Source organism: Eubalaena glacialis, chromosome 6 (genome assembly GCF_028564815.1).
Source record: "Eubalaena glacialis isolate mEubGla1 chromosome 6, mEubGla1.1.hap2.+ XY, whole genome shotgun sequence".
In the NCBI taxonomy this organism is placed as follows: domain Eukaryota; kingdom Metazoa; phylum Chordata; class Mammalia; order Artiodactyla; family Balaenidae; genus Eubalaena; species Eubalaena glacialis.
The window spans coordinates 89,232,825-89,304,913 of NC_083721.1; the positions used below are offsets into that span (position 1 = coordinate 89,232,825).

Below are 72,089 nucleotides of genomic sequence, written 5' to 3' on the forward strand. Positions count from 1 at the left end.
AAAAACCTAGGATCATCTTTCCATTTTATAATCCTTAATCACATTTGCAAAGTCCCCATTGCCATGTATCATAGCATATTCACAGGTTCCAGGTTTAAGAAATGGATGTCTTGGGGGCCATTGCTTTGCCTACCACAGTAAGTATTATTACCCCATTTCATGGATGAGGAAACTGAGACTCAGAATTTAAGTGATTTTTTTTTTTGAAGTCATGTAGCTAGTGATGAGCATGAATTAGAGTTCAAGTCTGTCTGAATCTAAAGATCCCATTCTTTCTGTGATACCATGGTCACTTCTCTAGTCCTAAAAGAAGTCTTTGATTTTTATATTTTTTATACAAGTACTATATGAATATGTTCATGCATATTAGTGTCCTTGACCACTATAACAAATTACCAAAAACTTGATGGCTCAAACAACAGAAATGTATTCCCTCACAGTTCTGGAGGCCAGAAGTTCAAAATCAGTATCACTGGGACAAAATCAAAGTGTTGGCAGGGCCGTACACCCACTGGACTCTTCAGGGAGGGGAGAATCTGTTTTTTGCCTCTTCCAGCTTCTAGTGGCAGCTGGCAGTCCATGATTTGTCACACCACTCCGATCTCTTCCTCTGTCTCACATCTGCTTCTCTGTGTCAAACCCCCTCTGCCTCTCTCTTAGAAGGACACTTGTGATGACATTTAGGGTCCACCTGGATTATTCAGGATGATCTTCTCATCTCAAGATCCTTAACTTAGTCACATCTGCAAAAAACCTTTTCCAACCAAGGTAATATTTACAGGTTGCAGACATTAGAATATGTATTAATCAGGGTTCTCCAGAAAACAGAATGAAGAGGAGGTCCCTCTCTCTCCTACCTCTCTCTCTCTCTCTCTCTCTCTCTCTCTCTCTCTCTCAAGGAACTGGCTCATTTGAGAGTCTGCAAGTCTGAAATCTGTAGGTCAGGTGGGCCGGCTCAAAACTCAGGCAGAAATTGATGTTACAGTCTTGGGGCAGAATCTCTTCTCTGGGAAACCACAGCGGTTACTCTTAAGGCCTTAACTGATTGGATGAGGCTCACCCACTGCATCAAGGGTAATCTCCGTTAAAGCCAACAATCAAGATGTTAACCACATCTACAAAATACCTTCACAGAAACAACTAGATTAGTGTTTGATTAAATAACTGAGTACTTTAGTCTAGCTAAGTTAACACATAAGACTAAGTATCATAGGACACATATTTTTGAGGGTACCATTTAGCCCACTACACCATGTTATAAAAATTAAGATTTAGGTAACAGAAGAATAAAGAATAAAAAGTGAAAGCCCGCTTTCACTTTTTGTCCTGTATCCAACTCTCCTCTCCACAAGAAACCACTGTTAACTGTCTGGTGTTTATAGTTTCAGATTTCCCCCATGCGTATATAGATTTACATAATGTACATATATGGAATATATCTATTTCATATGTATCATAAATTTGGCTTGCTTTTCATGTACTATGTCTTGCAGATCTTTCCATATTCGTACATATGGGTCTACTTCAATTTTTTTAACCACTGAATAGATAGTTCAAGGTATGCATGTACATATTTAACTACTTTCCTTTCTAATGGACCTTTATTTTTCATTTTTTTTTTTACTGTGAACAGCATTAATGCAGTGTACACTCCTCAATCATATATCTAAATATATCTCCAAGAGATATCCTTAGAGGTGGAATTGCTAAGTCAAATGGAATTCACATTTTAAAATTTGATAATACTGCTAAATTGTTCTCCATAAGGGCTATACTAATTTGCACTCACACAGAGTTCTCATTTTTACACAGTAATAACACTGGGAATCATACAGTTTTGATATTTTACAGGCTGATGAAGCTGATTTTATAGGCTGAGCCTACAGTGATATATTATTGTTGATTTAGTTTACTTTTTCTTGATTATTAATGTGATTAAACATTTTTCCAAACACTTATTGGCCATTCTTATTTCCATTTCTATGAAATTCCATTTCCATTTCCATTCCATGCCTATTCTTTGCTCATTATCTGTTGCCCTCTTTTTTTTTCTTGATTTTTAGGAACACTTTATTTACTAGGCATATAATTTGCCGATTATATGAATTATAAATATTTTATCTATATCTTTCACTTGCTTGTGAACGTCTATGGATGTTTTTTAATCTGTCAATATTTTGATGTAGTTTAATCTGTCAGTATATTCCTCTATGGCTTGTTGGTTTTGTGCTTTGCTTAGGAAAGTCTTACCTATTTTCTGTCGGGCTATGAGTAGAAAACATACTGATTTTGTGTTTTTTTTCAGAGTTTATGTTTGATTGCCATAGTGCTAGCAAACCCAGATAACTGTACAGTGCCTGATAGCTGGCTACAGTTGTCATGATTTGCCATGGACTGTGTACTCTCTAAGAGGTTTGATACAACTGAGCTCCCAGTAATCTTTGTCTTTAAACAACTTTTACCTGCTTATTAATCCAGCTGTTATTTTTTAATTATTTATTTTTTATTTATTAATTAATTTTCTTTAATTATTTATTTTTTAATTATTAATTAATTTTCTTCTGGAAGCACAAGAAGCTAATTTATTCAATTCCTTATTTCCCACCTTGTAATCCACAGATACAGCATTTTTTTTACAGTAAAATCAGTGACAAAGTGACACATCAGTGGATAAACTCACAGTCTGACCTCTAGTGTCACGCTAGTGATGGGGCTGTTTTTTAGTTTCCCTCTGTGTCATTTGTATGTTGGCTTTCTATTCCCTGCCATTTTATTGATGGAGGGTTAGTTCCCCATATTTTCATCTTTAATAGTAAGGATCCAAATTGGAGATTATGTCTGATACGGAAATGGTGTATTTTTTTTTTTATAACAACATCTGTCATTTAACACTGCTGAAATTCATCGTGATCAATGCATCACCATAAAGTTACATGGCTTCAAATGACATTCCAAAATCCCAGGAAACACTAAAGATGAGTGATTACCCTGTAACATAGTGTAATGGGGCTCCCTGTTGGGCTGCAATTGAGTGCTCACCTGTTTCTTTGATGTTTTGCTATTTCAAAGTGAATCTCCACAATATTTTTATACACACCATTGAAGCAACTAGCAAATTCTCCCTATAGAGGTTTATTTTCATACATTACCTTATACTGCTTGTAGCACCAAAGTTTGGCAAATATGGACTCTTGAACAATTTCAAAGTCTTTTAAGATTATGTTGTCCATTGACCCTTTCAAGATATGGATAGTTTTTAAGGAGTCACAGTTTGAAAGTTGTGTGTTTAGAAAGTGTTTTGGGCCAGTATACCTAGATGGACATAGATAAGACCTGAATATAAGGAAAAGGGAAGAGGAAATCAGTGAGAATTAGAACCGTGCTCTCTCAAGGAATTATATAACTTTAAAATAAATATACTTTCTTGAATAGTTAATACATTCAAGTAGTTCAAAATTCAAAGTTACTAAAAGTGTACAGTGAAAAATGTCTCTCTCCTATCTCCCAGCCACCAAGTTCCCTCTTAGAAGGCAAATAACAATACCAGTTTCTTGTGAATTTTGCCAAGATAGTCATGTGCAAGCAAGATATATCTATATATCTATATAATATCTATATGTATGCTATATATCTATATCTATCTGTAGGGCAGGCTATCAGTAAGGTCTAGCTGGAACTCTCCGGCATGAGCTGAAGCTTCAGGCATAGGCAGAATTTCTTCTTCAGGGAAACCTTGGTTCTGCCCTTAAGACCGTTCAGCTGATAGAATCAGGCCCACCCAGATTATTTAGGGTAATCTCCCCTACCTGAGAGTCCACTGATAATAGATGCTAATCATATCTACAAAATACTTTCACAGTAACACCTAGATTAGTGTTTGATTGAATAACTGGAGCCACATCCTAGCCAAGTTGACACATAGAACTGACCGTGACAGTCTACATCTTGTCATCCTGGCAACCATACACATCTCCTTAAGCCATATTTAATCTCCAAATAAAGACAATAACAAAGTCATACTTCCATCTAACATGACACAACTACCCTGCATGTCATGAAAACACACTAACCCTTTGCTAGAAGAGGATGCAAAGTCCTTGGGTGATATTTACTCTTATCCTTGATATTTTGTCACTTAACTATTGTGATATAAAGTTAACTATTGTAATACATCTTAGATGATAAGGGGATAAGAGAGGGTAGAAGGCAAATATATTTTCTTAAAATACATACAAACATATTCATAACAAAATAAGGAAGTACTCATGACTATTATAGTTCTCATTTTTATTTATTTTTTATTTTCAAAATAAATTTATTTATTTATTTATTGGCTGCGTTGAGTCTTCATTGCTGTGTGTGGGCTTTCTCTAGTTGCAGTGAGCGGGGGCTACTCTTTTTTCCGGTGCACGGGCTTCTCATTGCGGTGGCTTCTCTTTGTTGCGGAGCACGGGCTCTAGGCACGTGGGATTCAGTAGTTGTGGCACGCAGGCTCAGTAGTTGTGGCTCGCGGGCTTAGTTGCCCCACGGCATGTGGGATCTTTCTGGACCAGGGATCGAACCCGTGTCCCCTGCATTGGCAGGTGGATTCGTAACCACTGCGCCACCAGGAAAGTCCTGAGTTTTCATTTTTATAACTGGTCATGTGGTTGTAGCTGGCATTTATAGCTACCTTATTCCACTACTCATTCCATATTCTCTTTGCCCTCAGCAAGAACCTCAGTTTATTGTAGCTCTTTGCCTGGTGAAGTGACTTGTATTTTCATTTCTGAGGGGTCTGGGCCATTAAGCATTCCTGCCTTAATTGGGTTGTTGTAGTTTTCCATTGATTAATGGAAATTAGTCAAAGGGAATAGTAGTACTAAGAGAGACCCTAAGAGACCTGTATTCCAGACATACTGTTCCTTATTGTTTAGTAGCAACTCAGTTTCCCTTTGATAATTAGGATCAGTCTCCCCAGCCAGTACAGTAACTCTTTCGTTGGCTGTTGATTTAGAACCGTAAGGAGTTGTGGCGTATCAGTCTTAACTTCCAGTTCAATGAAATAATTTTTGTGTCTACTGGAGAAAGCATTTCTACCTTCAAATCTTAGACTTTAGACAGCAGACAGAGGTCTACTGAGGATGGGAGGTCATGGGGATGAGAAGCAGAAATTTTGCTAGTGGTTGATTAGGGCTGATAGTGAGTGGTACCACACCTAATTCCATTCCTCAATTCCTGGACCCATGAATCCCGGCTCTGGGAGAAATATAATCATATATTGGATGCTGAATAAGAGCATATATAGCCTCCTGGAGAGCCTTGCCCTAGCTCTGCAGGGTATTGCACCCTGTAACTGAATCTCCAAAAAGTCCTTCCACTGTTCTATTAAGCCAGATGTTTTGGATGGTGGCAACATGGTAAGACCAGTGGATTCCATGATCATGGGCTTATTGCTACACTTCTTTTGCTGAGAAGTGAGTTCCTTGATCAGAAGCAATATTGTTAGAATACTATGATAGTGGGTAACACATTCTATAAGTCCCAGGATGGTCGTTTTGGCAGAAGCATCGCAAGTAGGGAAGCCAAATCCATACCCAGAGTGTCTATTTCAGTAAGAACAAAGTACTACCCCTTCCACAATGGAAGTGGTTCAGTGCTTTCAACCTGCCACTAGATGGGGAATGGTGCCTTGTCACATACTCAGTATTAGTCTCTGCTACTGGCAGATTGGGCACTCAGCGGTGGTTGTAGCCAGATCAGCTTTCGTGAGTGGGAGTTCATATTGTGGAGCCCATGTATAAACTCCATCCTTGCCACCATGGCCACTGTTAATGAGCCCATTGGTGATGACAGGAGTGGCTGGGAAAGAGGCTGACTGGTATCCACAGAAGAGGTCATCATATATGCTCGAAGCATGCCCTACATACTGGCTTCTCCCTTGCTTCCTTCACTAAATAAATCCTTAGCAAATGTTACATATCAGTGCATGAAGAATTTTAAGAAAATGTACCTTTCCAAGAGATTGTTTTTTTCTTTTGCATACTGTGTCCAGATTGGACTTAGTGGAAGTGAACAAACTCTTTTCTAGACCGGAACTGCATAGTATTTTCTTTCTTTTTTTTTTTAACATCTTTACTGTAGTATAATTGCTTTACAATGGTGTGTTAGTTTCTGCTGTATAATAAAGTGAATCAGCGATACATATACGTATATCCCCATATCTCCTCCCTCCTGCATCTCCCTCCCATCCTCCCTATCCCACCCCTCTAGATGGTCACAAAGCTGATCTCCCTGTGCTATGCGGCTCCTTCCCACTAGGTATCTGTTTTACATTTGGTAGTGTATATATGTCCATGCCAGTCTCTCACTTCGTCCCAGCTTACGCTTCCCCCTCCCCATGTCCTCAAATCCATTCTCTACGTCTGCGTCTTTATTCCTGTCCTGCCCCTAGGTTCTTCAGAACTTTTTTTTTTTTTTTTAGATTCTATATATATGTGTTAGCATACGGTATTTGTTTTTCTCTTTCTGACTTACTTCACTCTGTATGACAGTCCATCCACCTCACTAAAAATAACTCAATTTCGTTTCTTTTTATGGCTGAGTAATATTCCATTGTATATATATGCCACATCTTCTTTATCCATTCATCTGTCGATGGACACTTAGGTTGCTTCCATGTCCTGGCTATTGTAAATAGAGCTGCAATGAACATTGTGGTACGTGACTCTTTTTGAATTATGGTTTTCTCAGGGTATATGCCCAGGAGTGGGATTGCTGGGTCATATGGTAGTTCTATTTTTAGTTTTTTAAGGAACCTCCATACTGTTCTCCATAGTGGCTGTATCAATTTACATTCCCACCAACAGTGCAAGAGGGTTTCCTTTTCTCCACACCCTCTCCAGCATTTATTATTTGTAGATTTTTTGATGATGGCCATTCTCACTGGTGTGAGGTGGTACCTCATTGTAGTTTTGATTTGCATTTCTCTAATTAGTGATGTTGAGCATTCTTTCATGTGTTAGTTGGCAATCTGTATATGTTCTTTGGAGAAATGTCTATTTAGGTCTTCTGCCCATTTTTGGATTGGGTTGTTTGTTTTTTTGATATTGAGCTGCATGAGCTGCTTGTATATTTTGGAGATTAATCCTTTGTCAGTTGCTTCATTTGCAAATATTTTCTTCCATTCTGAGGGGTGTCCTTTCGTCTTGTTTATGGTTTCCTTTGCTGTGCAAAAGCTTTGAAGTTTAATTAGGTCCCATTTGTTTATTTTTGGTTTTATTTCCATTTCTCTAGGAGGTGGGTCAAAAAGGATCCTGCTGTGATTTATGTCATAGAGTGTTCTGCCTATGTTTTCCTCTAAGAGTTTTATAGTGTCTGGCCTTACATTTAGGTCTTTAATCCATTTTGAGTTTCTTTTTGTGTATGGTGCTAGGGAGTGTTCTAATTTCATTCTTTTACATGTAGCTGTCCAGTTATCCCAGCACTGCTCATTGAAGAGGCTGTCTTTTCTCCATTGTATATTCTTGCCTCCTTTATCAAAGATAAGGTGACCATATGTGCATGGGTTTATCTCTGGGCTTTCTATCCTGTTCCATTGATCTATATTTCTGTTTTTGTGCCTGTACCATATTGTCTTGATTACTGTAGCTTTGTAGTATAGTCTAAAGTCAGGGAGCCTAATTCCTCCAGCTCCATTTTTCTTTCTCAAGATTGCTTTGGCTATTCAGTGTCTTTTGTGTTTCCATACGAATTGTGAAATTTTTTGTTCTAGTTCTGTGAAAAATGCCATTGGCAGTTTGATAGGGATTGCACTGAATCTGTAGATTGCTTTGGGTAGTACAGTCATTTTCACAATATTGATTCTTCCAATCCAAGAACATGGTATATCTCTCCATCTGTTTGTATTATCTTTAATTTCTTTCATCAGTGTCTTATAGTTTTCTGCATACAGGTCTTTTGTCTCCTTAGGTAGGTTTATTCCTAGGTATTTTATTCTTTTTGTTGCAATGGTAAATGGGAGTGTTTCCTTAATTTCTCTTTCAGATTTTTCATCATTAGTGTATAGGAATGCAAGAGATTTCTGTGCATTTATTTTGTTTCCCGCTGCTTTACCAAATTCATTGATTAGCTCTAGTAGTTTTCTGGTAGCATCTTTAGGATTCTCTATGCATCATGTCATCTGCAAACAGTGACAGTTTTACTTCTTCTTTTCCAATTTGGATTCCTTTTACTTCTCTGATTGCTGTGGCTAAAACTTCCAAGACTATGTTGAATAATAGTTGTGAGTGTGGGCACGTTTGTCTTGTTCCTGATTTTAGAGGAAATGGTTTCAGTTTTTCAACATAGAGAATGATGTTGGCTGTGGGTTTGTCATATATGGCCTTTATTATGTTGAGGTAAGTTCCCTCTATGCCTACTTTCTTGAGGGTTTTTATCATAAATGGGTGTTGAATTTTGTCAACAGGTTTTTCTGCATCTATTGAGATGATCATATGGTTTTTCTCCTTCTATTTGTTAATGTGGTTTATCACATTGATTGATTTGCGTATATTGAAGTATCCTTGCATTCCTGGAATAAATCCCACTTGATCATGGTGTATGATCCTTTTAATGTGCTGTTGGATTCTGTTTGCTAGTGTTTTACTGAGGATTTTTGCATCTATGTTCATCAGTGATATTGGCCTGTAATCTTCTTTCTTTGTGACATCTCTGTCTGGTTTTGGTATCAGGGTGATGGTGGCCTTGTAGAATGAGTTTGGGAGTGTTCCTCCCTCTGCTACATTTTGGAAGAGTTTGAGAAGGATAGGTGTTAGCTCTTCTCTAAATGTTTGATAGAATTTGCCTGTGAAGCCATCTGGTCCTGGGCTTTTGTTTCTTAGAAGATATTTAATCACAGTTTCAATTTCAGTGCTTGTGACTGGTCTGTTTATATTTTCTATTTCTTCCTGGTTCAGTCTCAGAAGGTTGTGTTTTTCTAAGAATTTGTCCATTTCTTCCAAGTTGTCCATTTTATTGGCATATAATTGCTTGTAATAATCTCTCATGATCCTTTGTATTTCTGCATTGTCAGCTATTACTTTTCCTTTTTCATTTCTAATTCTGTTGATTTGAGTCTTCTCCCTTTTTTTCTTGATGAGTCTGGCTAATGGTTTATCAATTTTGTTTATCTTCTGAAAGAACCAGCTTTTAGGTTTATTGATCTTTGCTATCGTTTCCTTCATTTGTTTTTCATTTATTTCTGATCTGATCTTTATAATTTCTTTCCTTCTGCTAACTTTGGGGTTTTTTTGTTCTTCTTTTTCTAATTGCTTTAGGTGTAAGCTTAGGTTATTTGAGATTTTTCTTGTTTCTTGAGGTAGGATTGTATTGCTATGAACTTCCCTCTTAGAACTGCTTTGCTGCATCCCATAGGTATTGGATCATCGTGTTTTCATTGTCATTTGTTTCTAGGTATTTTTTGATTTCCTCTTTGATTTCTTCAGTGATCTCTTGGTTATTGTTTAGCCTCCATGTGTTTGTATTTTTTACAGATTTTTTCCTGTAATTGATATCTAGTCTCATAGCGTTGTGTTCGGAAAAGATACTTGATATGATTTCAATTTTCTTAAATTTACCAAGGCTTGACTTGTGACCCAGGATATGATCTATCCTGGAGAATGCTCTATGAGCACTTCAGAAGAAAGTGTATTCTGTTGTTTTTGGATGGAATGTCCCATAAATATCAATTAAGTCTATCTTGTTTAATGTGTCATTTAAAGCTTGTGTTTCCTTATTTATTTTCAATTTGGATGATCTGTCCATTGGTGAAAGTGGGGTGTTAAAGTCCCCTACTATGATTGTGTTACTGTCGATTTCCCCTTTTGTGGCTGTTAGCATTTGCCTTATGTATTGAGGTGCTCCTATGCTGGGTGCATAAATATTTACAATTGTTATATCTTCTTCTTGGGTTGATCCCTTGATCATTATGTTGTGTTCTTCTTTGTCTCTTGTAATAGTCTTTATTTTAAAGTCTATTTTGTCTGATATGAGAATTGCTACTGCATATTAGTACTTTTAATGGTAGTGTTTACCTGATTTTTGGACAAAAGGCCCCACATCTTCATTTTGCACTGGATCCTACATATTAGGTAAGCATTCCTGCTCTTGAGTGCTCTGCTCCTCCTGAGGCAGGTCTCAAACCTTTCCTTATCGGAACCCTCTTCTGTCTACAGCCCTTTGGGGGTTCCAGCTGATAGTCACAGATTTGAAGTGCACCGTTGTTTCGTGGCTCCTCTGCTGCTTCATTTATGAAATCGAGAACTGGACCAGGACTTAAGAAATAATTCAGGGGCTCCATGAGCTCTAGAGGAAGGACACCTGCCACAGTGGAAGATGACACAACTTCTCAATCCCCTTCTAACCCTGACTTGGGGAAGGAGCCAAATGCTGGAATCTCTTATCTGGCACTACTGGTTCTCCTTTTGATGAGTTTTGGCAGAAAAATGCTTCTGGAAGACTAAACCTCAGCTATTATCCTTGACAACTTGTTTCCTCTCTATCCTTTTCTGCTACCCCATGAATTGTTGAGCAGTTGTGAGTAGGCAGAGCAGGTGGAAGCTCTTGTCAACAGTGACTGATTTCATCAAAACTGTGCATGAAGAGTCCTGGCAAAGCAATGCTTGGCAGGTTTTGTTTTGTTTTGTTTTTAATGGTACAGCAGAATCACCTCTTCTTTAAAAAAAAAAGTGAGAAAGATAATTTTGGCAAACGTACAAATATCACATCACAAAACTGGAAACAAGAAACTTTATAGGAAACTGATGAAGATGAGAAACTTTATAGGAAACTGAAAATGAGCAAAGCAAGATCTGTTTGTGGTGAAAGATATAAAGAACATAAAAATGGATATTCAAGGTTTTTCATGGAACATTATAACCCATCAAATTAAGGTATCATTATTCTTTAACAAAAATTAACTGATCTGAGGAAGGGTAATGCAAAAGTATTCTAATGCAGTGCTGCCTAATAGAACTTTCTGTGATGATAGAAATGTTTCATTATCTCTGTGCTAATACAGACTCCACTAGCCACATGAATACTCCCAATGTGGCTAATATAATTGAGGAACTGCATTTTTAATATGGCTTAAATTTAGCTGCTTTAAAAAGTGGCTACCAGTTGAGCAGCATAGTTCTAATGCCTCATAGGTCAAAACCAGTGGTTTCTATGGGGGACTTCTCTAATTACTGCTGAGGGGTAGGGGGTTGGAGTAGAAAGAAAAGAAAGCTCTTAATAGATCTACTTAGTCACTTACACAACACCTTACATTCTCCACAGCTTCCAGAATTAGTAGGTGGCACAACCTGCTGTAAGGGGTATGAGAGAAGGATTCTTGGGGAGAGCTGAGTATGCCCTTCCAACTCCTGGCTCAAGCCAATGGCAGTAAAAGCCTAGGATTTTGTCACTCGGATGGGGAGAGGACTATGGTTCCATACACAGAATCTGAGGCTTGGGCCACGCCTGGGGCATCTGTGCTTGGAAATCATCGCTGTGGGGCTGGCGGGAGCTGGAGGTGGGGCGCTTATTTTCGGACAGGGTTTCCAGAGCCAGAGGAGGATTTAGAGGTGGAAGGAGGACCCGTGGGCCCTTTCTGGCCACCTGCAGGCTGAACAGGCCCTTTCTTTTTGGGGACTAATGTCTTGTTCTTGCTCTTGAACACTTTGCTGGGATCCAGCTTGTTCACAAAGGAGTCGGTCTCTTCCGTGAGTAGGTTTGTGTTGTAGGTGATGGGTTTATGCATGTTGAACCATTGCTTGGCCTGTGGGCTAATGCCATAGCTGGTGAAGGCATACTCCCACTGGGGCAGGCCCAGGTGGGTGATAAGCAGGCGATAATAGGCAGTAAAGGTATCTGTGAGAAAATGCCAGTATAACGCTCTGTCCAGGAACCAGATCTCAGTGTCTTGTGCTAATGCTGGTTTCCCTCTTTTGTAGGCAAGGCAAACCTTCCCATTCAGGTTGCAAGGATCCAGCTCAAATATCGCACTACGAGAATCAAAGTGAGGCTTCTCTGGCTGGTTCTCACTAGCGTCTTGTGTATCATCCTCCAGGTCTGCAAGAGTTGGTGCGTTAGGAAGAGAGTACGTGGAAGACTGGTTGAGTTGAGTCAGTTTTGAGATGCTGTTAACTGCCATGCTGCCCAATGGAATGGTGTGTTCATCCAGCTTCACATACCATGTCATGTGGAAGCCGTTGGTCATCAGGTAAAAGTTCTTCAGATCCTCAGGCAGCACACAGTTATTTTTTTGTTCCCATGAAGAAATCATGTGACATTCAGCAGGCGCCTTTTCTATGATGGTCACCTCTGTCACACCTGGGGATGATTCTAGGATGTGGGTGACCCCCAGGGTCAGCTTCTCCAGGTGCGGCTTGCGGCTGCCCAGCAGCAGGGGCGGTGTCTCCTCCATGGCTCGCGTCCCCGCTCCGCGCGCGGCCGGGAGAGCGGCGGGGACGGGGTGGGAGAGCGGGGCGGCCGGGAGGGCCGGACTCCACTCTGGAGGCGCGGCCGTCAAGTTCACGGAATGCCGGGAGTTGTAGTGCTCGGCGCCTGAGAGCGCGGTGCGGCGGAGATGGTGGGCCCGGGCTGCTCTGGGAGTAGCAGTTCCGCGGGGCGCTCGTTCCCGCGGCCCCGGCGGGTGCTCCACGCCACGCCGCCGGGACACAGCGACTCCACCGCCCGACCCTCCCGCCCCTCCGGGGTGGGCCGCGCAAGCCGGGGCGGGCCTTTGCGACGTGCGGCCAGTCGGGCCGGGCGTAGAGACCGGGGCGGGACGGCTTGGGCGCGGCGCCCCGAGTGGCGGTTGTTTCCGTGTAGTATTTTCTGATGTGTCGAGTTGACCTCATAGAACTGGAAATATTTAGTATCCAAGTAGGAAACATGTGCTATCAAGGCACCAGGGAAGTTCCCCAAACTTCAGAGTATAGGCCAGTTTTGGTTGTGACTGTTTAGCACTTGTAAATTGGTTAAAGAGCATTGACCTGAACCGGTGACTATCCTTGGGTGTCCTTGTCTCTTCCCTACCGCTATTTAACTCAGTGATATCTATTCCTTTTATTCATTAATCTGTGTATTCCCTCTGTAATCTTTTTTGGGGCAGGGACTTTGTCTTAATCATTGTTGTATTTTAAGCGCTTCACATAATGCCTGATACGTAGTAGTGCTCATTTCATAGTCTCTTATTACTTTATTCAGAAAATACTAACTGAGCCCCTACTATTAGTGCATTTTGAATACACTCCTCCTTTCTCTTCTTTTTCTTATTTCTTTTTCTAGCTCTAACTCCCATTTTCTTTCCTTTTTTGGCATAAAAAGAAAACAAGTTTTATGAAAGACAACTTAGTTCAACTCAATTTTACAAACACTGAGTGCTCACTTTGTGCTAGGCATAGAATTTTTTTTTAATAAAATATTTATTTATTTATTTATTTATTTATGGCTGCGTTGGGTCTTCGTTGCTGCGCGTGGGCTTTCTCTAGTTGCAGTGGGTGGGGGCTACTCTTTGTTGCAGTGCGCGGGCTTCTCATCGCAGTGGCTTCTTTCGTTGTGGAGCACGGGCTCTAGGCGTGCAGGCTTCAGTAGTTGTGGCTCACGGGCTCTAGAGCGCAGGCTCAGTAGTTTTGGCGCACGAGGTTAGTTGCTCTGCGGCATGTGGGATCTTCCTGGACCAGGGATTGAACCCGTGTCCCCTGCATTGACAGGTGGAGGGAAGTCCTAGGCATAGAATTTGACAAGACTTCCCTTCAAGACACTGCTTGGTAGAAAAGAAAGACCCATAAAAATGTAATAAAAAATAGTAAAAAGGAATATGGCAAATGCCATGATAGGAATATGCTTTGGAGCTAGGAGAATATCTTATAGCCACTATGGAAAACATTATGGAGTTTCCTCAAAAAATTAAAAATAGAACTACCATATAACCCAGCAATCCCACTTCTGGGTATATATCCAAAGCAAATGAAATCAGGATCTCCAAGAGATATCTGCATTCCCATGTTCACTGCAGCATTATTCACAATAGCCAAGATATGGAAACAGCCTAAGGGTCTGGCTACAGTTGAATGGATAAAGAAGATGTGAGATATATGTACAGATGTGACGTATGATATTATGTCTTAATCATTGTTGTATTTCAGATACTTCAAGCATTCCTCCTTTTAAAACTTAGACCTTTAGACTAGCAGAGCAGAAGTCTGCTGGGGATGGGAGGTCATGGGGATGAGAAGCAAAAATTTGCTAGTGGATGATTAGGGCTAATAGTGAGTGGTGCTACTCGCATTTCTATTCCTCAATTCCTAGGCCCATGAATCCTGACTCTAGATCCATTTTATATATATATATATTATATATATATAATACATATATTTTATATATATATTTAAAAAAATATATATAAAATGGAATATCATTCAGCCATGAGAAAGAAGGAAATCCTGCCATTTTGACAACATGGATGGACCCTGAGGGCATCATGCTAAGTGTTATAAGTCGGAGAAAGACAAATATTGTATGACATCACTTATATGTGAAATCTAGAATATCTGAACTCACAGAAACAGAGAGTAGAATGGTAATTTCCAGGGACTGGGGTGTGGGGGAAATGGGGAAATGTTGGTCAAAGGGTACAGACTTCCAGTTATAAGATGAATAAGTTCTGGGAATCTAATGTCCAACATGTTGACTATAGTTAACAATACTGTATTATATACTTGACAGTTGCTAATGCTAAGAAAGTAGACTGTAGATATTCTCACCATACACAGACACAAAATGGTAACTATGTGAGGTGACGAAGGTGTTAACTAACCCTATTGTTGGTAATTATTTTGCAGTATATATATGCATCAAATCGTCATGTTATATACTTCCCTACTCCCCTACTGGTATTTTCTGAACCTCCAAATAAACTGCTGGCTCTTTGTCTCAGAGTCTGCTTTTGGGTGAACCCAGGGCAGAGACAGGGTATGAACCCAGACATTTGGTCTCCAGAGTCCATGCTTTTACCAATCCCTCTGCTGACACTAGGAGGAAGGCTAGGCAGAGAGCAGGGGCAAAGGCACAGAGGCTTGAGAAAGTTTGGTGTGTTTGAAGAAATAGTTCAATATGGCTAGAACAGGACGGTTTGGGGAGTGGGATGTGGGTAGGGGAAGATGAGGCTGGAAATGGAACATGGGATGAATTCATGAAACACTTGTAGGTGAAGTTACGGTATTTGAGCTTCATCACAAAGGCAATGGGAAGTCATTTCACAGTTCTACTCAGGGTGGGATATGATCAGAAATCCATTTGTAAAAGTTCCTTCTGGTGTAGAGAACGTGGGGTGGGGGCAGTGGAGAGATTGGAGGTAGGAAGACTGATTCTGAGGCTACAGCTACTAGGAGAGTGACAGTGTGGATAGAAAAGAAGGGGCTGACCTCACAGATGCTTAGGGCATAGGGTCAGTGCAACATGGTGACAGTGTGGTTGGATCATGCACCAAGGAGAGCAAGAGGTTCAGCGTGAATGGCAGGGAGGGTGGAGGTACATGTGAGCAAAAGTGTTTGTGTGGGTTTAGAAAGAGGGCCATTTCCACTGGATATATTGAGTTGTAAATGCCTGAAGACTCCCCAGGTGGAGATATCCAGAGGCAAATAAAGATAGAGCTTTGAGACTTAGGAAAGAGCCCACAGCTAAATGTGCAAATTTTGGAATATCAATTGATATTTGAAGGTCTTAAAGCCATTGGCATGGATGGAATTCCTTGGGAAAAGGGAAAAAAAAGCTGTGCAAAGTATATGAAATGTTTTCAAGCACATAATCTCATTTGATCTTCATAATAACCATCTGAGGTGAGGAGGAAAGGTATTATTTTCACCATCACCTTGTAAGGGAGAAAATCAAGACACGGAGAGAGGCTAGGGGGTTTGTTTCTTAGCTGGAAAGAGGAAGAGCTGAGGCAAGGAGTAGGTCCACTGGCTCCATGTCCAGTGCTTCTCTCATCACACCACATTGTCCCTCCCAAACTACATTTGCATGCCTCTACCAAGTGATACAGGGCCTCTCCACAAGTGTTCTTTTTAAAAGAAGGTATCATATCTTCTTCATGTCATATGTCTCTCTTATATTATAAAAATCTGACATATGTCAAATCATGATGTATAATGTTCTTTTCTGTATTTTTTACTGGTTTACTGATACTTGGACAGATGTTTAACATAGCAATTGGACACAGGCATAGATGACACCAAATCCCATTTGTCAAGGCAGTGCTTGCTTTGCAGGTGAATTCTCAGAGGCTCTGCTACTGCCTGGTCGTTTCTCTCGATCCTTTCATTTCTGCATCACTTGTCACTATGGTCATCTCCCTTTTCATTATTTTTGACCATGTGCTAAGCATCCAACCTAACTCAGTAAAATTAAGTTTTAGGCAGTAATAATTCACATTTATTCACTGGACATCTTCAATGCCTACAGCGAATCTTCCTGAGGTTTTTCTCTTCCTCCTTTTATGCTCTGGGGAGAGCACGCCCCAAACAGTACTGTAAGTCATGCCAGGAAAGGACCCTGCCACAGAACAACCTCTTAATACAGAGAGCACAACCATTTTTGGCCAGATTTTTAAAAAACCCACTTCCCTCTCTATTTGCCAGGGAGATGACACTGACATTTGGAAATGTTGCAAATGTGACAAATTGTGACATATTTTATTACACGATTTGTGGCATATTTTACCTGTTTGGGAGAAAACCCTGGCAACGTGACATACGTATAAATGAGTCAAGCCCTTGTAATATCCCTGGGGCAGCCGCAGCCAGAACTTGGTTGAACAGACTGAAGGAGCAGCTCGTGGACACAGAGAGCAGCAGGGGGCTTGTCATGTTCTGCTGTAGTTGGCAATTTGCTTTCCCACCTCTTTAAGCATGTGGTAAGTGATGGGGGAAAAATGATCCCAGATGATGGCAGGACACCCTCTGTGTTGTGTTTTTTTCAGCTCTCTGCTGTTTTAACTAATTTCCAGTCAATTATGCTGATGTCTGGTTATATTAGTGGTTTTATTTTAGGCAGAAAAACATCACCTTTTCTCTGAACACCAGTTAGCTATTCTGGCTTAATTGCGATAGAAATCAGGTTATAACTTATTTGTGAGAAGAAACAGTTTCTGGAACTTCTGTCCTCTACCTTCTCCCCACTTTCTTCCCTTTAAAATTTCTAGAACAGAGCCACTACATGATAATGACTCAGTTAGGAAGCAGATGAGCCCTGCCTGGTAAAAAACTTGAATAAGCTATTTCTTCCAGAAGGGCGAGTGTGTATGTTTGTGTGTAGACATCTTAAGCACTGTGGTCCTTTCCTGACACACCAGATCTCCTGAGTATACACATTATTTTTTTTGAGGGCCCGAAGTGTTCCACTTATAACCATCCTTTTTTGGGGAGTGGGGTGGAGAATAAAAATGTTTCCAGTGTGATGCTATTTAGCCACATATTAGGTCATTTTCTTCTTACTCTTTCCAGTTTGTTGGAAATTGGAGATAGAAAGTAAGGGATAAACATTTTCGTTTTCTGAGTTGATAGTTCATGTTTATGTCCTTAGTCTCAAGTTAAAGTAAGTGCCTGGTAATCCTTTGTGTAAAAATGTCAATATACTTGGATAAGGTGTGTGGTTAATCAGAGTCAGTTTCTCCATTCTTTTCTAGCAAGAAACAGGACTTGGATTGAGTGCTGGCATTCCTTGAATGTAGCCTTGGTTTAGTGCCTCTGGTTTAAGTGTATACATTCACTTTTTCCTCCTCCTCTGAGTCTCTCCCTGCACCCCTTGTTTCCTTTATGGGTGGCTCTCTGGAGCCCTTAAACTCAGATGCTTGCTCACTCAGCCTCTTATGCCTCCATTTTAAAGAAGTTTTCTGGAATTTCACACACTGCCTAGATGAGGTTCTATATGAGGACTGAATCCCTTTTCTTACCACTTGGGGGGAGTGAACAGAATCTTCTTCAGAGGTTTCTCCTCCAAAGAAACTAGGGAGCATGTGATATAATATCTCAAATCAATCTCTTGACTCCCCATCTACATTCCTCTGTTGACAGGAATGCTTTCAAATGTCTCAGGAACTGACCTTAGTTATGAAGTTTCATTTGGAAGTGCTGAGGCTGGGGCCAGTCCTCGGAAAAATTGTAGGAGGGATGAAGCTTGTCTTAATCTTTATTACCCAACTTGCATCCATTTTTCGATTCTTTGCCTCAAAACTTCCAGTTCCTGGTCGTAAAAATGATAATAGTCTCTGCCTTTTACTATTATTATTATTTTTAAAAAAGTTTATTTATTTATGTATTTAGTTTTGGCTGCATTGGGTCTTCCTTGCTGTGCGCGGGCCTTCTCTAAGTTGCAGAGAGCGGGGGCTACTCTTCATTGCGGTACATGGACTTTTCATTGCAGTGGCTTCTCTTGTTGCGGAGTACGGGCTCTAGGCACGTGGGCTTCAGTAGTTGTGGCACGCGGGCTCAGTAGTTGTGGCTTGCGGGCTCTAGAGCGCAGGCTCAGTAGTTGTGGTGCACGGGCTTAGTTGCTCCGTGGCATGTGGGATCTTCCCAGAACCAGGGCTCGAACCCATGTCTCCTGCATTGGCAGGCAGATTCTTAACCACTGCGCCACCAGGGAAGTCCCCTGCCTTTTATTATTAATCATCATAAAACAATTGCTGTCATTTCATGAGTGTTTATTATGTGCTAGACATTTTGATAAGCATTTTATATATTATCTCATTTAATCTTATGGTTTGAGTGTTACTATTCCTGTGTTCCAGATGAAGAAACTGATGCACGGTAAGTTAAATACATTTTCCCGAATCTCACAGCTAGTGAGTAGTGGAACCAGGATTCAAACTCAGGTCTGAATGTTCCCAAAGCCTGTGTGCTAATCATTTATTTAGACCTTCCCCCTCTTGGGCATTATTCCATTCTGTAAATTTAAGACTCCAATTGTCTCTTATCAGAATTTACCTTTTATGTTCTTCTATAGCTCCGCTCTTATGTTTCTGGGGTGATGGATGGTTATAGGGTACTTTAGTGTGATGAGGAATTATTGGCTGAGAAAGCCAGCATTGCTCAGGGCCGTCTGCACTTTTACTGTCAGATCACAAGAATCTACACTAAAAGGTACTGATCTCTCCTGGTGGCTTTTCAGGTATTTTTGTTCTTTGGGAAGATCTTCAAGTCAAAGTACAGAGAAATCTGCTTAATTTGCCTACTTTTTATTAGTAATTCAATTCTTTGTTTATTCATTTAAGTAACATTTATTGAGCCCTCCTATATGCCAGGAATTGTATTGTACTAGGGCCTGAGAATATACACACATAATAAAATGAAGATGAATAAAATAAATCCATGTCTTCAAGAAACTTGTAGGACTACTAGAGAAATAAACCACGACTATCATGTGGTGTGATAAGTGTTTTTATAGAAGGGTGCAATGGGATGTTATTGAAGCACAGAAGATAGGCATCTACTCTGGACCTGAATCATCTGGTGCAGACAAAGTTTGAGCTAAATCTTGAAGAATGAGTATTAGTTAGCCGGATGAATAGAAGAGAGGTCAGAGAAAGGAGTCTCAGGCAGAGGAGACAGTAAATGCAAAAGCCCAGAAGTGTGAAAGAATTTAGAACATTAGGGATGACCACTGATTAATTAGATGGCCGAAGCATAAGAGGTGTGGGGATGACAGTGGGAAAGAGACTTGAAGGGCCATTTCACTCCATGATCCAAGTCATTTGCAGCAGCAAACTGTTACTAGGTCTTGGGATGTAAATTTTCCTAAATAAAGGCAGAACATCAGGCTGGTCTACATCTATTGCTGAATGAAAGCGTCTTCCTTTTAGCAGGCCTTGATGCCTACCAATGTCAGGGTTGCTTTGGGTTTGATTTCCTACTTTACACAAAATAGAAGTGGAAATAGGGGGAATGACCATGTGAAGGTAGCTTGTAGTTTGCCCAGTGGCTGCTGTTCAGGGACCACAAACTACACTGATATCAGAGGTAAAGTAAACTGCTGGCTTTACCTGGTCTTCCAGAGGGCCCCTTTGTTCCAATCTCAATGGGTTTTTTGAATTTAGTGGTAAATGCTGGCAGTTTCTGAGGCTACTCAGCTATTAAAATACTTCATTCTTAGAAGCGGAGACAGTTGCTGATTTCCACTGTTGGATGATTTGGACATGTGACTTCTCACACACACCAAGTAGAATCTTCTAAATAGTCTTGGATGTTTGCCAAGATAACTTGAGTGTTGTTAGTATTCAAGGGTTATTTATTCAGCCAGATAGTGTGACATTTTCAAAGAAATTGAGAGTTGGAAGGCTTCTTTGTTGGTGTTAGCAACAAACCAGTTTGTTTTGCATGGCCTCCACTGGCTGAGCTGGACCTGGCTCCTGGGATTTCCATTGACAGTTGCCCAAGCTGTATTTAGGGCACTCTCTTTTTCTAGAAAAGCTGAAATTTCCCAGCTGATTATGACTTTCTAGAGATGGACCTAAGTGTAGTATTTACACCAAATTCTGTATCTGTCACAACTGTTGGAAAGGAAGGAATATATTTTACATGTAGTATGAGTCCCCAATCACTGCTTTCTTCTCAGCATTGCTAGATGTCAGCTACAGCAGCTGAATGCTTTTGGTTAGAGACAGATACTGTTAATTGTTCTGAAATGATACTTCTGTCATGCTCAAGGATGGCACCAGGACAGTCTGTTTGTTTGCTCACCATGGGAAGGAGCTAAGTGTCAGGGTTTGCAGCTGCCTTACAAACTGCTGGATTTTTAGTGCAGCAAATAAAAGAGCAGAGCTTTGATGATTCTCTAACTGGAGGAGGCTGATGAGTTTGGACAGACCTAAGTTGAGGGTATTATATGGATGTCTAGATGTTGAAGTCACCATAGTATTGCAGATGGTGAGTGATGCTTCCTGTTGCTGTCTCTGTGACCAGCTCTCTCACTGCATGGTCTAAGAAGGAACCGTTTTCTTAAATGTTATGATGTGTGAAAAACCTAAGGGGTAGGGAGAACCTACCCATTCATCTCTTCACATGCTCCTTAAATGAATTTACTCCAAAACAAGCAATAAATGGGACAACAGAATCTGTGCTAGTCTAAATAGGTATTTATTAACCTCGAAGGAGAAGGCCCTTAAGAAAAACACAGAGAAATTCTCTAGTAACTGATGAATAGCAATAGTTGCTTAAATTAGATTTTCTAATTCCAAATCTCCTTTCCCCATATATTATCACTACCCTCCCTTCTTTTTTTTTTTTTTTAATTGAAGGCAAGCTTTTTTTTTTTTTTTTTTTTAATTTTATTTATTTATGGCTGTGTTGGGTCCTCGTTTCTGTGTGAGGGCTTTCTCTAGTTGTGGCAAGCGGGGGCCACTCTTCATCACGGTGCACGGGCCTCTCACTATCATGGCCTCTCTTGTTGCGGAGCACAAGCTCCAGACGTGCAGGCTCAGTAATTGTGGCTCACGGGCCCAGTTGCTCCGCGGCATGTGGGATCTTCCCAGACCAGGGCTCGAACCCGTGTCCCCTGCATTGGCAGGCAGACTCTCAACCACTGCGCCACCAGGGAAGCCCTACCCTCCCTTCTTTTAAACTCGTTTCTGTTTCCTATCAATTCTTTCCTCTTAGCATGGTGTCAGTTGACCCTAAGGGAACCTCTCTGACTGAAACCAAAATATTCCTGCATCTCTCATTGAGTGAAAACCAGAATTAAAAAAATTTTATGAGAGGACTAGAGGATTCATAGAAAAATTGCAAGGTAAAATTTGAGCGCCAGTTCTTTTTGCTCTTTTACTTTCTCAGTAACACTAGTTTTTCCTTCCCATATGTGTGGCACTTTTTCTCCAACCCAAAGCTGTGTTGGCAGAAGAATCTGGTATGAGTTTGTCCAAGTTGCCTATAGTGGGCATCTGTTGTTTTTGCTTGCCCAGCACCCCTTCCTCTCTTATTTCATACACATGTGTTTACATCTGGGGAATTATTTGACCCCCACCTGGTGGGCCTGCAGATAACGTGCCCTGCTCTCCGTCATTACGGGGATGGGCCCAGTAGTGTACAAGTGATACAAAGAGAACTGGCATTTTTGAGGACTGATATGAATGCTGGGTTTTTCTCCTGTTTTTATTATAGACACAAGGGATTTCGTGAACATGTAATGGCTGGGGATCATCTTTGCTGGTGTATGGAGTTTAAACAAGAGAAGAAATAGAGCTAAGAGAAGGGGGGGTGGAGAGAGAGAGAGAGACACCAAGGAGGGGGAGGAGAGATTTTTATGAAGAGATATTGTGACTTCTACCTACGAAAACTTCTGGTACTGCTAATTGTGCTAATAGGTAGTGGGACTGGGGAGAGAACCTTGAAGCTTTCTCCATAGCCTGATCTCATACTATGTTGGTAACAAGTCATATTACATTTTCAAGGGCTTGGGGATTAAATTTGTTTTAGAAGAACTTGGCTGAAGGACAGGTCTGGAAGCCCTAATTAAGTGATTATAATATTTGAGAGAACAACTTCTCTTCCTACCTAAATGAAACATTTGCTCATAAAATCACTACAAGAATGCACAGAATGACATTTCCTTCCAGTTCCTTGGCATTGCACTGGAGAATGGTACCTTAGCCAAGACGAACCCATGGCACAATTGTAGCAACATTTTGTTAGGAAAACATCTATGCTCCTAAGTAATCTGGTTACTTATTCAGACAACTTAGTTTGTTGTCATAAAGTTGAATAAGGGCATAATGTAAAATTTCAGACAGTGTTACTTTCCAGAAGGCCAAATCATACTTGAGAGGTGGTGCAAGAATAAAATTCACATGGGCATTAAAGGGTTTAGCTAACTTATCAATTTAATTCATTCATGAATGTTTAGGTTCTAACAATTATATTATTAACCTTTTAAAGTTGATGTCATTTATGCTACCTTTATAAATTTTCATTTATGTCATAATTCTGGCTGAATGAGTTATTTTCTATGGTCTTATATTCTAAACAAATGGAAGTTGCTCTTTCCCTACCCTCCCTCCATTTTTAAATAAAATAACACTAATAGAATAAGTTAGTGACAAGAGTATTGATCTGGTTTTGTGTGGATTTAGTGAGTAGATATAGGGAGGCAGATTTCAAATTGTTATCAGGAAAATTTTTAGCATTGTTTTATTAACTGGTAACCTGCCTCACTTCTGGTAGGATTCAAGTAGTAACTGTCCCTATGGCTAGATGATCCCTGCTAAGGATTAGAAGGGATTTATGCATTGGTGTGAATTTTGGGCAAAATGATGTTTTAAGCTATTCTAGCTCCAAGAGACCATATACTACTAGTGGTTATACTAATACTATTAATATGACTTATACATTTTACTATTAATAGTAATAATTGCCACTTGGTAGGCATCTATTATATGCTATATACAGTGCTAGGCATTTTACTTAATACCTCCCAGTTAAGCCTCATACCAACCCTCTGTAGATATTATCCGCATTGATGTGGATTAAAGACCTAGCTGTTCTCTATTTTTTCGTATGTACTATCTCAACCGTTCCAGTAGATTACAAATTCATTCTTAAGAGAGAAGTCAGTGGTATACTTTGTATTATTCCTTATAGTTCCTGCAAATGTGAAAGGGTGGAACAGATTCAGCTTAAAAATTGTCTGCTCAGTCCTGCTTCCCTTCCAGACCTCATCAGTGTTATCTGAAAGACCCCAAAGCCCTGTAAATGGTTACCACAATGGGAAAGCTACAAGCTGGGTACTTTCTCAGCTCTCTGTCATCTTAGTGTCTGTGTAACCTTGGGGAAGCTACTTAACATCTCTGAGCTTCAACATTCTCATCTGTAGGATAGGATAATAATAGTGCTCCCTCTAATAGGGTTGTTATAAAGATTAAGTTAGTTAACACATGCAAAGCATTTAAAACATTACTAGCCCCAGTTCTTTCTCCTTTAATAATGAGTATTTAATTGCATATACATTTAAATTACTTTAAGGGGCTGTTGCTTTATTGGAATTCAAGAAGGTACTAGTTAACTTCTTTTTGGTGTCATTATTTTGAGATTTCTACAATCTTATCTGATACATCAGTTGGGAATCTTTAATTAAAAATCCAGAGGAAAATAAAAAGTAACTCATATAATAATACTTGCATGTGTTTCACCCTTGGATCACTTGAAGGAAGCCCAAGGAACATTAAAGGTTGTAAATTTTTAGCTCTGTAGTCACAAAGATTTCTCTATCATCTTCAGAATTATGTTTTTAAGGTGGAGTAAGAATTGAGTTTTCCATCGTATTTTCCAAGTATTCATAATATTGTGTGTATGTGTTTGGGTGTTAAAAAGGGAACTTTCTTTATAATCTCTTTAAATAAGCTTAAAAATAGTGAATCATAGGTTTTTGGCCTGCCATGGGCTTGCCGGCTTAGAATGCAAAAGGTATTCAAATCTTGCTGATATAATGGATTTTTTTTTAAGTTTTAATTACACATTTCAAGTCCTGATTATACCCTATGGATTTATTTGTTTATGAAAAGTCAAACTATGTATTACAATATTGCAGAATACTTTCTACTACATCAGATTAGTTTCACCATTCATTCCACAAATATGATTTGTAAAATTCTGCAATACCTAGAAAACCTTGATACTACATTATAAAAAGGTACTTAAATAGATGAGAAAGATAGATGTTTGTCTTCTTCTTCTGATATTGATGTTAAATAAAAGATGGAATGTTTTTGTTTGAAACCAATTCCTCATTCCCCCCCCCCCCGCCCCCACCCCAAACACAAGAAGTGAATGTCAATGTGAACAAAGGCTTCCTTTAAATCTGTTATTCAGTTCAAGTGTGTGTCAGGAAAAAAAAGTGTGTATAAAATCTAACAACAAAAAAGGGAACTGTAAATAGAAAAGTAAAACATGTAGAGGAGACAAATATTCTGTGCATATAGCTCTAAAATCTCATCGGGGAATACTTGTCAGAAAGAGAGACTACATACTCATTAATTTAAACATAAATTCCCAAAAGCAATATTCCAACATGTTAATTTGCCACGATAGATTTACCCATTGAAATCAGTCCACCAGTCTTGACCAGCAAGTAGGATCTTAATTTTACCATCCAACAGTTCAATTGAAATGGAATAAAGATTTTAACACAAATATCTTAGTAACATAGACTTTCCCAGATTGTAACGGAGCATCTATTCAACATTGTCAGTTCACAGGTAATGAAACTCCTTGTAAATATTATCTCCTCACACAGTAGCAGGGTCTTACATGGAAAAGGGCTCTGTTCACTTTCTATTTAAAGCACAGGAAGAGATTATAGAATTGGTTAAGGAAAACAGCTGTTTTGGAAATCAGTTAAAAAATCTAAAGTTATGAGTATAAAGTAATAAAAGAAAAATAGCTGGCTGGGTTTCCCCCCTTCTCTACAGTGATATGGTAGAAATACAAGGAAAATGCATAAAGTCCTAGAGGAAATCTGGTACCTTCACTTGCTACAGGGCTCAGTTTAGAGTAAGGAAAAAAAATATTTTTGGCTGTAGCTTTAGTAAACAATGAATGATGAAAAATATTGCAGAAATATCTTCAAGAGATCTGACAACTCTTAGCACAGACCTTATCACATTGATATTGTCTATATTCCTCCACGAAGCTTGGCAAATGAATAACTGAGCCCGATTTTGGCGGAAGGAGAGAAGGAAGTACTAGTTCCAGCATTGAACCAAGATTATGAAAAAAACCCAACCAACAAAAAACAGTTATTTCTTCTCCTGAATAATAAAGACATCATGTTTGCATATAGAACAGCTTTTGCATTATTGCTCTACATATAAGAATATATTAAGGAACTCATAACAGACTGCACATTACAAACTTAAGGTTCTTTGGTGAAGAATGAAAGAAAACAGTATTTGAGCTTTAAAGAAAATGATCTCATCCACTTTGCTTTTATCTATTGATCTGTTGAATCCTCTCACAGAGCAGGGAGAGGTACTGTGTGAGTTTCACCATGGCAACGATAGCCAGGCCCCCAGCCATCATACACGTTGGCCAAAAGAGTGAATGGAACAGCACGTTGGAACTGTAGAGTTTGGTTAGGATGACACTCTTCTGGTTTCCTTCTGGGTCAGAATAGCAGGAGAAGTGTTGGTACTTCCTGAAGTTTTCCATGACAACATTCACCAGGGACATGGATTCTTCAAAATTTTTTCCGCACTTAGGTATATAGGAGCACTGTGGAAAATGACATAAACTGTCACCAGAAGATACTCTGTGTGTGTGTGTATGTGTGTGTGTGGTACTAGGAGGAGCATTGAGGCCAACTTAATGATCTGTGAAATAACTACATACTCAATAATGGTTTTTCTTTTCATATTCAAACTAGTGCCTCTAGAAACCCTAAGAACTCACACACTGATTAAAACAATGTTTTTAGGTATCCGACCAAGATGTACTTTGATAGCTCACTCATATAGGTTAAATATTGATTAAAATTAGGTGACTCCAAAAAACAATTGGATAACTCCAGTGGATTCCTTTTCCCACAGCTAAGCATGGTGAGTGTTCATTATTCTCCATTGAACATACTTTTCCGTGGAATCAGAGTGTCAACCTTTCTGTCTTGTATCTGTCCACAGCTGTTTATGTAATATCAAAAGCTGCCAGTTATCTCAGGGAACTCTTACTCTTATCGTTTCAGCTTGGCTTCATTTTTTTCAGCCAAATCACCTTGGTCACCTTGCTACTAGTCAAGAAGACAGCTGTACCCCTGGTGAGCTGCTAAAAAAGAATCTCAGAAAGTGTAGGGATATTGAATAAAGAGCTGTGATAAATGGTTCATGCCCAGTTAGTGTTGAGAAGGTAACTTTTTCCATAAAGCAAGGAAACATAAAGCAGAATCAATTCAGTTTACTCTTAAACCAGCACTCATCTGAGAATTTACAATAACTTTTCTTTGATTTTTTCACCTGCTATCTTTCTTGCTATATCTCTTCTATATGCCTCTCCTTTTTTTTCCTACACACTTACATCCTCTGATTTCTTTCTTTGTATCTCTCTTTTCCTTCCCTGCCCTGCCCTGCCCGCCAGCCCTCACCTCTCTATGATATTTTCCCCTCTATTCCCTCTTCCTGTTCTCCTTTCTCCTTCTCTTCTCCCTCCCTCTTCTCTGGATAGAGATGGAATTAAAGAACTTTGTAGTTTTTCTTTTTATTACTTATTGGATATGTTTTTGCATATATTTTCCTAATTTATAGAGCAGTCTTTGAGGAGATGAAATCTCTGTGAACCTCTTCCTTGGTCTGTATATGAACAGTGACAAAACTGATATAACAATGCATTTAACTTTTTAAAAAGTTAGGAAAAAAGTGATTTAAGTCACTTCTCTGGGAGATGTGTGGGCCCTTGGTTAAGTCTTTGCCCTCTTTATGGTAAGGTGCCTCCCAATAGGAAAAAAATTCCTATCCTTTGTTATACACATTATCAAATGATTAATTGATTTACCTGAATTAAAATGGTTTGTGACAAGATCACTGCTAATTTCGTGTTTTAATGTGAATTAGAAAACTATGCCCCCTCATCAAAACACTATTATTCTCTGTTGAAAAATTGTCATAATACACTGATTTTATGAAAAAAACCCCACATATTTTACTGCTATTACCAGTTTATAAGTTGTGATTTAAATATTGACATCTATGAGTTTTACAATGTCACTGGTACCCCTAGGATTGTACAGTACACAACTCACGCAACTGTATGTAGAGATACAGATGAGGTGGGCTGTTGGTGAACTTTGAGCTATACTGATGGGAGCTTAGGGGTAGGACCCTGGAATTCCAGAACCAATTTAGATTTGTATATTTCACAGGAAGAAAATATAAAAGAAATGGAATGAGTTTTGCTAATGGACTATGTTTGAATGACTCTTTCCCCTGACTTTATTAGTGGGTATACTGGCACTTGCTTTTTTTCACTGTGCTGTAATCACTGGATTATTTGTTTATAAACAGCAGGAAGATCCTTCAATTAGTTAAGAATGGAGGATGAGCATGCTGACATTTATCATAAACAAGGCTTAATATTCTCATACAAGGGCTGGTTGACACCCTCATATTTAATCAGCTAAGAATAAATGTGAGTACACTCATAAATGTGGTTAGTGCAGAGAGCTGGTACTAGCACAACATTAAGGGTCTGAAAGTATCTCCAAGAAAGCAGAATTTCTCAGTGAGTTATAACTTAGTATGAAAATTGGTCTATGACTGCCATGATACATTTTCTACTGGTTGGATGCTGGATTGAAAGAGTTTAAAGCAGTAAGGGGATACCCTTATATTTTTCCTTCTTCAGCACTGCTCAGATCATGTCTACAATTTTTTTTAATGCTTTGATTCAAAAAACATTAAAAAAATTTAAAGATAAGTCATTTGTGGTTGTATTAAAAAAGAGTCAATTTAGCGTATGAATGCATCAGGGTTCTTTATATTTTGGTGCCAAGAGAGTTTATAGTAGTAGTTTTAGTGGCTAACAGTACTAAGTTATTGAAATGGTCTCAATAAAAATGGAATTCCATTAAAAACGGAGTTTTTTCTTTTCTTATGCTCTTGTGAATTGATTTGGCTTTTAAATTTTTTTTGGAGAAACATTTATCAGCCAGTGACAATAATTTTGTCACTGTATAAGATTCTTCCAAATACAATGCGATATACATTACTTTTGAGACCATCTAGCAAGGTTGTAATACAGGAGTTGCCTTATTAAAGCTTCTAGTCATCAGGGTCTCAAATGCACACGTTTGGACTGGCCAGATGAGGTGTGTGCCATACATGATCGGGTGTGGGTCCTCAGGGCCAGGCACTTAGAAATGCAACTCCACGTTACTGGTAGAGAAAAGATTTCTCTGCCCTTGTGTTTTTAGCTTTTTCTAACCTTGCCACCCACCACCTTTCAACACACATAAACTGGCTCCCACTAGACTATTATTATACTTGAAAATTCTATCATAATATGTCAATCATTCATTTACTTTTATTATTGATGGGTCCTTCTTTTGTGCTAATGAATATATAAGGTAGTATCACAAGCCCCTGACATGTCTTCAAGAGGTCTGGTTACTGTGTTACTGTGTTTCTATAAGCAAGTTACTTGGCCTCTCAGAATCAACTTTTTTATATAGTAGGGTTAATAGAGCCTTCCTGGCAGGGTGTGTGAGGATTAAATTATGAATAAGCATAAAGCATCAATAAATTTTCTTTAGCATATTTTTTATTGGAATATCACATTTGTCCATACGATCTAAAGTCTTTAAACAAGTGCCACATACTAAACTGCAAAAACTTCAAGGAGGGTAAAATTACTAGTTATGTGGTTTTCACAGGAACAGTCCTGTTTGATGGCTCTTGTCACATGTTCCTTGTTTTTGTGTCCAAAGAGATTTAACATTATGCTGAATCCTACATTAGGATTCTAAGTTTTTGTTTCAAACTATAGCCATGTGTATGTTTCTGAGGCTGGTATGAATTTGGGGTAAAGATTTAGTGATCTTATGATTTTATCACATGTTTGGAGAGTGCATTTCAACAAATGAAAAGGTAAAAATCCTTGTGTTTTTAGATCATTCTTTTCTTGGTGGGAGGTATGGGCTAGGAAAGATTTAACTTTTAGACTGCATGATATTTAACACAAAGGAACATATGAATAATAATTTTATATACATAAGACACTTAAATGCCACTCAAAATTTGTTTATATATATTTATATTACCATGGCTATAGGTCCTTCTTTCTTTTGTGCCTAACATATGGATATAGAAACCTAGCAAAACTCTGAGGCAGCCATTCAGGGGAAGATTTAGACCCTCATCTCTCTTCTCTTTCTTTTTTTAATTTTAATTTTTTATTTTTAATTAATTAATTAATTTTTGGCTGCACTGGGTCTTCGTTGCTGCAAGTGGGCTTCCTCTAGTTGCAAAGAGCGGGGGCTACTCTTCATTGTGGTGCACAGGCTTCTCACTGTGGTGGCTTCTCTTGTTGCGGAGTATGGGCTCTAGGCACGTGGGCTTCAGTAGCTGTGGCTCGCGGGCTCCAGAGCGCAGGCTCAGCAGTTGTGGCGCACGGGCTTAGTTGCTCCGCGGCATGTGGGATCTTCCCAGACCAGGGCTCAAACCCGTGTCCCCTGCATTGGCAGGGGGACTCCCAACCACTGCGCCACCAGGGAAGCCCTCACATCTCTCTTCTTTATCCTGAATTTTGTTAATAAACCTTTGTGCTTTCCCAACTCCCTTAAATTCTCTTTAGTATTGAAAATACAGAGATGGCCCCACAACATGACCCTTCGTCTCCCCAGCTGAGAAAACCTGCATCCTGTCACCTTCTCCTGACTGTCCTTTCCCTTACCACAAAGATCTAGCAATTGCATCTTCTCTCCAGTTCTTTGGAAAGCAACTGAAAGTTTTCTTAGCCTCCCTTCCAGAATCTTTCACATCAATAGAGTTATTTTTATTCTCGTGATAGACAGACGTTTTGAGAAAGTACCTGTTGGGCTTTTGCTTAGCCATGCTTCACTAGGCATGTGTGAAGCAAAAAATGACAGGCCTTCACCCTAAAAATAAAAGCTGTGGGGAGAAGTGGGGGCAGTAGGAGGGGTATATTTGGCTGGATAACCTCACTGGTCAGCCTCCTTTTCCTTATGATGGTAGGAAGGGAACTATTAATTCTCAGGATCACCTCAGGGGAAGGGTTTGTTCTTCATTTGTTCTTTTATTAAAAGGGCAGTGTCTTATTTCAGAGAGGGGTTAAGTTTGATGAAATCTAATCAATATGTTTTGAGTGTCTCTAAAGTACCAAGTTGCATGCTGGGTATAGGCATGAAAAACATAAACAATTTAAAACAGATCATTAGAGAGAAACAGGACAAGGGTGGTGGGAGTGATGAAATGGGACCAGCAATGAGGCTGAAAAGGCTCTTAGTAAAGGCTCTACACTTCACAGAGGTGGGCCACAAATTTGTCAGAACTCTGTGGTATCCAGGGCATCCTAGTCCACAATGCCTACGAGATAAAAACAAAAACACTGCTCATTGAAGCATAAATATCTTGGTTCCAAAGTCAGATGGGACTTCTTCAGTGTCCGCAAACAATGAGTATTATGTACATGTTTATTAAGCATGTATGACGTGCCAGGCTTTGTGTTCTGTGCTGGAGAAGGAGACATAATCCCTACATTCAAAGGATGTAGAGATCCCCAGCTGGCAGTCTTGGAGTACTCTAAACTTTTGAGTTTTTGAACATTAGTGATGGACAGAGGAGGTGAGAGAGTAAACTGGGATGTTATTTTCATTCTTGTTTGAGACTTCCTGCTCCTTACCATCACTTTTAAAAAAGCGAATCCCACAAAATTTAGACTATTTTAGTTTGCACTTCTAGTATCTGCTTGATTTTGGCAAGTGGGACTGTTTGAAATGTTTGGTAGAGGAGAGGAAAACAGTATTCACACTCTGCTATGTACCATAGTTTCCTGCAGTATCGAGACACAGATTCCTCCAGAGAGGTTTTCCTTTTCTGTGTTTCCCAGAGCTTTCACATTTATTGTGGCATTACTGCTTGATGTGGAGTAGAGGAGAAGCTTAAAAGACCTAGGAAATCCACTAATGAAATAGAAGCCATGTGGAGCTACAGGATTAGTCAATACCCACAATAGCTTAAGCCATGGAGCCCTCAGGTCCACGATGTATCCAGTTAGCCCTTGAGTAAGTCAGATATCTAATTTGACCTTGCCCTTCACCATGATCCTCTTTCTCAGCAATGGAAAGGAGTAGGTTCATTTTCCATGCTTTTCTTCTTGATGCTCAGTGCAAGCTGTTTTGGGACACATTCTTCCCTTCATTTCTGCGCAAAGATGCCCTTAACTGTGCCATAATTCAGTTTTGGTGAGCAGTGAATAAACTTTGTCAATCACAGAAGCATTTCTGAATCTATGGTCCATAGGCAGTTTCAGGAAATTTCTAATTTAAATATCCCTAAATTTAAGGTGCTGATTATGGGGATGTCATATGTCAAATTTCTGGGCATGTTTTTTCCCATCTTTTCAGGGTGCACTTCTATCTAATATCCATTCTGTGTAAACTGGTGTTGAATATACAACCTTGACTGTTCCTATGGATCACGGATAGTTCATGGCCTTTTACTTGATCCTAATCACCTCTTGGAGTATGATGAAATGGCATGGATTCTCACCTATTCACTAAAATATACCATCAGAAGGATAAATATTTCTTAGAATTTAGAGTTTTTTTAAAGCTCTTATCTTTACTCTCTCAAGAGGATGCGCTAATGTTTTGCTTTTTAAGAGAGAGCATGTTTAGGTAAAGAGACTTAGATTTTAATTCAGACCTAATTAGTGAATGTGTGACTTTAGGAAAATTATTTCATTTTCTGAGCTCAACTTCATTATTGTGAAGTGGAGATACCAGTGGTACCTAATATGTGAGACTGATGCTGTAATTAAACAAATGAGTTCATGTAAAATATTTAGTATTATACAATGCCTGGCACATTTTAAGCTCTTGATAAAATTTGGCTATTACTACTTTAGGAGTAGGGTTTTAGTCAGGATTAAATGAGGTGATTTTTATAAAGTTCTTGGTACGGTGCTGGGCATATAGTATATAGTAGATACTTAATAAATGTGGGCCCCTCTTTTTTTCCCATTTAGATTCTCAACTTCACTTTATTTTCTTCCCTTTTATCCTTACCCTACCAAATGCTGTGCAAAGGAACTCAGTGTTTACAAGCCTTGATTAAAATTATAGAATCTCCCAGCATTCAAGCTAAAAGCTAAATAAAATCTGGAGCAGTGGTTTTGCCACTGTCTGGAGACATTTTTAGTTGTCACATTTGGAGGGAGGATGATGCTAGTCATCTAGTGGGTAAAGGCCAGGGATGCTGCTAAAGATCCTACAATGAACAGAACAAGTCTCCACCCTACCCTCACGGACAACAAAGGAATATTCCACCCCAAATGTTAATAGCCTTGAGGCTGAGAAATTCTAGTCCAGATATGTATACTCTCTGGATGTGCAGAACTCAGAAGGCTTCAGAATGGTGACAAAATGAGGGGTGATGCTGAGTCTGGAGTTATAAATAATTGGTTAATTTATAGAATTTACTCTCCATCCAAAATAGCTGTCTTCCTCATGACAGCGATATATAAAATACCACATATATGGTAGTATACTACATACCAAAAATGGATATACTTTCTGGTTTTGCACAAAGATTCATTTTTAATGCTCTCTTAAAGTAGATGGGCATGTTTTGGGGATCCCTGGTGGGTAAACAAGGTTTTAAACTCTCAAAGGAGATCAGCATTGAGAAATTTAACAACCATAGTGAATTAATACTCAGCCACAGTTTATGATTCCTGTGACAACCTTGTAGCCAGAAGAGGCAGGGGGCCTTGAGCCTGCTTGCAGCTCCTAGAGACTGTTAGTCAGCCAGTTGCTCCATAAGAGCATGCCAGCTTATCAGCTGAAGCAGCTTCAGTTGTAATATGGACAAGAGGTTGGTCACTGAGTTTAAAAGCCAAAGAAAAAGAATATATGAGAGAGTGTGAAAATTTAAAAATAAAATCCTTTTGGATATCTTTCTACAAAGAAGCAGACAGCTTGACTGATATACCTTTGCCTCCTGTTGTCCCAAATCAAACATTGTCAGTAGTGCCTTATGTATCTCAGTAAAACCATGCCCATTCATTGGTAACTATGGGGAAGACTACTATTTTTGGTGAGCTTGGGGAATAGTAACAAGAAGGAGAGGTCAAGATAGAGAATATTTTAATTTTTCTCCCCAGGAATATCCTGTATATTTCTCATGCTACATTAAGATCATGGTTTAGTGACCTTTTGACATGGTGATAACTGTATTTTCCACGTATTTACTTCTGATTAAAGGCAGAGGACAGCTAACCAGCGAGTGAAGAACTACTGGGCCAGGAAGGTGATCCTGCTGTTTGGTGTCTTCTTTCCCCTGGAAGTGTCTGTTGATTCTAGAAGGGGGCTGAGATCCTAGAAGGTTGGATGGAATTTTTGACAGCCTTGCAGAGCTAGGGGCAGGAATTATCATTAACAACCTATCAAGTGGGGGCCCTGATGACCCCCTATTCACTTTGGGCTGGGACTGTTAAGGGCTGCATCCTAGGAGTAATGGTCAACCTGAAGAAGATAGGTTCTCAAAGGGACTTAAGTTCAAACTTGAATATCTCAATTTATGTAGTCAGAATAAGGTGATCATGAATGGCACCTAGGGGCCTTACAGAAGCAAATGGAAATAATTTTTGGAAAAGATGACATCATGACATCAACCTAGGCTTAAAATTGTTTTTATAAATAATTTTGCAGATATGATGTTTGACAACTAATAAAAAATAACCAGACATTACAATGCAACATGAGAACAATTAAGAAAAAAAAAATAGAACAGGCACATAGGGGCTTCAGATATTGTAGTCATCAAAATAAACTAAAATAACTACAATTTTACTTTTATGTTGAAGAATTTAAAAGAGAAGAATTAGAATACTGCAGAAAACTAGAAATTATAAATAAGATCCAAATGGATATTCTAGAAATGAAAAATACAATAAGAGAAATTAAGAACTCAATGGGTGGGTTTAACAGATTTGTCAGAGCTGAGGAAAGAACTGTGAATCAGAAGGTAGGTCAATACCTAGAATGAAGCACAGAGAGACAAAAGGAGGGAAAATATTGAATACAAAAGAGACAGGAAGACACACAGGGGATACAATGAGATACCTAACATATAGTTCGTAGGAGTTCAAAAAGGAGAAGATGGAAAGAATGAGAGCAGAGATAATATTTGATGAGATAATGACTGAGAACCTTCTAAAACTGACAAAGAACATCAAGAAAGAGGGAGAGAGGCCCTGGGAACACTAAGCAGGCTAAATAGAAATAAATGTTTACTTTGGCATATAGTAGTTCAACTGTAGAAAACCAAAGAAAATAATCTTTAAAGTAGACCAAAATTACCTTCAAAGAAGTAGCAATTAGACTGAGAGCTGATTTCCAAATAGTAGCAATGCTCACCAGAAGACAATGGAATGCTTTCAATGTACAGAAATAAAATAACAGCCAACTTAGAATTATATACTCGGTGAATATATACTTTGAGAATGAAAATGAAAAGAAAATATTTTCAGACAAATGAATGCTTAGAGATTTCTTTAGAGTAGATATTGCACTGAATAATTAAAGAGTGTTCTTCAGGAAGTAGGAAAAAGTGATCCTGGACCAAGGATAAAGGAAGGAATGAAGAATAAGAAAATGGAAAATGATGTGGACACATCTAAATAGATAGCTACTATATACAAAAACAATAATAATATCTTCATGGGCTTAAAGTATATATCAAATAAAAATGATGACAATATATAACTTGAGAAGAGAATAAATGGAGTTAAAATGTTTTAATATCCTTGATTAGTCAAGATTGCAAGTTGTAATCACTAGTTAAACACTAAAAGAATAGTGACAGAACACATAACTTCCAAGAAAATAGAGGGGAAAATGGGATCATAAAAATAATCCAGTGAAGAAAGGGGGTGGTCTTTTCATAAATGGACTTGGACAAATGATTGTCCATATGAATAAAAAAGAAATCTAGAAACTTGACTCCTGCATAAAAATCAATTCCAGGCAGATTGTACTCTAAATGTGAAAGGAGAAACAATAACATTTCTAGAAGATAATTTGTGAGAATGACTTCATGATCTCAGGGTAGGTGAAGACTTTTTAAACAGACAGCAGGACAACCAAACGTTTGAAAAAAAGAAAGAAAAGAAAACAAAAGAAAGAAAGGAAGAAGAAGAGAAAGAAAGGAAAAAGAAAAAAAGAGAAAAGAGAAAAATATTGACAAGGTTTGGTTGCACTGGAATTAGAGACTTCTTTCATTCAAATACATCATTAAGAGAGTGAAAAGGCCACCTTTCATTTCAGGAGAAGGTATTTGCAACACAACAATCAAGGAAGGTTCATATCTAGATTTAAAGAATTCCTACAATGAATACTAAGAAGAAACCATCCAATAGAATCAATTCGATAGAAAACAAGGGACTTGAACAGACATTATATAAAAAAAAAGGATATTCAAAATGCCAATAAGTAAATGAAAATGTACTTAATAACATTAGTCACCAGAACTGCAAGGTTCTGATTTCCTGCAGTGCAGGGTATGTTTTATTTCTTTGCTTTCATGGTGGTTGTGTGGGGGAATCTCTATAACAAGTGCTTGAGCTGTACTTTTTCATTTCTTGCATGTTTTACAGTTAAAAACAAGGTAAATAAACCAAACAATGACCTAGTATCATACTGACAGCAGACAGAATACTGGTCCTAAAATTTTAACTGAGATTTTCCATGGTAGGTTCACTCCCAATTTATAGCTTACATACTGCATTCATAGGGTTTATAGCTTACATACTGCATTCATTCATACTGCATTCATACTGCAGTGATAAAATGTCAAAACGAGAAAATGGAAATATGTCCCACTTTTTGATGCCTATTCAATTTTGGCCAATTTCCAATTCCTTGGAGATTTGAGAGTTTTACAGACATTCATCATTACAGGTCAGTTTTGATTTAAAAAGTTGACTTGAGGGATCTTGAAAAACGTCTACTTTGTGGGAGAACTAAGCTATGTATATTTGTAGAATAGGATTAGGACTGGTATTGTTCGTGGGTACCACAAACAAAAGGAAATCAGAGCAGACATCATGTCCTCAGAGATATTTGCAAGAATTCTTTTAAGTTACTGTAACCAAAATGCAAGGTGGGTTTACTTACTTTTTGTTAATATATCACAAAACGAATCCTATGTTCTAGTATCAAGCTTTGCAGCTACTGCATTTTTTTCAATACATATAATCTGTATCATTTAAGTGCTGATAATTGTAATGAACAGTTTTTACAAGAAAGGCTAGAGTTGTGAGAATTGTGTCCTTGTGACGAGAGCCAATTGTCCTGTTGGAGAATGGTATCAGGTTGTCTTGGCATATGAAAGTACTCAGGCTATCTAAATTGCTACCATAAATCCAAAACACAATGTATTTAACTTAAAATTGATAATGGCAGGTTGGTTCTACTGACACTTTACTAGTCATCCCAGACCTTTTAAATGCAAATTTTATGTGCAGCTTTAATACAATACATATTGAGCATCCACCACGTGGACTTGAATATGTTAGTGCTGGAAAATTCAGCCTCTATGAACATAACACATGTGAAGAAATATGCACAGGCACACATACTGTGACCATGGGTTGAAGGTCTCACCTGTGCTCTGCTCAGCACTCTCCATACTCTGTTCTAATCCTCACAGTGAATGACCTTGCAAGATGGTCATTGTTATTAAATTTTTAGAGAAAAGGATACTGAGGCTCAGAGAGCTTAAGTTACATCTCCAAGACCACGGAACGAAGTGACAATGACCGTGGAAAAGCAAAATATGGTTTTACCCCGTGGTTCCCAGGTATATGACAAATATCTTGTTTTTTTGGCTTGTACAACTCTGACTAAACTGCACATTTGCTTTGAAAGACTAAGTCTATTTGTGTATCAATAAGGATGTAATGTTTACCCTTCTAAATGAAAGTAAAGGCTAAATCTTCACTGTTCCAAAATGGGGAATGATTTGACCACCACTTGCACAGAAAATAAATGTTTCCCAAGTAAGAGAGTCAAGTAGTGTAGTGAGTTCTGTGACTGGATGAGGAAGGGCCTGCTTCCTAGTGGCATTTTCCTTTGAAGTGCTGGCGCAGGGGAACTTGAGAGAGAGAGATGGAACGGTGCGGAGCTGTGTGGGGGTGAACGAGATGCAGTGTGCGCCCAGCTCCTACCTTCTGATTGATTTTCATTGTCTCTTCCGTGTGGTAGAGAAGGAGCTTCTCTCCAGAAGAAGTCAGGTTAACGTACACCTGGAGACAGGGGTACTGAGAGAGTTTCCAGCAGTCCGGACCACAGCTGAAGGAGCAGTTAAATGTTTCCGTGATGGATGCATTCAGCAAGGTGCACTCAGCCTCCTCGGTCCACACACTACACAGAGAGGAGGAGAATAAGCACAGGCCCAAGTGCCAAGGGCAAAGAAGGTGTAATCAGAGGGGAACATTTGTCAGCTCCTTGACCTGAAGAATCTTCCAGATCTATAATACAACCTATTTGTTAGTGTGTATGTTTTTAAATAGAGCAGCTTTAAGCTAACTATAATATAAACACAGACACACTTTGCCTGGCATCTGAGAACTTTGCCAATGATTTCCATCAGATATAGTATCATCTTTTCCAATGCTTGATTTAAGTTAGATATTTTTCCTTATCAAATTCACTGGTTAAGCATAAGGCAGCATCTTTTTACATCACAACCTGTACTCACCCTGCATTTCTGCATTTTAAGCTGCTTCCTGCCATGCCTTGGTCCTCACCTCGCAATGTCTGCCCACTTTGTAGGCAGAGAAGGGGTAAGGGAGAAGGGGAGGAGAGATGGTGAAAGGGTGGAGGGGCTTAAAGTCCAATGTGACAGATGAAAGGACAGTGATATATTTCTTTAAGGTCTTTCTAATAAGGGAGAAAAGATAACTCCACCTTTTGATTATACCAAGAGCAATCACTTATTGCATCCCCCTTCATCCTAACTGGTGCTTTACATACATTGTCTTCTTTGTTCTCCCAATAACCCTATAGGTTAGGTATTAATTCCTTTTAAAGCTGAGTGAATTGACAGTCAGAGAAATCAAATACATGCAAGGACACACAGCTAGTAAGTGATGGAAGTTGTGATTCCATCCAATCCTCTATTTCTCTACTGCCCGGGCTCGTTCCATGGTGCTGCCCTTCTTCCCCACAAACAGTGGAAAAGAGGCCGTTGTTATATGCAGATTAATGGGTTCTTATCAGTGCCCTGGGACCTCTCAATTAGAAAGATTAAACAAACAAACAAACCAACCCTCCAGCTGCCCATTGGTCAGCTTTTCATTCTAAAACATTTATAATTTTATAATCGAGGGTAATATTTGTGATTAGGAAGTAACACACCCAGAATCAATGTTGTGCTTCTGGATATAAGCTGATTACCAGAGTGATCAGAAAACAGTTTCTTTGCAGATTAATAGCCCTTCTTTCTGCTGGACATGTGTTGACAGGGCCCCCTTTCCATGTCCAGTTTCATACCAGAGCCAGGATACTAGCACTGACCCCCTCTGGTGTGGCAATTTGTATTTTCCTGGGACATGAGTGGTCAGATTTTGCTTATACAAGGAGGAAAAAAGTCTTAGATGGTTCTAAGCAGATGTGAGGATCTGAAAGCGGTTTTGGAGTCAGTGAACTCTTGGGGCCTGAGGCATCAGAGCTTTCACTGAGAAGGAGCACAGCTGAAGCCATCAGAGAAACAGAGCAGAGCAGCCACAAATGGGAAAGATGATGCCTTAATTTTAGCAGATTACTGTGTTTCAACTAGATTTTCCTTCTAAAATGAAAGTATTAATTTAGGTGGGGAATTGAATGCCACAAAATGGTTTGATTCTCTTTTGGATTGAAACCTCAATTTTTCATTTGAAAGGGCCTCGTTTCTTTAAGCTGAAGCACTCTGAGACCTTCCCCATTAGTTATAGCAATGCTGGGCTTTCCTGTGCTCAAAGTGTCCAATTTATGGACAACAGTTAGCTAGAGATGCTGTGGAGGTTTATCATGTGGCTTACTCAGGGGGAACGCACTTGACAACTCAGTATTCAATTGCCTATCTATTCAGTAAACCTAGGGCAAATATTTAAATAAGAAGGGTTCAAAATCTTTAATTTAAAAAGTTAGTGCACAGTAGTGTTTTTCAACCTATTAGAATCACCTGGGGAACTTTAAAAGATACTGGTGAATGGGTCCCACTCCAGACCTACTAAATCTGACCCTGTGGAATGACTGTGGTGGGGCCTGGGTGTCAGTATTGTTAAAAGTTTCTCAGGAAGTTGAAATGTGCGGTTGAGAACCACTAATGTGTGGGGGTGATGGAAGAGCGGGGTGTGGTGGAAAGGAATGCAGGTGGAGAATGGACAGAGGTGTGAAGAGGCAAGAATAGGGATTCTGGAATTAACAGGATGTGGTTTTGAATCTTGGCTCTGCCGAACACTAAAGCTGTATGACACTGGGCAAATTATATCTATCTTGAGCCTCAGTTTTGCCATTTTTATGAGTATATTCATACTTATAGAATAGTTGTGGGAATTAAAAAAGTAATGTATGGCAAGTCCCTGGCACATAGTAAGCAGTTTATACATAGAACTATTTTTATCATTATTGTTAGATAACATTATTGACAAATAGTATGTGCCAGGCACTGCTCAAAGTTCTTTTTAGGAAAGAAGGTAAGGAAGAGGACCTCAAGATTGATAAGCTGTGTGGGAGGAGGGAGAAGGGAGACAAAAGACAGTCCCAAGCACCCAATGGCTTTACCTCTGCATGTATGAGCGCAGGAGTGTGATTCCCAGCAGAAAGTACATCATGATGGAGCACACCATCATGGCCAGTCCCAGGAGAATGGCCCGGTCCTCTCCTGCTTTCAGTGCTGTGACAGTTTTCCTTTTGTCCAGGAGGTCATGGTCCCTGATTTTTTGGTAAATGTTTCTGAGGTTGAACATAATACAGTTTTACTTGAAGTCCACAGTTAATCAACACACCCCTCAAGAGTAAGTCGCTGCTCAGGCCTTCCTAAGGCAGAGAGGCCAAGAGGGGTCCTCTAAACCCGCCTGAGTGCAATTGGATCCCAGCATGTGACTATTGCCTTCCAACACACACGTGCACACACATACACACACACACACACACACACACACACACACCCCAACCCTGAGCAGAAACAAGTCTCCCTTCTTTCCTTGGGGCCCATATCTAGCTGTCAATACTTTTGCCTTTTCTCTAAGTCTGAAGAAAGAAAGCAATCCCCTCAGCCCTTAAAATAATGCTTTGGGTTTGTTTCCTTTGTCAACCCCCAGCTGATCATCATTGATCTTTCTGTACTCTCTGAATACCTAATGGAGCATTAATTCAAATAAATGGCAACATATATCAGGAATCTATCAACTTAATATCTTATCTCCCCTTGGTAGTGATAGACTTTATCCTGGTTAACATTTTTCTCAGGCTTAGGGTTGCTTAGGGCTCTGTTGACTTGAGATTTATAAGAAATGTGGAGGTGTCCAGTGGTGACCCAGACTTCTTTTCCTGTACTGTAAACATTTGAGTGAGTTTACAAAAATGTCAGTCAAATCAAGGCCAGACTCCATAAGTTTGGATAGTTTTATTAGTATTTTAAAAAATTTTCGAGCAGCAACCTACGGTAAGAAAAAAACAGATTGGAGTCAAACTGCCTCCTAGTTCAAAACCTGATTTCATGGCTTACTAGCTGTGTGATCTCTACAACTTCCTCAGCCTTTCTAATTCTCAGTTCCTGGCAAAGTGGAAATAATGTGTAACTACATTGTTATGGTTAAATGAGATGACATAAGTAGATTATCCAGGAGAATGACTGACATGAAGTATTTAATAAATGTTCCCATTTAAAAATGGTGTGGGGAATGCACCTATGGTCAGCTAATCTATGACAAAGGAGATAAGGATATGCAATGGAGAAAAGACAGTCTCTTCAATAAGTGGTGCTGGGAAAACTGGACAGCTACATGTAAAAGAATGAAATTAGATCACTCCCTAACACCACACACAAAAATAAACTCAAAATGGATTAGAGACCTAAATGTAAGACCGGACACTGTAAAACTCTTAGAGGAAAACATAGGAAGAACACTCTTTGACATAAATCGCAGCAAGATCTTTTTTGATCCACCTCCTAGAGTAATGGAAATAAAAACAAAAATAAACAAATGGGACCTAGTGAAACTTCAAAGCTTTTGCACAGCAAAGGAAACCATAAACAAGATGAAAAGACAACCCTCAGAATGGGAGAAAATATTTGCAAACGAATCAACGGACAAAGGATTAATCTCCAAAATATATAAACAGCTCATGCAGCTCAATATTAAAAAAAACAACCAAATCCAAAAATGGGCAGAAGACCTAAATAGACATTTCTCCAAAGAAGGCATACAGATGGCCAAGAAGCACATGAAAACCTGCTCAACATCACTAATTATTAGAGAAATGCAAATCAAAACTACAATGAGGTATCACCTCACACCAGTTAGAATGGGCATCATCAGAAAATCTACAAACAACAAATGCTGGAGAGGGTGTGGAGAAAAGGGAATCCTCTTGCACTGTTGGTGGGAATGTAAATTGATACAGCCACTATGGAGAACAGTATGGAGTTTCCTTAAAAAACTAAAAATAGAATTACCATATGATCCAGCAATCCCACTACTGGGCATATACCCAGAGAAAACCATAATTCAAAACGACACATGCACCCCAATGTTCATTGCAGCACTATTTACAATAGCCAGGTCATGGAAGCAACCTAAATGCCCATCGACAGGTGAATGGATAAAGAAGATGTGGTGCATATATACAATGGAATACTACTCAGTCATAAAAAGGAACGAAATTGGGTCATTTGTTGAGACGTGGATGGATCTAGAGACTGTCATACAGAGTGAAGTAAGTCAGAAAGAGAAAAACAAATATCGTATATTAACGCATGTAGGTGGAACCTAGAAAAATGGTACAGATGAACTGGTTTGCAGGGAAGAAATTGAGTCACAGATGTAGAGAACAAATGTATGGACACCAAGCGGGGAAAGTGGCGGGGTGGTGGTGGTGGTGTGATGAATTGGGCGATTGGGATTGACATGTACACACTGATGTGTATAAAGTTGATGACTAATAAGAACCTGTTGTATAAAAAAAAATAAAATTCAAAAAAATAAAAATAAAAATGGTGTGGGGAGCTACAGCTTTATGACATGGGCATCAGAACATCCCAAAATTGCTGTTCTTCTCCAAAGAATTTCTAAGGGACAGAATGTCAAGGCAGTGAATAGTGTAGAAAGCTTATGAGTGGAGGGTTGGATTTGAAATAAGGTCTGGCAGAGAAGGCAGAAAAGAAGTGAGAAATTGCTGGGGGTGCTGGCTGGTTGGAGAGATATGTGAGAAATATGGGAAGGAAGGCAATGCTCAAGGATTCTGGAAACACAGGCAAGCAAGAAGCCACGGAGAAGGGAGCTTTGGATTGCACGGGTGTGGGAGTGGGGAAGTTGCTGGCTTTTAGGGCTTGGAGACAGAGAGGAGGACACATAGAATGCTGAAAATGGAGAAAGAAGCTCTTATGCTATTTTTATTTTAAGCTTCAGACAAAAAGCCAACATACATGAGACAGACTTCAGATTTTCCTTTTAAATTTTCATCACTAGTCACTCTCGTTGCTTGAAAAAGAACTAGAATCCAGTGTGGAACTTTGCAGAGGAGGAAAGAGATGCCTGTTATTTGTATAATTGTGTGTATATTCAGGGCTTCTATTCAGCTTCGTGCTCCAGGATGGCCTTACAGGTGTTTATGGCTGGCATACATTCTGGGGTGCTGGTTCATTCTGGACTGGTTGTTAGATATTTTGATTCCCTATAGAAGTGTGAGAACATGTATGTACTTAGTATATTTCCAAAAGGTTTTAAGGAAGACTATATGTTAATCTGGTTATTAGAGTATAAAATTAATGGATTAGTTTGTTATCATTATTACTATTATTTAAAAGTTCTCTTCATGAGGTAGTTTATATAAATCTTACTCTTTCCTTGAGGAGTGGGCCCTTTATAGTAGGAGAATCATAGCTAAATAGAGGCCTTTGTTCCTCATCTTTTCATGATCGTGTCCTTCCTGCTTCTTTCCCAGCAGTACTCACTCATGGCCACTCATTCTCCTCATGGCCAGAAGCTCTGAGAGCCCATCTTTTTTATTACTCTCCAGCTCCCAAGCCCAGTGCCTCTGGACTAGCTAGCTGGCTGGCCAGCTTACAGGCTTTTGACTTCCTCAGGCTAGCCACCACCCATCCTCTAAGTTTCCCCATTCTTTTGTGAGATTTTCTTTGGAAAATGTAGGATATATATCAAAGCTCTTAAACTTGATCCTCTATGAACCTGAATGAAAAAAAAAAATCAGTGCCCATTCAGTTAAAGCCAGACTTCTGAAGCAAGAAGAGACAGGCTGAGTCTGAGTGGCTTCAAAGGCCTGCTGTAAAATAATAATCTTTTGTTACTTTCCTGTTGTTATTTATCAAAATGTATTTAATTCTAATGGCTGCATTGAGATGTGGATTTCCTGCAGGTGGAAGCCAGCAAGGAGGGAGCAATTGTCTCAGCTCCAGAGTAGCAGGCTGTCACACTGCATCACTTACATCAGTCTGTACCCATAAAAGAGATGCAGTGTAATCAGTTATGTTACTAGAACAAGAAGAGTACAAAAATGATTCAAATGGGTAATTTAAAAACAAATCACAATTTGGAAATGGTTAACAAATGTTCTTCACGTGCTCTGGGATGTGTAGAGAAGAGGGAAAATGATTGGTTTCCACGCAGGCTAAACACATCTGGGAAATCAGGATATTACTCAGCAAAATGAAAGTGGATGAGTGAGGTGGGACATACTCATGAAATTCATCAATAAGTGATAATTGAATGAATGGATAAGTTAAGGAATGAATGAATAATTTGGAGGAATAAAGATTCAGTTAAAGTCTACGAACTTATTTTGAATGCTGGTAACCTCTAGTTATTGTATGTGGCCCCTACCCAACAGGAAGACCAACATGAAAAAAAAATATCAATGTAGGGTAGTAAATTCAATGATGGAGCCATTCACAGCATTAGTATAGAAGAGGGGTAGTTTTCCCAGCCTGAGGGAGCAGGACAGGGAGCAAGGATTAAGGTTAGGGAAGGCATCCTGGAGGAGAAATGCCTTAAACAGAATCTTCAAGATTGAATCCAAGTTAACCAAATGAGACAGGGAATCAAGGGCATTTCAGACAGAAGGGATCACATGAACAAAGGATGGAGATTTGCAACTACATGCTGACTGTCAGAAACTACACAAATTTTATTATTACTTGGATGAGTGTGGGACAGGGGAAATGGGGCAGATGAGTTTGGAGAGGTAGTAGGTTATGAAGAGTTTTTGTAAGTCATTTAAGGAACTTGGTCTTTATCCTGTAGTTAATGGGAAGATGGCAGAGGGTGACATGATCAGAACTGAGTTTCAGAATGATCACTCTGGCTTCAGGGTGGAGATTAGATTAACGATGGAACCAGACTTAAATCAGAAAGAAGAATTAGGGGATTGTTACTATAGTGTTGGCAAAGGATGATGAGGGCTGGATCTAGGATCGAGGTAGGATAGATGGAGAGAAAAGGATGTATGGAGAAATATGATGATGGAAATGAGAAAAAGGATATAGTTTAGATTTATGCCCAAGAACTTAACTTGGACGACTGGGGAAATAGTAGAGGGTGTTAAAGCAGGGGTCCTTATTTTGCTATTCTTCAAGATTCCAAAGGGGGTGTTTTTGCTGCCCTGGCTAAGAAGGGAGAGGCTAATTGTTCATTTATAGATTCTCTCCCCCACAGACATAGTGTCCTGAGCTCAGGTGAGGATTGAGTAATCTGATTGGTGAGATAGGCCAGAGCCTGACAGTCAGAGGCCCTGTCTACATTTTGGGTGAGACTGAAGATCACTGTTTATGAGTGGCACAATTTTTTTCTCATCCTTTTGGACTTGCCTTTGTTCAGGCCTGGTGTGCCTTGGCCTCGCTATCTCTAGGTAGTAAGCCCCAGGTGGCGAAGGGAGTGTCCATAGCCTGAGACTAAGTGGATTAGTGAAGTGCCCCTCCCATGCCAAGTTGTCTTCAAAGCCGGGGGAATGAGCATGATGCTATATTTTGGGCCTCAGGCCTAAACATCATCCTTCATACTAGGAAGCCTTGTACTTTGGGGGTTACTCTGCCACTACTAACAGAGTGGACAGTTCATCTCTTTTTGGCTCTTTGTGTCTATTCTCTGTGGAATCTTCTTAAAAGGGGTAGGGGGAGAAATAAGGGAATGAAGGCTAGAATAGTTCATTGAAGTAGAGCTCTCAGGAGGAATAACGACTCTGGGGCATGACTACAAAATAAGTTTCGAATATGGGGGATATTCAACTGTAGGTATAGAGCAGGAATTTGGATTTATAAGTCTGAAGCAGATCTAGCCTTGGTGTATACTGGCGAAGCAGTATGTTTAAGCTCTGTTGGAGCAGCTGTGGCTTCATGGTTCATGGTGAACCATGAATCAATATGGTGGATACAAATCAGCATTTATACGTGTTGGCAATAACAAATAGTACATATGTGCAGTCTTTTCTACATATACAGGGAGCATTCTGCCCAAATCCTTTTGAAGAATGTGAGTTATTAATAAAACTACAAGGCAAATTCAAGTATAACAAAATATTTTGTATAAAAAATTTTAATTGTCCAATAAAGCTTTATATTTACCTCAAGCCATAGTCAACACAATACAATTTTATTTCAAACTCCATATTTGGATAGTTTCTTAAAGTTTGATAGTAGTCCTATGGTTCATAAGCAAATTACTTATGAGGCTGTACATATACAAACATGGATATAAAGAGTAAATGTGCAAGAAAAAAATTTTTCCTTGGGCTTCACTCATTTAAATTCAGATTCCCTTGGTATTTAGCCTGCAGGAAGAAAACTATTCATGTTAAGGCAGGGCAAATGTCATTTATTAATTCATTTGTTTATTCATTTGTCAACATTTTAAAGTCTTCATAAGATGAAACATACTGTGCCAAGTTCTGGGGAGTACAAAGTGAATAAGACATGTCCTGAGGGAGCTGGGTGAGATACCAATCATTACAACGCATTGTAAGGAGACTTATTGTAATGAGTACAGAAAGGAACAAGTCAATATGCTGGGGGCTGATTTGCCAAAGGTTCAGTTACTGAACGGCTAATGCACCATGATTAGCCAATTTGCCAATTTACTGAAGGATCACTTTGCCAGATGAATAATTTGCCCACTTAATCACAGATTTAACAAAGACTCATTTTAAGGAGCATTGTTTTAAGTATAGTAAATTGATATGAATGTATTGTCTTATGAATATTTTAAGATGATATTTTAAAAATACATTCAATTATATTCTTCTTATGAATATGTTCTTTTTAGAAGTATTTTAAGATCTGTTTGATTTTTTTTTAAAAGCTAAGTAAGTTTCTGAGGGAGGTTTAGTCTCTTTATAAATATATTCTTATGAATATATTCATAGATATATATTTTTGAATATGTGTATGAATATATTCTTCTGATAGATATAGCAAAAATTTAGCATTTCATATGGGAGCCTTTCCATTTATAATGATTTTTTTCAAGTCCTTTTTAGAGTTATTTGCTGTTTTGCTAACATTTTAGCATCACTGAGATTCTTATGCAAATTTCATGACTTTGATAGATCTGGCAACTTTATCAATTAACCAAAATTTGTTTCTTTTAACTATTCATAAGATTACGGTAATTGATTTTGGGTGGAAATTTTTAACAGCTTTCTGAAGTTTCTGCTAAGCTTTATTTGAACAGTTTTATTTTGTCCTTATAACAAAATGTTGAATTTGTCTTTGCTCTTGTCCTGTTACTGGAACAGGAGGGATCTGGACAAGATTGGTGGGACCCTCTGCTGGGGGAAAGTTGAAGAGCAGAACCAGCACAATGCAGCCTGGCCTGCTGATCCTAGAGAGGGGGAAGCCCAGGGGCAGAGAGGAGAGGAAACAAAGAATGGAGAGAGCAGTAGGGCCTGGCTGGGTTGGGGGAAGGGGAGGAAGACCTGAGAACAGGGGACCCTGAAGACAGAGGGTGTCTGGAGCACAGGGAGGGAAAGACAGAGGGGCAGAGAGATAGAGGAACAATGGCTGCAGAGACTGAGAGGCAGAGGAGGAGAGTCTCAAGGCCCCACATCTGGGTCCCCTGCAGTTTTTTTGGTTCCTACTAACCCATAGAACTATGAGGGTTACAATGATTATACAAAGTGTTTGGTAAGTAACTAAATTTGATAAACTCACCAAAAAGATCAACTGGCAAATGGATTAGTGTTTGGCAATTTGGCTTCAGGCAAATTGGCTATCACTGTGTTGGACATTCCTTGAACTGGGCATTCAGTAGATTGGTGATGGATAACTTGACTCAGGACTTGATTTTTTAATTCATGTTTAATTAAACCAAGGTGGCCATAACACTTTAAGTGGTGATGGTTAAAGGATTCAGTAATAGACTGAGTTAAATCTCCAATGAGCAAACAATTGATAAGGGGAATAGGGTAGCTGAGAGTGGTTGGATTCCAGGATCCAGTGAGTGGGGGGTGGCAGGTAATGAGCTGGTTAGATAGACAGGGGTCAGAGGTAAAGGGTGTTGTATGTTAGAGGAGCCACTAAAAGAATTTAAGCAAGAAAGTGATATAATTAGCTTTGTACTTTAGAAAGATCACTCACGTTAGTGTGGTTGGCTGTTTGGAATGGTTTATACCTGGAGGCTAAGAGACTGATGCTGAAACTCTCCCAGCATTTCAGGTGTTAAAGAGGGGTTGAAAAAAAAGCAGTGGTAGAGGAGATGAAAATTTAGATATGGGCATCATTTGTGTCTAGAAGTAACTATGAACACTGTGGGTTTTAATGAGACTCCCTAGGTAGTCAGAGAAACAAAACTCAGCGAGGGTACTAGAACTTGGAAAGGGCAAGAAGACAGATCTGCAAAGGGTCCCAAAGCAGTCAGAGAGGTGAGGAGCACTGGCAAGTGCAGGAAAGAGGAGGGAAGGTGAGAATAAAGAATTATGTATACTTGCCATAACTTGGGGAGGCCCTTCAGAAACCTAACCATAGGAACCATAATACTTAACATACTAAATATTTATATTTATGCCTCTCTGGCCCAGTGAATATTGAGTGGCTCAGGAGTTAGAGCCAGACCGCATTCATCTTTGTAGGTTCAGTCTCTTGCATTTATTAGGCTCACAAAGTATGTTCCTTTATGTGAGCTAGGAAAGGCTTCAATATTGAGCCTCCCTACACTGAGGCAGCCGGTGTAGGGAGGCTCAATGGCCAAGTGAAACCAAGTAAATCAGAGAACCATGGCTAGAACAGACTCCTGGCTTCTCTCTTCCTATCAGTGCCCATTGTACTCTACCACTAATACATTTAGTATTCCTTCTAGGAAAATTTCAAGCTTTTCTGGCACTGAGAGCTCTAGTTTCCAGACTTCAAGGAAAAGTGCCTTCTCTTAGATCCTACAAAGTGAATCTGTGGGGCAATGGATTGCTGAATGCCAGCTGAGTTGAAACAGGCAGAGTTGCTATGTATCTTTGCCCCAGGAACACTCAACTCATTATCTCATATTGCAGAGCTGAGAGTGGCATGGATTAAAACAGCCACTGTTCTGCCTTCCACCCACCAAAGTCTTCTATGTTTTTGAGATGTATGTACATCCTCACTTTCTATTAATTCTATTAGATAGAACTAAATAATCTTAAATGTTTATATTATTTAAGAAGAAAGCCTGAAAATTAATGTGCTAGGCATCCAACGTAAGGAGTTATGAAAAGATTAATAGAATATATTAAAAGAAAGTGTAAGGAAGGAAATAATAAACATGAGTAGAAATAAATGGAATAAAAGATGCACTGTATTAAAGAATCAATGAAATCAAAGATTAGTTTTTTGAAAAGAGTAATGAAATAGACAAACCTCTGATGAGACTGATTAAGAAAAACTAGAGAAGACTCAAATAAATACCAGGAATTTAAAAACCGTAAGTACAGATACAGTTAGATTAGAAAGATAATAGAGGATATTAGAAACAACTTTATAGCAAGACATTTAAAAACTTTGATATATGATTTACTTAAATATATAGCAAATTCTTACAAATATATGGCTTATTGAAACTGCTTTGAAATAACTAGAAAATCTAAATAGTTCTAAATCATTAAAAATTGAATCATCAATTTAAAATATCCTCATAATGGAAATACCAGGCTCTGATTATTTATAGGTAAGTTCTACCTAGATTATACAAATCATTTGGAGGATCATATTCAGAAAAAGACTTGGTGACATAAAGATGCAAATTTACCACAAATTAATTAATAGCTTTCATAAAATTCCAATAAAAATCACAAGAGCTTTTTTGGGAAGTGGGGTAGGCATGACTGGACAAGCTGATTCTAAAATAGGTATGGGAATGCAAACATCTAAGGTTAGCAAATACAATCCTGATTACAAAAGAACAAGGTGGGCAACTTTTATACCAGGTATCACGATGCATTATAATGCTAAAGTTTGTAAGCTCAGGGGTGGTGTTTGTCTGAGGTAGACAAAATTGACCAGTGGGACAGAGTAGAGATCCAGAAACATATCAATGCGTATGTGGAAACCTAATATATGATACATGTGTACTTTTAGATCATTGAGGAAAGGACAAACTATCCAACAAAAGGTGCTGGACAGTTGGTTATCTATACAGAAAAAAATAGATGCCTAGTTCACACCACACACAAAAGTAAACTTCAGATGATTAAGGACTTAATTGTGAAAGGCAAACCTACAAAATATTAACTATACCAGAGCATACCCTTTTGAACTTGGGATAGGAAAGGATTTCAAAATGTTGAAAAATTGCTGAGAACACATTAAAATTAAGACCATGTTTATGAAAAGACATCATAAAGAAAGTGAAAATACAAGTAAACTGGGAGAAGCTGTTTGCACACAATAGACAAAGGGTTAATAGAGACTTTTATAAAAGTTTTTAATAGTTTATATAGCATTTTAAATTGTTGCTGCAGGAGGGTTGGTGTATTTGGTCTACTATACTGTTAGAAAAGGAAGTCTCCTTGTTATTTCTCTCCTCCATCTCTTTCCCCTCTCCTGGAACTCTTATCATTCACATGTAACTTTCTGATCCTTCCTCTTAAGATTTCCATCTCTTTGTAATTGTCCTCTGGATTTTGAGATATTTCTTTCACTTTATCTTCCAGTTCTCTCATTTTGTTTTCAACCATTCTCAATGGTTACCTTTCTATCTTCTATTAAATTTTTTAAGTGAAAGAAAACAGACTTTTATAAAGAAGTCCTACAAGTCAATAAGAAAAAGACAAAAATCCAATTAAAAATGGGCCACATGTTGGAACAGGCACTTTACAGAAACGGACTAGGGACGTAGACTCAATCTTATTACTAATCTGAAAAGTGGGAATTGAAAGCACAATACCCTCTGGATTGATGAAAATTAAAACCCCTAAAACCCTAGAGCAATGGAATCATATCTACAGCTGCTTTGGAAAGCAATGGCATTGCCTAGTGAAGTGGGAGCTGTGCATACTTTTGAATCAACAATTCCCAAGTTAGGTGTAAAACCTAAGAAATGTTTGTACATATGTACAAGGAGACATGAACAAAAAGTATTATAGCAGCATTGTCAGTACAAAAAGAACTGGAAATAATGCCAATGTCTATGAGAAGCAGACTGGATGAATAAATGGTGGTATATTCATATAATGGCACACTACACAGCAGACGAAATAAGCTACAGCTAGTCACGTCAGCATTGATAAATCATGGGACCATGTTTGGTGAAAACAGCGAGTTGCAGAACAATTCATGTGGTATGATTCAATTTATTTAAAGTCTCCAAACATTTAGAAGTAAACAATGTATTGTTTAAGCATTCAGATGTGACAAACTCATGAAGAAAAGCAAGGGAATGATAAACAGGAGCGTGGTTATCTCTGGGTGGGGGCAGGGATAAGGAGGGGGATGCTCTTAGGGAAGCACCCTCAAGGGCTTCAAAAATTCTGATTGTTTTATTTTTTAAGCTTAATGAAGGGTACTCAGATGTTTATTATATCATCATTCTCTGTATGTTAACATGTGATAAATGTTCCTTTATACCAATTCAATATTTAATATAAACAATCCAAAGAATATTTGATAAACACTCAGTGGTAATGTCCTTGGCTAATAACCTCTCTCTTCTTTAATTTTTAAATTAGTTATTGCTGCTCTTGTTTTATTTTGCCTCCTGTGATTTAGAGATTAACGTCGGCTCACCTAACAAAGAAATTTGTTCAGAGAAGAAAAAGTATTCCTTCACATTGCTGGGCATGTGGAATGGAGGATAAGGATAGAAACCAGTGTTTTGCATATAGCAGATGATCAGAAAAAGGACTGGCTTTGGATTAAAATAATGAAAAAAATGTAAAGTTGACTTCAACTTCCCTCGAGCCATAAAAATTAGGTTTCAGAATTTTCAGTGGACTTTTACTTCTACTTAGTCGCTCTGCCTGTCTATAAGCTTATTTCTTGATGTTGCATCTCTTGAGGAATCGTAGGGAAGCCAATATCCTGACAAGTTTGTCTCTGGTCTCAGAATAGGGCAGTGTGGAGTGGAGCCAAGGGTTTTTGGCTGCCTGGCCTCTGGGATTGCCGGGGGAACACAGTTGGAGAAGCTGAACACACAGAGGCCAGGTTTGCAGAATAAGAAACTGAGGGTGGAACAATTACCAGCAGTTCTGGGCAGTGCTTCCAGACAACCTAGTTAATTTATTTGCAAATAATTAACTTGAGGACCTTAATTATCTAGATTTATTATCAACCATCATTACTTTCCTCATCGCCATGATTACTGCCACCAAGAGTGTTAAGCAGAGCAATAGCTGCTATTTAAAGTCAGTTTTAAAATCTGAGCCTTGTTCTACAAGAGTCTGTGAATTAGGCGGTGAAGACAGAGATGTGGTTAAGAAAGAGGTACAGGCAAATGAACCAACATCAAACTAAGGATACTGGCTTAGTGTCAGATTCTATTGCTGTATTCTTTGCCTGTTTTTCCATTTGTCTTTGACTTTGTAGGCCAAAGTCATGCAGATTGATTTCATAAGCCTTGGCATCCCCATCCCATAAATAAAACTTGCTGAAAATGATTTACTTAGAGTCAATATTTTAATTATTTTAAACCCCATAGTTACTGAAATCATGCTTTGAAAATAAAAACATGAAAGTAGTAACTTAAGAGTTTTATAGAGTCTTACTGGTGTAGGATATGAAGCTAATTATTTGTTCCTTTTAATGCCACAAATTTTGCCAATATATCATATTCACATATTTATTATCTCCTGTGATATACAATTTTCAACTCTGTTTTATCATAGTTTCCCCCTGTGGGCTTGGTTGTTCACTGCTGCTCCAAATATCTCATGTTTGACAAGGGCCTATGTAAGCCATGGGGTGCGGGGGAGAGAGTACAACCTTGGGTTTAAATCTTGATTCAATCAGTGGCTAGTTGTTGCACCCTTGGAAGTTACTTAAACTCTCTAAGCCTCAGCTTTCCCAACTGTAAAATGGGCACAATAATCCTTATCTCACAAATTAGAAGAGAACAGTTTATGAAAACATGCAGTGCAGAGTAATTGCTTCTTAAATGTTAATCCTTTTGTATGTAAAAAATTTATATATATAGAAAAATGTATTTACTTAAATTACTCATTGAGAATAAATAGAAGTTGAAACAAATACATCATGCTTCACCTGCTCTGATGAAACCTTCAAAATCTAAGGAGGACTGGCCATTGACAGTCACACTATTCCTGTAGGGCAACAAAATCTCTGCCTTTCTGCACCATCAATGGTAGTGACCTTTTTTTTTTTTTTAAAGAAATGAGGAAATTTCATACAAAATATGGAATTTAAAAATGACACAAAATTTCAGTCTTATAGTAAAGCTCTTGCTGAAAGATGATTCAACTTAGTTGCTTGAAAGCAAATGAAAAGTGACTTGATTAAGCATTGAGAAAAAGCATGTGAAAACCTAGAGATGAACAAAGACAGTAAATTTTCAGTTGATCTGCTTGTGTCATGATGAGTACCAAGACTTTGTTCAAACACTAGTTGCCTTCTGAGCTGTAATTTTACTTAAACATCATATCATTATTTTTTCCATAGTTAAGATAATATAACATATTACAAAGCATTTGGAAAATGCAGGAGTAAGAAGCATACTTTTCCTTCCACGCCTTTTCCTATGTATATATTTTTTTGTGGCTGCAATTATAGTATGTATGCACTTTTCCAACTTGATTTGTCAGTTAATATTATGCCAAAACATTTTTAACTGCTAAGTGATATATTACAGTCCATGATTTATTTAACAGATTTTCTATTGTGAATGTTAAAGTTGCTTCCAAATTTTTGCTGTAACATGTAATTATTGTGAAGAACAATTTTGCCTTCAGAATTTTTAAAGGATTTTATCTGTAGGGAAATACAGATTTTTAAAAGGAAAAATAGAAGTACCAGCTGTAAAATTTACACTCAAGTAAACCTCCCTCAGGTCCTTCTTCTTGTGCCCAACACCATTTATCAATCCTGATTTCTGTCAGATTCTGCAGGCAGGTGAGCCTTGCTTAAGCTGCAATATGTTGGTATAGGCAGTTGTGTTTAAAATTTAGCTTCATCAAACCCAAATAATAGTACCAGGTCAATAAGAAGGAGAGAGATGCAGAAGAAAAAAAGAAAGAGAAACCAAATGTTAAAAATGGCCAGAGAATTTTATGAATGTATTTACTCACAAGTTGGAGGGCTGGGTTGAGCTGCATAATTGTCATTTTGTCTTTCATTATCACTGCTTTTGCCCTTTAATTTTTTTTCTTATTCCCCCATTTCTCCCTGACCCCAGGCTATTCTTCCAAGGAGTTTGAGGGCTCCATGGACTTGTCTATCCTTTTTTCATCCTTTCTTAGTTTTTGCTTTCCTTCCCTGCCATATGTCCACTGCCTTGAAATGCAATTTTCATTGTTTCAGTTCAGTATTTATTGAGCACTTACTGTGTGCCAGGTATGGTGGTAGGAGGTGAAAATTCAGGGGAGAGTAAAACACAAATTCTGTGCTGGTCAAGAGGATAGTGGGAGGTTCTGATTGGATGGATATCTGAAGGCAGAGGTGGAGTTAGCTAAGTGACCAGTGTGTGTCTATGTGCATGTGTAAAGGGCATTTCTGACAGGGAACAGCCTTTGTAAAGCTACGTGGTAGGAGTGAGCATGGAGAATGCAAGGAGGAGGACAGCCAAAGTGTCTAAAACCCTATTCCCTCAATGTAGAGCCCATCCCACATTAACACTTGCAAAATATAAAGCTCAGTTGCCTAATGCTTTCTCTTTGGCATACTCTCTGGGTATTCAGGTTAAATGATTCTGAAAAGCCTCCAGAGTCCCAGTGATTTACCTTTTCTCATCATGTCTGTAAGATGAAGATGTCCGGCCACTGGTCCATATAAACATCTTAGAGGATGTTGGTCCAGGGGCTCCTTTCCTTATGGTGGAAGTCCTGGAAGAATGGCGAAAAGACCTAGAAGAGGTACACACTGAAGTTAAATCCAGTACTTAAAGTTTGGGGAACTGTGTATCAGTAGCAACCAGTAACTCATGTTAAATAAGACCAGGTTTCTGTTGCTGTAGGGCAGTTGTTCTCAACCCTGGCTGCACATTAAAATCAACTGGGAATCTTTTAAAAAGCACTGAAGCCTGGGTCCCTCCCTCAGAAATGTGCATTCAATTTTTTTTAAAGCCTCCTAGTTGTTTCCAATGCACTGCTAGGATTAAGAGCCACTGCCTTAGGGAAACACAGTTTTCTAATTGATGTTATTACCATATTCCCTCTAAGATGTCTCCTCCAAAAATATAATTTGGTACAGTTTATTATTCTGTATTTTTCCAAAATTTTGGTTCAGGTTTGGTTCTATTTTTGTTCTATTTCTCTGTTCCTCTTCAAACTGTTTTCCTTGATGCTGACAGATGTGACATCTTACTGACGAGAGATCATCTTTTAAATGTGTTCAACTGTTGCCAAATCTGTAGGTTCATCCCTTGGCAGTTGAGTCTCGGAGAAAATCATGGCAGCAGCGGCAGCAGTATTCTCTGGCTCCTAATGGCCAGGTTTATAGGATCCAGGGTCAAGATACTAGAGGACTGTTGTATTCTTTTGGTCATGACTTGGCTTGGGGATTAGTTCTGTCATCTTGAAGTTATAAATATGAAATATCATAGAAATCTTAATCACATATAAAAGTTAAAATGATATTTAACAAATAGAACAAAGGAAGGAAGAAAGGTGATTCCTTCATGGATGCATAGTCACTCGTGGCTTTCCTTTTGGTTGAGCACAGTATTAATGGTAAGCATGAGATTGGAAATAATATTAACTACTATATACTGTATTAGATACTACATGCCAGACAGTTTGCATATATTATCTATGTATATATCATGAAATGTATATGCCTATATCTATGTTATGCTCATATTATGAAAACCCTGCAAGGTAGATAATGCTATTATTTTTAGATTAAAAATGATGCTTCTGGGAGATTTAGAAAAGGTGGACCCACGTCTACTTGTCTCCAATCCTCATGCTTTCTGGGGAAAGACACATTACGGTCTAGCCCAGTGATTCTCAATGTGCATACGAATTACCTGGGGATCTTGTGATCATGCAGATTCTGATTCAGTGAGTCCGGGGAGGGGGCCCAAGATTCTGCATTTCTAACAAGCTCTCAGTGATGCTGATATTGCTGGTCTGCAGGAAACACTAAGCGGCTAGGGCTCAGAGCATGTACTCAGAGTCAGTAGTTGGTTATTGGCCCCATTTTTTTTTTTTTTTTAAACTAACTAGCTGTGTGGCCTTGAGAAAGTCACTTATCTTTTCTAGGGCTTAGTTGTTTTTAATCTGTAACATGGAAAGTTTGAACTTGATGACATCTGAAATCCCTCTCAGCTCCAAAATTTTGTGACTCAGTAAATTGAAAAATCAATGGAAGCGTATTTTAAATCACTGTCTACTGACTTTCTGGAAATAGGTCTGGAAATAAATCTCCTTCTGTAACCCTTGGGTCAGCATCAGAGATAGAAGGAACAGAGGCCATGGGAGATGGCTGGGGTTTGACAACCAGTATAGATGTAAGAAGTCAGACTTCCACCTTGGTCTCCCAGGATGAATGACCGGAATGAAAAGATACACCTGAATGGATGCCCTAGACATTTTCAGAAAGATTTAGAAGTTGAATCTGCTAGCTCTTTAAATGACTTGGATGTGGGATATTTAAAGTTATTTAGGTTTCCTTTTGAATATCTTTAAAACACATAAAATAGAATAGGAATTAAATTTGTTGTTAAAACTAGTCAGTTTTCAGGAAATAAGAATGATTTTAATGTAAGCTGGATGAACTACCTCATAAGAATAAGGATTGGCTTAAACTTTCAGGAAGCTATTTCAACATTGACTCTGGTGGCATCTTCTGATCACTTTAGTCACTCCTCAAGGATTGGGTTGGAGCAGACAAAGAAAAGTGTCACACGTTCAGTTCAGGGAAAGCAATAAATTACTGAGCTCCCGTCCTGTTACTGGTTATTAGCCAGCATTTAATAGACACACAGTCCATATTATAAATGCTTTGAAATCATTCAAAGTGAAAGGGGTTGCAGTGATTTTAATATACTTAGGATACTCTTCAGACTGTGTGTCATTATTTCAGCATTGCACCCTTGCTCTGTTGTTTGAAGATGATACAGAAAGGAAGAGATGAAGGGTATACTTATTCTAATTAACTGTCTAAAATTTGTTGGAAAGGACTTAATGACTCCTCAGCTTATCCTAAGAAGTGGATTTGGAGTTTTTCTACCCCAGTTTTCTTTCACAGAGACAAACCATTATTTAAAACCTGCTAAGTTTGTTGTTAATTAAAACTGAAAGGAGTAGCTGCTTTAAGGATAACACTATAAAGGTTCTGTGGAGGTTGAAAAAAGTTCCAGACTTCAGAGAAACACCGAGAATATGTTAACGGGAGCTGGTTTGGCGGTTCCCTCAGCTCAAATGCAGCCCTCCTGAGCTCCTCAAGTAATCACCTCAACTCTGCTCACTTTATAAGACAAGGAGCATCTCATTTGAATTGTGATTAGAAAAGTGATATAGAGACAAAGAAAGCACTTTATAAAATTTTGTAATTTGGAATCTTAGCATGAAAAAGAGATCCGTGTTAGTGGATGCCCAGGGCCGAGGGCAAGGGGAGGAGACCTGGATCTAATTCCATCATTAAATGACCTAGGAACTGGGGTGAACCTGGCTGAGCCATGACTATATGATTGCAGATGAGTATAGTTTGAAAACTAGATGTCCTAAAAGACATAATCTCGGCCTTGAGTGAAAGCAGGAGTCAGGGAGAATGTGACAATGTCTTTGCCTCAGGAGTTGATAAAGGGCCCCTTTCCATTTCTCAGGCACACACCTTGGTGGGCTCCTACCTCCCTCACTCAGTTCACACGTTCTCTCTGCCTGCCTTTCTTGCCAGGTGAGTGCGTACCTCTGTTTCCAAGGCCATCTCAGATGTCATCTCTTCTGTGAAGCCTTTTCTGACCCACACAAACAGCTTCCTCAGCTCTGCTTCCAATTCTTGGTACTTACCTCTGTTAGAGCAATGCATTCCAGGGCAGGGCTGTGTCTTATGCATCTTTTAGCGCAATGCAGGATACACAGTGACGCACAGGTTGTGTTTGCTGCCTGCCTTGACCATATAAGTGCCTATCATTGGAAAGCATGACTGAAACAGTGCATACATAAAACATTGACCAGCTTAAACTGGTTTTGTTTCCCTAAAACATGTTGTCGATTAATCAGACCTGGAGTTATTTTACAGAGACAGCACTGCGTGTGCAAGACAGGAACTCATGTCTCCAGGATGACCCTGGACCAAGAATCTTCAGTCTGTGGAACTCAAAGAATAGACATTTGCCACCAGAGACCTTTATGAAGCGAGAAGTCCTTCAATAAGAAAAATCTGTCTTCCAGCAGCACCAGTAGTTTATATGGACTGATTCGAGACTTGTCAGTCAGCTTCCAAGTTTGAAATTCCTCTAACCCTTTAAATTTCACCTTGATCCCTGGATCTGGGAGACAGATTTGAGAGCCTTGCTTCCTGTCTTCTTGCTGGTCAACCTCACAGTGAAGCTCTTTCTTTTCTCAAAGCTTCTGCCATTGTGTTGGCTTTTATGGGCTTTGGGCAGCAAGCCCTTGCTTGGTAACAAGACCATGGGTACTGACGTCGGCCTCCTGTGTTGTGTCTCACTACTGCTGGCTGCAGCCACCCTCTCCTTCCAGATCCTTTCCTTAGTTCGGGATGCCGTTCCTTCTTCCCACTCCCCACCTCCTCTCTTTCCTTCTCCTGATTTTCCTGCTTCCTCTGTCTCTTTTATTGACTTGGACAGAAAGTTTCTGTTGCTTGCTGAATTATCACTCAGTAAGGTTTTCTTTAGAAAGGGCAGCATGATCTAATGAGAATATGAGCAGGAGAGTCAGACGGGGACTCTTTGTTTGCCTCCTGGCCTCACCACCTACCAACTGTGTGACTTTGGACAAGTCAGTTTAACATCTTTGTGTCTTAGTTTCCCCAGCTGTGAAAATGGGAATAATAATACTTGCGTTTCTGGGTTGCTTGGAAGATTAATGGGTTAATAGATGCAAAAGTACCTAAGGTAAATCAAGGCACATGCTAAACATTAGTTTACTTCTTTTCCCCTTGTTAATAATTTTAAGAGCAAATGAATTGGATTTTATATTTTTGTAAAAAAAAAAATCCACTTAAGGTGCTTTGTACTTGTACATTGAGACTATTGATTTTTTTTCTTATGGGTCAGTGGCAGAGAGAAAACAGTTTTCTGAGATACTGAGATAATGACATCTGAAATACTTCCGCATTCACCTTGATACCCATCCCGAGCAAGAGGAGCATAAATGCGGTGACTCTGAACACTGGCCAAACAGTATAATCACCAGGCGGAATTAAAAAAAATCCTGGGGCCTAGATCTCAAGCCAGACCCGTGAGAGTCTCTGGGGGTGGGTCCCTGGCATTGGAATTTTTCAAAAAGCTTCCCAGGTGACTCTGATGTGCAGCCAAGGTGGGAAACACTGCTACAAACTCTCAGGTTCTGGTTTCATTTGAGTTCTTTATGGAGACTCCCCCTGCTTCCAGAAGCTTCAGCTGGAGAGTAACAGTTCTATGAGTGCTACTCTGTGCAGTGGCTTCTCATTTCCTATCAGTGCTGAGGCCTCGAGGTGACAGCTGCAAGGACAAGTGGCATACGAGGCAGGGAAAGAGCAAAGTAGATGCGGTTTTCTAGTGTCAGTGGCCTTGAGCTGCGCATATGGGATACTCTTAATGCACTCTGCTTTATTAAACAGCAAGCAGGAGCCAGTGGAACTATTTAACACCTAATTACATGTCTAATCTTGTGTAAAATTGTAACACTAATGACATCACAGCAGCAACTTAAAAGGCCACTCAGAGCACAGAAATTTAGGAATGCTTCTAATGCGTGAGACTTTATCATATGCAGACGGCAAATTATAAGTTCTCCCTAGGAATTGAGTTCTTTCGGCTCCAGGGCCTTTGGAGGGAGAAGCCAAATGTAAGGTGATAATTTTAGACCTAAGGATTGAATTTAGAAAACATTGGTACTTCTTAAGAGCAGTTTTAAATATCTTTGGGATGTTTTCTTCCACAATGAACCACTATACTTTGTTTTAATTAAGTCATTCGGGTGTCCGTTTGACAGCATTTATAAGTGTGTTCTATGTGCAGGCACCAAGCCACCCATTTCTGCTTCTAAGATAGTTCGTGGATGAGTCAGAATAACAAACGACATTTGCGCTATGCCACAACTGCTCTTTCTCAGGGTGCTACAACTTCCCAGTGGGTATGTCCAATAGCTTCTTGTCTTTCCACACCTTGTTTAGCCTCTCAGCTTGCAGAATTCGATATTTTTGGTTGTTTCCTTCTTCTAAAAATGCTTTTACCACCTTGACTTACAGAACAATGCTCTCTTGGTTTTCTTTCTCACTCCTGAGCTGCTCATTCCATTTCTTTGTTGGGTTCCTGTTTCTCTGTCCACCGCTTAAATGATATCATTTGGAGGAATAGCATGTGCTACTGAATAGTCTCTTGACAATGCCGTAACAGGAATGTAATACCTTTCTCCCCCATTTGATGCCTGGAAGACAGAATGAATAGTTCCCTTTGCTCTTCACCTGTAGAAGTAAAGAAGTGTATCCCTGAACATTATAGCCTCTTTGAGAAGAATCAAATAAGAACAATTCTCTGAATTTTTAGTGCAGGCTGCTTTCTATTTTTTTTATTTAACTTTTTTTTTTTACATCATTATTGGAGTATAATTGCTTTACAATGGTGTGTTAGTTTCTGCTGTATAACAAAGTGAATCAGCTATAGGTGTACATATATCCCCATATCCCCTCCCTCTTGCGTCTCCCTCCCACCCTCCCTATCCCACCCCTCTAGGTGGTCACAAAGCACTGAGCTGATCTCCCTGTGCTATGCGATGCAGCTGCTTCCCACTAGGTATCTATTTTACATTTGATAGTGTATATATGTCCATGCCACTCTCTCACTTCGTCCCAGCTTACCCTTCCCCCTCCCCGTGTCCTCAAGTCCATTCTCCGCGTCTGCGTCTTTATTCCTGTCCTCAGACTGCTTTTTAATAGCTGGGTTGACCACGTATGGACTCCTGTGGCTGGCGACAGGTGTGGGAGGCACTTATGACTTCTGTGACATGTGTGCACCAACTGTTGTTCATGTAATTGTGATGTGCTTGATTTCTGCTTCAGGAGGACACAACTCAAGTTAAATAATGTACCTGTCCTTTAGCCTGCTAGTAACTTGGCTCATTGAACTCAGCTGTTTGGAGGCTCTGGGCTTCTAATATTCCATTCTGTCACTGAGTAATTGCATAACTGCAGACAAAACACTCCTTCCTCCCACGCACACCCACCCTCCTGCAGTGTTGCCACCTGTGAAAGGACGACTGTGGAGCTGAACTCTATTCTTTTAGTTAAATCAGCATTCATTTCTTCATTCAACAAGTACTTATTGAAGATGTAACTATGTGGCAGGCACTGAGCCTGGGTGTTGGGGATATATTGATGAACACAACTGCATGACTCTTCTCTTACGGAGCTTACGGTCTATCTGGACCAGGAGACAGACTGGTCAGACAAGTGTGGATGGGGGGCTTTAATATAAGGTTGTTATGCATGTGCATGAGATGAAGTAAATTTTGCATCACAGCTACAGTCATAACAGCTATCAGAAATGATGATCTCAGGGCTTAACTGAAAGAAATTCAAATTAGTTTGAGGTTGAAATCCCTTCATAATTACTCCAGCTCCACAATATACTAATTACATAACCAAAATACACTGTTAAACTTCCCTGAGCCTCATGTTTCTCATCAAGAAAATCTAAGTAGTGGGATTTCCCTGGTGGCTCAGTGGTTAAGAATATGCCTGCCAATGCAGGGGACATGGGCTTGAGCTCTGGTCCAGGAAGATCCCACATGCCGCGGAGCAACTAAGCCCATGTGCCACAACTACTGAGCCTGTGCTCTGGAGCCCGCGAGCCACAACTACTGAAGGCTGTGCACCTAGAGCCTGTGATCTGCAACAAGAGAAGCCACCGCCATAAGAAGTCCGTGCACCGCAACGAAGAGTAGCCCCCCTGCTCGCAGCAACTAGAGAAAGCCTGCGCGCAGCAACAAAGACCCAACGCAGCCAAAAATAAATAAATAAATTTATTAAAAAAAAAAGAAAATCGAAGTCGTAACAGATATCATAAAGAACTGCTATACTGATGATTTAAAATAATGTATGGCATTGAGTAGACACTCAGCAAATGTTAGTGTTTTCCATTTGGAGGAAGTAGGAGAAAAAAAATTTTTTTTTCCAAATTGGCCATACCAATGGCTCTTCTGTTTGATTCATTGTTTTAAAAGTTCTATGCAGAAATGGAAAACGCATTTCTACGTGGTCTTAATTAGTCCACTATTCCATAATTCGCTTCTTAATGAGCTTTTCAAGTGGATAATCACAGCTGGTGTTCAGTTTGATTCCCTTCATGCTACATATTTAAAACCAGTTTAATTGTTAAACATTCACTCTATTGGGCATCACACATACACAGCTGGTGTGAGAAGACTTGCTCATAACTCACATGTGCCTTCTAGATTGGTACAAATGACAGATTTATGATGAAACCATCTATCTCTTCTTGGTGAATGTGGTTCAATTCTTGCTTCCATTTCAGTCGAAAATCAAGGGAGATAAACTATAATAAGAGCTTTTACTAGAGAATAACTAAAAATGCTAATAATAAACATAAAGGTATGAAGTATTTCTTTAGACCTATATAAATAATGCATTTATATGCATTGCTTTATTTAATTCTGACAGTAACCCTTATGAGAGCTCTATTTACCAGGAGAGGAAACTGATATTCAGAAAAGGAAGTAAATTGTCTGAGGTCACATAGCTATTAAATGGTGAAGTCAGAATTTCAACCCAAGCCTGTGCAACTCCAAAACCCATGCTCTCATCTAAAAAAAAATTGCACAAATGAACCTATTTACAAAACAGAAATAGAGTCATAGAAGTAGAAAACAGACTTATGGTTACCAAAGGGGAAAGTGGGGGAGAGGGATAAATTGGGAGATTGGGATTGACATATATATATATATATATAAAAAATAGATAACTAATAGGAACCTACCGTATGGCACAGGGAACTCTACTCAATACTCTGTAATGGCCTATATGGGAATAGAATCTAAAAAAGAGTGGATATAGGTATATGTATAATTGATTCACTTTGCTATACAGCAGAAACTAACAACACTGTAAATCAACTATACTCCAATAAAAATTAATTTAAAAAATTAAAAAATTAAAAAAACACACAAAGAAAAAGCCTCCCATGCTGTCTCAACCTGTACAGTTTTTGCTAGGCAAACCAAGTGCAAAAATCCGTATCAGATACATAATGAGTGCTAAATGATGGTGGCAACATTCACTTATTTCTTCTCTGAGTACCACATTCTTCCACACATCAAAGTTAGAGAGGGAAAATGAGAGTTTGTAGAAAAATATGGCAGGTGCGAGAAAAGGGCAAGAAAGCAAAACATAATAGTAAGAACATGGACAGGTGAGCCCCAGCTCAGGTTTTGCTCCTTATTATTTATGTGGCCTTGGGCAAATTTCTAATACTGTTTCACCTGTTTTCTATTCTGTGAAGTGAGAATTGTAATTATAGTATATCCTTCATAGAGTTTTTGTGAAGATTGAGTTAATATACGTGGTGATATATGCTTTGTGATACTATAATGTAATAATGTCATATATATTATATCAGTACACTGTATATATAACATGAACATATGCAAGTTAATATATGTATCTATGTTAGTATATGAATATATAGGACATTAATATATGTGAGTTAATATATGAAAAGTACAATATGGGAGGAATTAAGCATATGCTATTATTATTACTTCTTGGGAATAAGTTAAATATATATTAAATATAGAAAATAATAGAATCTGTATAAAAGTCCACACAGTTAAATATATTCAATAGACACTCATAAATGTGATCTTTAATTTTCTGTGGCGAGAAGAGTGGAGAAAAGAGTAAGCCATGGAATCACTGACTCATCTGTAACTGGGGCCCTTTGCCTCCTGGCCTCCAGTTCCTCATATGTAACATGAGAGAATTGACGGAGATGACTCTCAGATTCTTTTCATCTGAAAAATTTTATTTTGTTCTGCTTTGGAAAATTGTAGTCAAGGTCTGTTCCCATGACTTACTTGACTTCTAATTTGTATCTGGTTAGATGTAATTTTTTTCTATTTTACATTCTGCTCATTTCTTAAATGCAGTATTCAGTAATGCTCATGGGAAATCTAGTAAAGTAGAGAGAGAGTAAGCACCCAGTGGAAAGGCAAAATGAGAGCCTCCTAACGATCCTTGGAAAGGATTTCTATAGATCTAGGCACGGCTATAGAACCAGATGTCTTGGGTAGAAAGCTTGTTTTGTTGTCAGGATTCCAACAGGCTCTTCTACATGATTTCTCCCACTCTCTATGCTGCGCTCGCCGCCGCGCCCCCCCGCCCCCCCCCGCCCCAACCTCTTCCTTCTCTAACCTGGTTGTTAAAAACACCACTCTATCTCAAAGGGGAGCTGTGATAGTGGAAATTTTAGGTGCTATGGCAGATTGGTGAGGGAGATATTTGAGGGGCAAGAAAATATGGTTCATAGGTCCTACTCCGTCTAACTGTGGAGGTCTTGGGTGAACTATAATCAGATTTGTCCACTGTCTTTCCCAGTAGGTGCTCTGAACTGGCTACTGATGATATGTGTAAGATTCTACTCCTGGAGGAAACCAGCATCCAGAACTCAGTGTTCTCAGCCTCAAATTGAGTAGCCCAGCCCTTTGTTTTTGCCACAGGGACAAAGATTCCTTTGATATATTTATATCTTTTATTGCCAAGTGGAATAGTGGTAAGAAATCATGAACTCTGAAAGACAAATATCATATGATATCGCTTATATGTGGAATCTAAAAAAAGGGTACAGATGAACTTATTTTCAAAACAGAAGTAGAGTCACAGATGTAGAAAACAAAATTATGGTTACCAGGGAGTAAGGGGGGAGGGATAAACTTGGATATTGGGATTGACATGTACACACTACTATATATAAAACATAACTAATAAGGACCTACTGTATAGCACAGGGAACTCGACTCAATACTCTAGAATGGCCTATATGGGAGAAGAATCTAAAAAAAAGAGTGGATACCTCCAAATACCATCACATTGAATGTTAGAGGTTTAACATATAAATGAGGGGGGAGACACAAACGTTCAGTCCATAATATCATTTTAATCCGGCAGCACAGTGTTTTCTTTCTCACTTTTCTCATATCTGTATCTCCCTCTCTCACATGAGAACCCATGATTCCCAATTACATCAATTTGTCTGTTTTTCTCTATTCCACAATATTCTCAAAATAGTTTCTGAATAACTACACTGTACCACTACCAAACAACAAGTAAATAAGTAAAATTCAGATTTCTTTACAGTTCTTTTTATCCTTAAAACATATCTCCCTAAGGGTATAGGGTCAGAATATACTGGGTTCATAAGTTAGTGAAATTCCTTCTTTCTCTGTACTGATATGATAGCAATCTGAGATAGAGTTATTTCATTGTTTATGTATGTTTAATTTTAAGATTTGCTTCCAAGCTCTATTTTAGGTGCATAAGATTTTGAACAGTACGTTAGTATTTGAATTAAAAGAAGGAAAATGTAAAACATTTATTTGTAGTTGCATAAAAATATGTGTGGAAGAATATACTAGGAATTGATCATTGATTCTGAGGAGAATTGAGCAGCTGGGATGAATGTTGCGGTGGGGAACTTTTCACTGCGTACTGCTTTGTACTTTTAAAAATTTTGGATCATAACTGTTTTAAAATTTTTCTTTTATTTTTGAAGTTTTTTTTTGATGTGGACCATTTTTAAAGTCTTTATTGAACTTGTTACAATATTGCTTCTGTTTTATGTTTTGATATTTTGGTCACGAGGCATGTGGGATCTTAGCTCCCCAACCAGGGATCGAACCTGCACCCCCTGCATTGGAAGGCAAAGTCTTAACCACTGGACCGCCAGGGAAGTCCTGGATCATAACTGTTTTATCCATTAAAAAGAAATTAAAAATTCAGAAGGAAAAAAAAGAGTGGATATATGTATATGTATAACTGATTCACTTTGCTGTATGCCCAAAACTAACACAAGATTGTAAATCAATTATACTCCAGTAAAAATTAAAAAAATAAAAGAATATAAAGCAAACTTAAAAAAAAAAAGAAATCATGAACTCTGGAAGCAGAAGAAACTGAGTTCAAGCTCCATTTCTGCTCTTTTTCTATCAGTATTACATTGGATGCAAGCTAATTAACTTCTCTGAGTCTCAATCTCCTTATCTATAAAGTGGGAATATTAACGCAACCTTCAAAATTTTTTGTGAGGGCTAATTAAAATAATGAATTTGACATTATTGGCAGCTATTTATTTATACGTTTATAAATAAATATTTATTTACTTATGTATTCTAAAATATCTAATATGCCAAATTAAGGCCATTATTTTCACTGAAGGGATTTGAGACAGAATTCAGAGAAGTCATTGAATACTGGCATTTTAAAGCTGGAAGCGCTATCAGAGATATTCTATGCCATACGCCAATATTGAGACTGTGTATTTTGGTTTTCTTGGATAGGTTTTTAAGGCTGCAGGTAAAAGGCAAATGGCTCTAATTGTAAAAGTAAGTTTTTACAATGCAAAAGGCACAAAGCAAGCAAAGGAAAAGATATTTTAAATTCTAAATCCTGCTTTGGCCTAGTGGAAGAGCCTGTACTTAAAGATAAAAGGAAAAAAGAAAAACTTCAGCAATAGGAATAGTGATTCTTTTTTGATGGATACAGGTTGAAGAAAAACCTATTCAAACTGCTTGGATTCTATGGTGAAAGACACTTAGAAATATTAAACTAGATATTTAGTCCTCTTTTAAACCTAAGTTTTCACAATTATCTGGAAAATGCCTGATGTGATGATGATTTAGTTACTGAGAAAACCCCATAAATAATATAAATACCTTGGAAGAGTTTGATTAAAGAGCTCACATCTCTTACGTTTTGTAGCATATAAGATCTTGGGCTCTACATTAGGTACTAAGAATGCACGGGACTAAGATAAACCATCTAAGAAGATGAGTGACTGACAGAATTTGGAATCCTATTTATTCTTCAACCCTCCTGTCTATCCCTAAATTGGAAAGAGGCAGCATGGATCAAGGAGGCAGATGGAATAGCTTTTACCTCTCACTTTCATTCCTTCCTTGCACTGTGACATGGAATGAGTTAATTAACCCTTCTGAATCTCAACTTCCTTATCTGTAAAAATGAAGGTTGTAATATCTACCTCCAACAATTGGAGGAGGGGAAATTGACAACCAAAGAAGAGGAAGTATGTCAGGAAGACTTTCTGAAAAGGGCAATTGAATAGGCTCACTGATGTGAGCCTAGTATGTGGTGGTTGGGTGAGAGATTGGAAGTTCTTGAAGTAGAGGGTCCATGTTATATAGCTGTAGTGTGAAGAGCTGTGAAAACCAAATCTGGGAGGAGTTGATAATTGGTACAGTGGGATTCATCATTGCACTTTTCTTTTGCTTCTCAAGTATCAACATAAGATGAGCCTCTCTTTCAAAGCAGTGATTCTTGGTCCTTTCCCCTTCATGACATACATTTTCTTGCACGCCACTCCATGGGCATTACCAAGTTCTGAAGGTCAGGCTGCAGCATAGACTCCCAGTTATGCACCAACTTTAACACTGTGCCATTCATAATCAATCACAGCATAGTGTGTCTTGTCACGCTGGCTGAAAACTAATGATTAAATTATAACACCTCTCTTGTGATGGTGTTGGTAAGGAAGAGTCCAGTGGCAGGTGCCAGGAGTTGAGTTTGAGTGCTAGCTATATGGGGGAGACATCCTAACTCGCTAGTCCAGAGCCAGTGGACAAATCCAGGTCAAAGAGTGAAGTGCAAGTACAAACTCTAACGTCAAGGTCTATATTCAGATTTAAGGACTGGCCTCACTGTATTCCCAAGGGAGAAATGTGCTTTAGGACCATGGAGAACAACAAGCTGGCCTTCCCTACTCTGAAGATTTGAGAGGATTTGACACTTGCTTGGCTTGATGATACAGAGAATGAGCCTGAAACAAGTAAGGAGAGGGTCGTGGCACAACTGAGACAGACTTGGAAGCAAGTGCATTCCATCTTTATTGGTCACTGTGTGACTCTCTGCTTTCCTCCTTATTGATCACATGGCTTTGAGTTGGCAATTAAGCATAGCTTAGCCTGTTTCTTTATTTTTAAAATGGGACTATTGGCACATAGAAGGAACTTAACCCAGTAGCTCTTCTTAATGAATTTATCTCAAAGCTTCAAGTTGTGTCAACATTAAAAGATGACCCATTTCTTTGTTTCTGAAGTTTCTCACCTTATTTAAACTGATACATAAGGTCAAAGTAAAGCTCTTCTCAAACTCACCTTTGCCATATCGCTTTTAAAACATGTCAATGAATGAAAATAAGCACTGCGAGCAAGTTGTAGAAAAGGAAATTTGTCATTGTTTCTTTCAAGGAACTTTGTAATAAATAAAAGGAAATGCAGCTGCAATAGCTAGGGATAGCTGCCACTTGAAGATATTTGGCTAGAATTGTCCATCATGAATCATGGGGCCAGGAAGATTGTTTCAGATGCTGGGGTATATGCCAGACCTTGAGTTTACATGGCACTGTTTATTGAGGGAAACTGGATGACAAATCAACCTAAGCTGATGTTAGTGATACAAATATCTATGCTTTTGGGCTTCCCTGGTGGCACAGTGGTTGAGAATCTGTCTGCTAATGCAGGGGACACAGGTTCGAGCCCTGGTCTGGGAAGATCCCACATGCCGTGGAGCAACTAGGCCCGTGAGCCACAACTACTGAGCCTGCGCGTCTGGAGCCTGTGCTCCGCAACAAGAGAGGCCGCGATAGTGAGAGGCCCGCGCACCGCGATGAAGTGTGGCCCCCACTTGCCACAACTAGAGAAAGCCCTCGCACAGAAACGAAGACCCAACACAGCCAAAATAAAATAAATAAATAAACAAATATGGGGTTAAAAAAAAAAAAAAGTCTGGCTAATGGTTTAAAAAAAAAAAAAAAGCTTTATAGAATTTACCAGAAATAATCAATTACTAGAAATACCTACTTACTGTCAATTGACAGGTTAAGCCCTTTGTGATCTGGGACTCATAAGACCTTTAGAAATTATTCCTCTCCCTTCTATCTGGTGCTTCAATCCCTTTAGAATATTCTAAACAAGGAGTTATCCAACTATTGATTAAACAACTCTGGTGGTGGGGAGTCTAATTTCTCTGGAGACAACTCCTCCTCTTTTTGGACGTTTCTATCTAACGGAAAGTGTTTCCATAATTTGAACTGGAATCTATCTTCATAGAGTTTCACTATTGCTCCTGATTCTACATTCTGGATTGTTTTCCAGATGTTTTAGCACAGCTGTATTATTCTGCCAACACTTCTTCACTACGAACTACATGTTATCCAACTGTTCTTCACATAACATGATCTCAGTTTCTTTTCTTATTCTAGTCATTTCCTCAGGCCATGCTCCGTTGGTTAATGTCTCTCCTAAAGTACCATGGACATAATACTAGTAAAATTTATTATTTAATAGTGCTCTATATATTTTAATTAATTTAGTTGCCACAAAATCTCTGTAAGACAGGTACTGTTATCATTCCTATCTTACGGATGAGGAAACTAAGGCATAAGGACATTAAATAATTTGCCCAAGGTCACAGAGCTGGAAAGTAGAGGAGACAGGATATGACTTCTGGCAGCCTACATTCAGAGGCTGCACTCTTAAACAATGTAAAATTCTGTTTTTCTGAATATAGTACTTCTAGTGTCATCTGATTAGTGCTGAGGCTGGCAAAACTATAACTTCCTTCCATTTATGTATCCCGAGATCACATTAACATTCTTGGCTGGTTTGGTTGACTGTGGTACATATAGGAAATTGAAAGTCAAGTCAGATCCTGGAATTCCACACTTGCTTTGCAAAGGCTGTGAAGAGGTCCTGGGCTTTATCTTGAAGATGATGGAGTCCTATTATGCATTTTAAAAATCTTTTAATTTTGTAATTCATTGTACATTTTTTAAGCAAGAGAGCAAGCAACATGATCATATTTATATATTTGAAATATTATTCTGAAGGTAGTGTTGAGGTTAAATTAAGCATGACAAAACAATAAGCAGGAAATTAGATGGTGATGGCAATAATCCAAGCCAGAGCTGAAGGAAGTGGGGACAACAGAGAATTAAGAGATACAGGCAGTGTTTGGAAGATGTGAGGTCAGGATTTGACGGCTGATTGGATTAAAGGGAGAAAAGGTGATGGTAAGAGGATTTGCAAACAATGTCCAGGTTTCTCATTGGGGATTGTATGGATGGTGGCATCATTAACTGCAGTGGGGAATATAGTGAAAGGAGTAGTGCTCTGGGACAGGGGTGGGGCGAATGGATTTAGGGGGAGAGGGAAGAAGGATTGAGAAGGATAAAGAAAACTCTAAGCAAAACACCCAGGGGAAAGGGCTGCAGGCAGTGGATGTGTGCAAGGACTCAGAAGGAAGGGCAGGTGTAGACAACACGCTGAGGTTTGGCTTTTGTTCTTGGGAGCCCCAGAAGATAAAGTCCCTGAGCTGCCCTTGATGTCTGCCTGTGTCAAAACTCAAGCAAAATGATTCTAATTTTCTTTATCACCTTGTCAATTATAAATGAATTTGTATTTACTTAAGGAATAACATGTTTGACAAGAGCCTTATTCATCATTTCAAAATGTTCCCCAAATACTCTAGCAGGGTGACCATTTGATGTAAATGATATGTCTGATGATGGTAAGTGATTATCTCTCAAGAAAAAGAATTTCTATTTTAAGAATCTAATATTTTAGTATGAAATACAGGAAATTTAGGTTTCAGTAAAGTAGGAGTTAAAGTTCTATTTTATCTAGTATATAAGTCTTAGGTCATTCCTCCTCAACATCCTCTCTAAAAAGGTATTCTCCTTTATCTTTTAAACAGTTTTTCATTTATTGATACCTTCATTTATAAATATTTGTTAGGAATGTACTAGGTATCAGATACCACACTAAATGTGAGAGCTTAATTCCCTGTTTTTGACCAGTATTAGGAGTATGGGAAGTCTTAATAAAAATCAAGTGCTTGAGCATAACAATGAACTTGGTAAATTGGCAACAAATTTTTTTTTAATATAAATTTATTTATTTATTTTTAGCTGTGTTGGGCCTTCGTTTCTGTGCGAGGGCTTTCTCTAGTTGCGGCGAGCGGGGGCCACTCTTTATTGCGGTGCGCGGGCCTCTCCCTATCGTGGCCTCTCCCGTTGCGGAGCACAGGCTCCAGACGCGCAGGCTCAGTA

General features: G+C 38.9%; 2 protein-coding genes across 2 annotated transcripts; both read right to left on the reverse strand.

Annotated features, from left to right (window-relative positions):
* Positions 1–11,542: 11,542 nt before the first annotated feature.
* Positions 11,543–12,427, reverse strand: LOC133093515 (tubulin polyglutamylase complex subunit 2-like). Its single transcript, XM_061193407.1, has one exon. The coding sequence runs from the start codon at positions 12,425–12,427 to the stop codon at positions 11,543–11,545; it is 885 nt and encodes a 294-aa protein (XP_061049390.1).
* Positions 12,428–25,979: 13,552 nt separating this feature from the next.
* On the reverse strand, positions 25,980–55,418 carry KCNMB2 (potassium calcium-activated channel subfamily M regulatory beta subunit 2). The gene is made up of 4 exons (XM_061193410.1): positions 55,348–55,418; positions 40,546–40,716; positions 37,947–38,142; positions 25,980–26,264 (listed from the first exon to the last, which is right to left on the reverse strand). Exons 1-4 carry the CDS (start codon positions 55,401–55,403, stop codon positions 25,980–25,982), a joined length of 708 nt encoding a protein of 235 aa, XP_061049393.1. The 5' UTR covers positions 55,404–55,418.
* Positions 55,419–72,089: the final 16,671 nt, after the last annotated feature.

What these genes read in the sequence shown, in the direction of transcription:
- LOC133093515 (XM_061193407.1), bottom strand. Translation starts at nt 12,427, where the DNA reads ATGGAGGAGACACCGCCCCTGCTGCTGGGCAGCCGCAAGCCGCACCTG.
- KCNMB2 (XM_061193410.1), bottom strand. Translation starts at nt 55,403, where the DNA reads ATGTTTATATGGACCAGTGGCCGGACATCTTCATCTTACAGACATGAT. An exon ending in TACAGACATGATGAGAAAAG is followed by an intron (nt 40,717 to 55,347) that starts GTAAATCACTGG and finishes GTTCAACCTCAG; the next exon opens with AAACATTTACCAAAAAATCA. An exon ending in CAATGAAAATCAATCAGAAG is followed by an intron (nt 26,265 to 37,946) that starts GTAGGAGCTGGG and finishes CATTTTCCACAG; the next exon opens with TGCTCCTATATACCTAAGTG.